This window comes from Panthera pardus, unplaced genomic scaffold (genome assembly GCF_024362965.1).
Source record: "Panthera pardus isolate Hobbes unplaced genomic scaffold, ASM2436296v1 HiC_scaffold_16, whole genome shotgun sequence".
NCBI lineage: Eukaryota > Metazoa > Chordata > Mammalia > Carnivora > Felidae > Panthera > Panthera pardus.
The window spans coordinates 112,763,574-112,835,662 of NW_026526721.1; the positions used below are offsets into that span (position 1 = coordinate 112,763,574).

Below are 72,089 nucleotides of genomic sequence, written 5' to 3' on the forward strand. Positions count from 1 at the left end.
CTAACATTAACAACTCAGGCAATGACAGGTGTTGGCAAGGATGCAGAGACAGAGGATCTCTTTTGCACTGCTGGTGGGAATGCAAACTGGTGCAGCCACTCTGGAAAACAGTATGGAGGTTCCTCAAAAAATTAAAAATAGAACTACCCTAGGACCCAGCAATTGCACTACCAGGTATTCATCCAAGGGATACAGGTGTGCTGTTTCAAAGGGCCACATGCACCCCAATGTCTAGAGCAGCACTATCAACAATAGCCAAAATATGGAAAGAGCTCAAATGACCACCAATCAATGAATGGATAAAGAAGATGTGGTATAGAGGTGCATGGGTGGCTCAGTGGGTTAAGCATCTGGCTTCGGCTCAGGTTGTGATCTCGCAGTTTGTGGGTTCGAGCCCCGCGTCAGGCTCTGTGCTGATGACTCGGAGCCTGAAGCCTGCTTCGAATTCTGTCATCTCCTCTCTCTGCTCCTCCCATGCTCATGCTCTGTCTCTCTGTCTCTCAATAATAAATAAACATTAAAAAAAATTTTTAAAAAAAGATGTGGTATACATATACAATGGAGTATTACTTGGCAATCAAAAAAGAATGAAATATTGCCATTTGCAACTACTTGGGGGAACTAGAGGGTATTGTGCTAAGCAAAATTAGTCAGTCAAAAGACAAATATCATGACTTCACTTATATGAGGACTTTAAGAGACAAAACAGATGAACATAAGGGAAGGGAAGCAAAAATAATATAAAAAGAGGGAGGGGGACAAAACATAAGAGACTCTTAAATATGGAGAACAGAGGGTTACTGGGGGGGGGGGTTGTGGGAGGGGGGATCGGCCAAATGGGTAAGGGGCACTAAGGAATCTACTCCTGAAATCGTTGTTGCACTATATGCTAACTTGGATGTAAATTAAAAATAAATAATTAAAAAACAAAACAAAAACAATAAAAGAAAAATAAACAAAAGTGTGCCTGGAAGGAATTTTGCCTCAGAGTGTAAAATGTAAGCAGCTCTGTTTTGCTAAGTCTTTCGGGACTCTAAGAATACAGCTCCCTTTTCTTTGAAAAGGCATTAAATTCCTACGAGATTTCTGAAGGTATTCCCAAGTCATATTTGATTTGATTTGCAACCATTTCAGGGTTACACAGTACTTATTTCCTCTTCCTCGTGTGCTCACTATCCCTCCATCCCCCCTCAGCTCAAATAAGAAACTAAGAGGTTTCTTGGGTGTGATGGCTCTGACCCAATTCCAATGTCATTCCTTCACAACTCCATTTTCCTTCTTGCTCTGTGCATCTCCTGTATATCTTTTTCTCTGTCAAACCAGTCTACGAGATTGCAACTTTTAAGTGAGTGAACATATTTTCCAGATTGTTGTTAAATTTCTAATTCTTTAATTTCCATACACAGTGCTCTGATTTGGGGGACCCTCTAGTGGCCACATCAGGAATTGTTTTAGCTAAAACGAATTTTCAAATGCACTTAAAAGATAAAGATATTAGACATACCATAAAAACTTTTAGAAGTGTGCTTTTCTGACTCCTAACTCAAGAGAGAAAAATAAAGCACTGAATTTGCCACTCTCCTTGAGAAATGCCAGGAAAGGGGCAAAGCAGCAAATCTATGGTAACACCGGAAAGATGGCAATGGCCTAGAAACTGTAAAAACTCTAGAAATACTATTTGGCTTACCTGTCATCTCCGCAACATACCAAGAAAAAGGTGAAGTAAAGACAGGAGCTGTTCGAGCCCCAGAGAGGTTCCAGGAACCAGGTAGAGCAATAGAAAGGGAAGGAGTGCACGGTGAGACAGCAAATTGAGCAGCTAATTTGAGTAGGCAGTCATTTCTGCGTTAAGAAGCCTTCAGTGCAAATAGGTCCCCACAACTGCAGCAGGGCTCCCATGCCTGACACCTAAGCTTACTGACCCTAATGTGGCTAGGTTGTCCCTGTACAGTGGTTGGTAATGTTGCTGGGGCCTGAGGCTGACCCCTCATGCGATGGAGGGGTTAGACAGTCTCAGCAGGACTATGGCTGTCAATAGACGTGTCTTTAGGTACCTAGACAGCGAAGGGACCAAGATTAAAATGTTTACCTTACAATTTACTTTGGGAAAACTCAACATCTTACTTTTTTCACGTTTCACAGACTTTCTGATATGAAATTTCTTTTGGAATTTACACATATTTTCACTTGCCGAGGGTGTATAAATTCAGGAAGTATTTAGCTTAAAAAAGTAATGTAACAGTTTATCTGAAGCAGATTGGTGGCCCATGAAGTCTTTTCATTAACCCTTTGAATAATAAAGGTTTAAATGGTTAGATCCTCATCAAAATCAATCTGGTCCATTGTCTTGTTTCTTAAAAAACAATTAGGTGTTAAGATGCCAATTTGCAATCATTCATGATATTCACTCAAGTAACTCGATCATACTTTCATCAAATAAAAACAATAGTCTCAAAGAGATAGCAATGCCCAAGATGAACACAGATTGACTAAAAAAAACCCAAAGAGGTGAGATTGGTGAAGAAAAAAACAATAAGGGGGCATTTAAGTTTTTAAATATGATGTGACCCAGCAAGGCCACTGCTGGGAATTTATATAGTGGAAACTATAAGAAGCAAAATAACTGTATGCTGCACTATAATTATTTTCATTTATTCTGTATTCTTGTAAAGTAGAAGTCAGCAAACTCTTTTAGAAAGGGCCAGAGGAGAAATGTTTTAGACTCTGTGAGCCATACAGTCTCTTCGACCTACTCAACTGCAGTTGTAGCATGAAAGCATGTATGGCTGTATTCTGAAAAAACTTTAAGGATCCAGAAATCTAAATTTCATGTAATTTGCACGTCACCAAATTATCTTGTGATTTTCCAATCATTTAAAAATGCACAAACTACGCCGTGCTGCACGGGATTTAGCCCACGGGCTGTAGTTGTGAAGCTATGGGCTGCAGCATCATTTTCATAAGGTTGCATAGCGTTCCATTTTCTTATTAAAATTTTTCACTGTCCTAAACATCACACAGTTTTGCAGACATTTACTTCCCTCTCACGCTACCTCGGAAATCAGATATGCTACCAAAGAGTAAATGAATTCCACTCAACCTCCTTAACACTGAGTCCGAATCTTAGACATGAAAGGTGTATGGCAGTCACAAACTGAACTGCAAGAACAGTTCTTATTTATTCTGAAGTCTAGTCTCAGCTGATTATGATTTTTTAACTGTACAAAACTATAATCTCCTTTATATAAACAAAGTAAGCACAGCAAATCAGGCTAACATTCCTTCTGACCACTCTCCATCCTCATAGTCAATGTCCTCAGTTTCCACTAGACTTTTTCTATTAAGTTTACGTATTTTTAAATGTACATGGAAAATACAGTGTTAGTTTGACAATATTCAGTATTCCTTTTTCGGTAACATACAGAGCATGTTTTGACACAGATTATCTATTTCTTTTCTGAGAAAAGAATTCCTTTTTTTCAAGTGATAGTGTTGGGTTTTGCTCTTTTTCTCTTCCCTCACTGGGAAGCTTGCTTAACTCATGAAAAGACAAGGAGAGCCTTTGTGTCTACTGAAGTGCTTCCCCTCAAGATTATAATGCTCTCCAGAGATGTTTATGGCAAACGCCAAATGCATTTTTGAGACACTCTGAGCAAGGGAGATTTTTATGAGAATCAAGGATTTATAGATTTTCCTTTATAATGAATACCAACGTATTTAAAATCTCATTTTCAAGCAGACTTTTATAACCTTACCCTTTTTTTCCCATCACCTTACTCTTACTCCCAGAGGATAATGTTTAAACTAAAAATCAAACAAAATGTGTAGTCAAAGAACCTATTAGTGATTTTTATATTGACATGTGCTCAGAAATGAAACCTTTCCTTGGAAAAAGTTGAATGGATTAGATGACTACAGAAATAAAGACAATTCTAAAAAATGAGCCTAAGAATTTTGGTAAGAACAGTTAGCCTGGAACAATTTAAAAGCATCTGACTAAAACAAAAGTCAAAGATACTACCTCTGAGATAAACATTTTAAAGATAATTATTAACGGTTACCGTAAATTGTGTTATAAATGGGTAATTAATTTTTTTAATGTTTTTATTTATTTTTGAGACAGAGAGAGACAGAGCATGAGCAGGGGAGGGGCAGAGAGAGAGAGAGAGACACAGAATCCAAAGCAGGCTCCAGGCTCTGAGCTGTCAGCACAGAGCCTGACGTGGGGCTCGAACTCATGGACTGTGAGATCATGACCTGAGCCGAAGTCGGATGCTTAACCTACTGAGCCACCCAGGCGCCCCAGTAAATGGGTAATTAATTTTTTAAAAATAGACTGCCAGGTCAAAAAAAATTACACTGTCTCAGGATGCATTAGTTAATATTTTATTAGAAAAACGATTTTTAAGGTAATACACTGTAAAAGTAATCTATCTGCTTAAGTTTTTATTATCAGAAATGAATTAATTTTGAAAGCAATTATATGTATGTGTGTTCACACTCACACTCACTCACATATACTCTCTCTCTCTCTCTCTCTCTCCACACAAAATATTTAAAATAACACTCAAATTTTAATGAATTAGGTCTTTACCAAATCTTATTAGAAGTTCTGGGGTGTCAGTAAACTCAGTTATCTGTTTTTGTTTCTCAAGGTGTTTCTGGATTCTTTTACCTATCAGTTTAAATATTACCTCTTGGAAAACGGGTCATCAATGCAAATGAAAAGTAATTTCAAATGTTGGGGTGCCTGGCTGGCTCACTGGAAGGGTGTGAAACTCTTGATCTTTGGGGGTTGTGAATGCCAGCCCCATGTTGGGTGTAGATTACTTAAAGTAATCAAGCTTAAAAAAAGAAAAGTAATTTCAAATGTAAACCTGATTAAAAAAATTAATTGCAATAGACTCTGAAACCAAATATAAATTAGTTTTGATAGATGAGCGTCTGGCATTATCATTACATCTTTTTTTTTCATCATATGAATAAACAATCAAAACAATCAAGACTCAACTACAACAAAATAATCATAGTTCATGTTTGGAAAATATTTACCTCATCCTTAAATCACTAGATTTATTATTTGAAATACCAAAATAAAATGTTTTACTATTTTCCATTTTTCAAGTCTGTATTTTAGAACTAACCAGAAAAACTATTCCAAATACTACAAATAATATAATCAATTTAATATATTTAGTAAAATCTGATATTTAAGGCTTTTCTTTCAAGTTTGGACAGTATAAGAATGCTTTAGGATAAGAAAAAAGCCATATTACATATTCAAAGGAAAAATTTCCCAAACTTGTCTTGTAAATTAATAAAGGATCTGTTAACTTAGCAACTTATAACAAAGCCAACAATGATTAAATTTAAATTGTTTTTATTCACATATATGGTAAATACTATCCTCTACTAAAAAAAGCAATGACATCGTCTTTCAATCTGTCAGGCTTACTAAAGAAATTCATGTATTTCTTTTCTACATCATGTGTTGACATGGCATAGGATGCAGGATGTAAAAATCAATTTAATAGACATTATTAAATAATTTTATACATATGCAGAATCTTGGATAAATGGTTAAAATTATAGATGAACATTAAATGTAGGTACATGGGTATTTCATGTACACCAATGGGTCTATCAGAAAATGTGTTTGCACTGATTTCTGGTAACAATTGGCTTTCTGTGAATGTTTAAATACCCAATTCCAAATCTTCCAGCTCCTGGAGAAGGGCTTTCTCTTTCTGAATCTTCTCCAACTAGAAAAGTTTCAAACAACAAAGTTATTAAATAGGAAATGAAATAAAGTAATTATTGGATCTTTACCCAAAACAACAAAGCAGAAAAAATTTGTAAAAGGTGTATTTCTGACATTTTAACAGATCCACTGGTAAATACAGATTTAAAAATACAGAGTAACAAGCTTTAATTTGTTGCGTGGTATAAATCAAGGGGGCAAAGCACAAATGCCGCCTTACTGCAACTCTGAGGGTCCAATAAATTTTCATTCTATACTTCGGCATCCCTCAGAAGGCGAGAAAGGAATAAAAACAGGGCAGTGCAACCTGAGATATAGGAAGGAAGAGAATCTTGTGTTTATCTACTATAATACATCGTCTTTATTTTCAGCAGCAATGGCCTTACTATGCCTCTTAGAAATCACGATTCTCTCATTTACCATGGTCTACATCCGGTCTTCCCCTGTGCTTCTCCGTTTAAGTATAAAAGGGTTTTACAAAATATATGGTTTTCAAAAGAAGTTTTTAAACTCATGTGCTCTTACTTGATTAAATGATTGTGTATAATAAAAAGGGAAGAGTGGTAGTGACTACACGCGCGAATGAAACACGTAAAAATGACCTGATTTTTTTCTAGCTGTTTTCCAGCTGCGGCTTGTTCTTTCAGTTGTTCGATTGCTTTCAGTTTCTGCAAACATCAAATATATTATGAGTCAAGAGGAAGGAAGAATAAGTAATTTCAGAATGCAAATTTTTTTAGTATCAACTCAATCACATAAATGGGAAAACTGAGTAAGGAGAATCAATTATCTTATCTTTGGATCAAGGATAGTCTGGTAAAATGCTAAGGTAAACTCTTTTTTTAAACTTAGATGTAAAACTAAACATGTTAAGAACACGGGATTTGGCAAATTTTCAAGTTTTCAAGTAATGGTATTATATATGTACGTGTATGTATAGACATACATGTATTCGTAGGTAAATATATCACTAACTTCACTGTTTTCTCTAGCACTCCACTGTACCTAGACAATGTCTGTGGCTTAAAGAGACCCTTCATAATGCAGCCTGGGCAGGCTCCAGAAACCCGATTTTATACCAGGGCCATCACCACAAACTGGCTGCAATTTGGCAAATTAATAAACTTCTTTTTGTCTCCGTTTCTTCACCTTTAAAACTGGGATAAATAGCTGTTCCCACTGATCTCGTAAATGTCTAATGAAATACTGAGTATAAAATAGTTCAGCATATTTCTGTACAAATGGACCTTTTTTACTGCTCCAAAAATCAATAATAAAAAGACTTACAGCCTTTAGACATTTATGAATAGAACTGAAACCAGTGCCATTCCTAAATTATAGTATTTCATAGTGAGAAAGCAATAATCAGAACTGCTTCTAACTTCTTAGATGCCTATCTTTATATATTTCTCATGTATGTCTTTTAATAAACACATCTGCTTTTTACTTAAGTCTCTTACTTTCTTTAGGTTCTTGATTTTTTTGTCTACTTCAGGGTCTCCAGAGGTTGACTGCGAGATAGTATTTCGTGGTGTGCTCTGTGGGGCAGGAGTAGGTGCCAAATCGGGACTCTTTTCATTCCTTGCTTCCTGCAGGAAATATTTTCAAAAAATCAATTTTCTAAAATCAAAACATTAAAGTACGTCAACCAACAGAGCCTTGATATATAAAATGCTAAAGCCAAAATGTGATTTTATCTTTTATACTACATTTTATGTCATTGATCTGAATTGAATGTCTCATGAAATATGCCACATTGTCCCATAACAGAAAGATACAATGCAGCTTAAAAAAAAGTATCACAGTATAAGGAAGACACCCAGAAGGTTTTTACTATGTAATTGTCATAGAGGCTACTTTGCTAGATCTAAAATTTAAAGTAGCATAATAATTTGAGACCCATGTTGAGCACTGTTAGTGCAGAGCCTACCTGGAATTTTCTCTCTCCCTCTTTCTTTGCTCCTCCCTCCCCCCTGCCCCGCTCCCATGCTCATGAGCATGCACACTCGGTCCCTCTTTCTCTCTCTCTCAAAATAAATACACTTAAATAAAAAGTTATATTTAAAAAAAAAGATACTTCTGGAGATGAAATATATTAACTACAGAAGAGCACACTGATTTTTTTTGAAGCTCAGATTTTAGCAGACTATGGCTGCATAATGCAATTCTATACCTTAAAATAGTAATTGCCTGTCAAAACACGTAAGCAACCTAGAGCTGTCAAAATTCAAGCATTGCCAGCAAGACTGCCTTGTCCGAATCTCAAAACTATGATCGCCATGACTTCATGAACAGATACTCCTAGCTTAGCTGATCTCACCATCACTATAAGACATACACAATCATAATCTGTCAATTATGACACCGCTGTGTTTTTTCAACTATAAAATCATATAACAATCCACCGTTTTGGGTACTTCTGGTGTTGAGATTCCCAGCTGAATAATTTCCTATAGTAACGTAATACTGAGAAACAAAGTGGCTTTAGTATCGTGTCATTTCTGATCTCTCCTAACAAACGTATGCTTTCAGGGAGCAAACTGCACCACTTCACACAGGCTCCACCAAAAGGGTCTACGACAAGTAACGTTACTACACAATCCTATCAGGGTTTCAGGTTTTAAGATCAGGTCGTTTCCTCGCTTCCTCATTTTATTTTATGGAACTATTCAGAAATTCACAGGCAAACACAAAAAGAAAGATATTCTGGCTATTTATATCTAACTCCAACTACATTTTATAACGGAATAGTCAAGTCTTGAGGACTAGAATCTTTAAACTTTGAGGCTTAAACTAAGCTAATTTAACTGGTTTTGTTTGTTTTGTTTTGAAAAGATTAGTGCCCCAAATACCTGTTTTGCAGCTTTCTTAGCCTCATGCTTCCTTTGATTTTTCAGGGCTGTTTTTGATAATGGCTTATCATTTCCTGCTTGTGGTTTCATATTCTGAGGTGGTTCCTCCTCATGCTGTGGAAAAGTAAAATAAATGACTGTGAAATGCAGTCCATGTTTTTAAAAACAGGCATCACAAATCATATAATTTTGCTAGTGTGGAATAAACTTATTAAATTTGTTTTACAATCACTGGCAAAGAATATTTCAAAATTCTTATTAGTAACAGGCACACTCCAACTGTCAGGATGGATTTAATAAGGATCTTCCTATTAACTGATATATGGTGTCTTTCATTTATACAAGATCTGGCAAAATTCACTTCAGTTTTGCTTCAACAATGGAACTTTTTTTAGTACCACTATGACACATGATTCTTCTGAAAGTAGATACTAACGGTAGCTCCTTCCGGAGTCTTTTTGGATCGGACTACTGCCAACAGAAACCTAGTTGCCTCATTTGTTTTCTCTGCACAAAGAATTACTTGCTAGATCTTTATATGCAAAATCAGAGATTAGAAGATTAAAAATGAAAGCAAATTGAAAAACTAAAACAGACTAGAAGAAAACAAAACAAGAGGGGTGACCAACTGCATACTTATAAATCCAGTATTAACATAATGAAGAGGCATATGAAAAACTCAATGACCTGTCAGACTATACAATAAAAACACATCATCATTTCCAACATGAGATATTTATATAACCATCCATCAACTATATTCTACAACAGAAAGAGGGTGAATTAAGGAGTGGATCAAGGAGAAATTTGTGGAAACTCAAATGTTCTCACCACACACACACACACCCCACAGTGAGGTGAGAGATTCATTAATTAACTAGATGGGAGGAATCCTTTCACAATGAATACATCTAACAAATCACCATGACAGACACTTTAAATATCTTACAATTTCACATGTCAGTTAATTTCAATCAAAGAATACACACATACAGGTTTACGTTATCTCCGGAGCTGCTTCAGGCAACATACAGGATACATGACAGTATGACAACTTCTTATCAGGTTCATCTACTCAGTGATTTCCCTCTAAACTGCCGTTATCTTAGCGGTAACTGTCTCTTGGACTCTATCATTCTCAGCACATCAAAAGAACCAGATCTCCATGAAGGTTCTTAAGGACTAGCTCTCAGATCCATGTTGTACTTAAAAGTGCTATAAGGAAATGGGCAGGGTCAAACATTTAAGATGACGGAGGAATAAATAAGAAATCATACCGTGACTTCATCTTAGCTGCATGAACCGTAACAGGTCATCAAAGTTGTGTGTGCATACATGTTCTACTTGAAGCAACTGAATATATGAGTACCCACAATTGTAGAACAGATTTGATGGCACGTCTCTTTCACTTTCTTATCTACACAGCATACAATGTTAGTTGAGACATGGCTTTATTTGCCGAACATTTGTTTTACACATCAAAATTCTCTCAATAGTGGGCTCTCCTATAGTACTTTGCTTTGGATAAAAAAGTTTCTATTCATGAGAACTCCAGGGAAATGACAAAGCAATTACAAATGATGTAAGAAAGGATAAGTTACAAGGCTATTCCACAAGGCTCTTATCCACAAAGGATAAGTTACAAGGCTCTTCTACATTATGAACATAACGTAGCCATCAACAGGCTTTCGTTTTAGACAAAAAGAAAAAAATATCCACACAGCTACTACGGATCATGAGCTTTTCTGGCTTTAGTACTGTGCCTATCGTATACAATTTCATCCATATTAATATATTTTTTTCATCTATGTCAATTACAATGGGACTGTTTTAATGAACACATTACAACACTGAAGGGTGATTTTGGAAGCCAAGAAATACTTAAGTATAATTTATAGGTGAGTTTTTATTTATAAAAAAGTTTTTTCTTCAGAAAGAGAATCTCATCATTTTTTTCCCCTTGTGATACATAACCATCCTCCTTTGTGAAGTTATTTACTAGAATGTCTTTGTTTCTACTAATTTCTTAGCAGTATTTTTTTTTTTGCCATTTAGGTCATTTCTAGAATTTGATACAAACAAAAAATTCTCATTAGCCTGTGGTTCCTCCATTTAAAATCATTTGATAAAATCACATAATCATCATGTTACGTACAAAAGCAAAAATTTAGTGGAAATCTTAAATAGTAAAACAATTTTGGTTTTAAATGTTCTTACTAAGTTTTATCACTATTTTCAAAGTATATCTTTCTCTTCCTCCCCCTATCAAAACAAATGAGTTTTATGGATCAAAGAATAAAAATATACAGTGATTCGGAATTTAGTCCTCTTGTGCTTACAGATATTTAGAAAGCCAGATATGTTGAGGTCACTTCTGTTTTTATCTTAGGTAAGGAAAATTTCAATATAGAGGGAAGACAATCCAAAGTCTACTATATCCTTTCTGTTTTAATCTATATACAAATATCATAAATGGGCTTAATTTGTTCATAAGTTTTTATGTTTTTAGTAAATGATACAACAGAAATGTTTAAACAAAACATTTCAATGAAGTCATTACAGACCACTGCTAGATTTTGTGGAGGAGGAAGGGTTCCTCTGTTTTTGTTTTTGAGAGGGTTAGGAGTGGTACAAGGGAGGCATAGGAATATTTATCCTTTGAACAAGTGTTGACTTCCCTGAGTGGCTAATAATTAAGTGGCTGAATATCCTCATTTACTTGAACCAGTTTACACTTATTGTATGGTCACCTTTATAATACCAATAATATTGTTGTTCATTCTTATAGAACAACTTTATTTCTTAACATCATCACAGAGACTCAGATCACTAATAAATGTTTCCCCTGAGCTCTGAAATGCTCACATTTTAAAGATCAGAATGTGACCAATGCTCTAGTCATAACTTTACAATACAGATGGGAAATGACAGCCTAAGGAAAATAAACATGTTTTGTTTGACCAACAGTGTTTTAAAAATCGAGCAATTTTACATAAGCATCCAGACTGGTTTTGTCTTGAAAAATCATTTTGGCAAACTGGGCCTAAATCTCCTATGGAAACAATCAGCTACTGCTGTGCGGTTGCTATGGCCTTTAAAGAGGGCATGATCTCTTCCTTCCCCCATTCTCTCCCAGTCACCAAAGCCTTACATTACCAGCCTAGCCTGACAGGCATGTGAATTTGAGCCCATGATGTCTACAAAGGCAGCATGTCATACTCCATTATCTTTCTCACAAATGTAAAATGTGAACTGTTTTAAATGGACTACTCTGTTAACAATGTCAGCTGTTCCCCATCTTCAATGGTAGGTCCTCCATGATTTCTAGAGTTTATATTCTAATCAGGTGCTAAGTAACACAAGAACATACATGAGAAAAAGGTCTCGAGAATTCCACACACTAAAAAACCTTTTCCTACCAAAGTAGTAAAAAACGTTACTTACTAGTTTGGAATTGGTGATTGGTTTATTTCTTAAAGCTGGAGGTCTATAAGCTGTTGCAACTTTAGGTTCTTCACTGGGTACATCACTTGGAACTGCTTGGTAAGTTATCGTTTTTGCTGGAAATATTCCATCTAAAAATGGCTGCCAAGAAACCTGCCATAATTCTGCATTTGATGGCACATCATGCTTGTGCAAGACAGAGCCAGTATAATGCCAAATCTTATACCCATTATTAACACGTAACCTGGGAGCACATGTGGCTGTTAAAATATGCTCACCATCAGGGCACCAAGCAAAATACGTAGAATCAGAGGCCACTGGTTTAGAAATAAGTTTGTAGTTTTTAACATCCCACACTTCCATTTGTCCCCTCAGATTTCCAAACCCAGCTAGTACTAATATATGTCCATGCGGGCTATAGTAGGCTGCATTACGAGGACCAGTTCCGAAGTCAAAAACAGGATCACATTTCAAGTTGAAAATTGTCGCTTTGGCAGGCATAAAACCATAAACAGCACAAAACTCAGTAGAACTAGAATTCCAAACGACATCATAAATGGGGCCATTTTTTGCTAGAAAAAGAATATAAAATCGAAATTAGCAATAAAGAATAACATGAATACAATATTTATTAGCTGAATTACAATTGTATAATACTCATAAACATGTCAAACAGTAAAAAAAATCCAACAATTTCAAGATACGTTACAATTAAAATATTTTTATATGATATACTATGGATACTGATGTATAACCATAAATTTATTTAAGAACCTCTAGGGAATCTAAATTTCATTTAAACATTTTGGCAATGTAGGCTCAAAGACACACGTTATTATTACTATTACCAAACTAGTTTTCACTGGAAGAGGTAATGTGGGCACACAGGAATAAAAATACACATTATATAAAATGATACACCACACAATAAGTTCCCCCACACAAAGGCAACACTCTATTCCCTGTATATACTTTCAGAATAGTTTCGTTGAAATTAAGCATCTCTCTTAACCATACACATACACATACACATACACACACACACACATACACACACACACACACACACACACAGTTCTTTGTTGTTACAGTTAGTACTCTATCTTGGAGATGTTTCCATATAAGCACACTGAGATCTGCCTCACTCTTTTCCAATGGTACTGTATTCCTATATATTCTCAACTGTGAGTGTACACAAACACATCTATAGGAGTGAAACTGGCTGCTCAAAGGTACATACGTTTAGTTGATAATGTGCTACCAGACTGCCCTTCAGAGAAGCTGTACCATTTTATATTATCAACAGGTTTTTTTTGAAGTTTATTTACTTATTTTTTTAGTAATCTCTACACCCAATGTGGGGCTCGAACTCACAACCCCAAGAACAAGAGTCACATGCTCCTCTGCCTGAGTTAGCCAGGAGCCTCAACAGTGTGTGAGAGTACAGATTTTCTCCTCATTCTCATTCACACTGTGTAGTTTCATACTTTTATCTTTGTCAAGCTGCGGAGACAAAAATTGTTGTCTTGCCTTCCTTTCTGTTCTTTTATTATAAACTGAGCACATTTTAATATACTTACACAATCTTATTTCTGGTTTTGTGGACTATTTTTTACTGTCCCATGCCTATTTTTCTCCCCAATTATTGGCCTTTTATTGATTTACTTGATATAGCAACAAAATTCACCTTTCTCATACTCATCCCTTTTCCATCTAAATAAATTTTCTCCAATCTTTTGTTTGGCTTAGTTTATGGAATTTTCTTCCTCCAATGTAAAACTCTGTATTTTATACATTCAAATTAATCACTTTTCCCTTATTAGTTCTGCCTTGTTAGAAAATCTTTTTTCACTTTTTTAGGATTAGAAAAAAATCAACTTTAGAACCAGTTTACCTAGTTTATAAAAACGTACCGGCATTTTAATTTTTAGGTTAATTTGGAGAGAAATGACATCTTTATAAAATTCTCCTTATATAAAGGAGAATATAAAAGGTCACATTTTGTCCCTTAGAAGTTTTAAAGTTTTCTTCCTATTAGTCCTATAGATTTCTTGCCTTTTGTTGTTATGCATTTCCTTCTATTATGTTTTTTAAGTGGCTATTTATACTGTGACTTCATCTATATGTACAGAGATGATTCTGTTTTTCCTCCTTCAAAAGTGTACATTTATTCTTTTGATATGTTACACTGACAAGGTCCTTCAGGATGTTAAATTATAGCGGAAAGAGGACATCCTTGTTTCCTTTCTGACTTCAGAGGGAATACATAGTTTTTTGTAAGGAAGTTTATCCTACTCCTACATGTTCAATTCAAAATGAAAAACCAGGGAGTTGCCAGAGTTTTAAAACTTATTCTACAGTTAATTTAGCTCATCAAAACAAAAGATAAAATGGTGACATTCCTCACACTCAGTTCTGAAGGAGTGCTACACTCACAAGACCAACTCCCTGTCATTATAAGTTAAATAAGTCCCCAAAGAGCTACTGCAATGAAATTAACCTCACTCAGCAAGTTCCCCACTAAAGTGCTGGCATAACTAAATTAATTGGATTCTGTCAAAATAATGTATGTCTGGGGATGACTTTAAGTTTATTAATCAAGAGGAATTTTACCTGAAAGGTTATTAAAATATGCGAGTTTTATCACTTGAACAAGAATTTAGATTGCATCATCTTTATGGCCCAGTATTTTTTCCATTGTTTTAGCATAAGAAGACTACGGGAATACTCACGTAGCTGCACGACAGCGCTTTCTCCGTTCACTGCAATGTAGTGCAGCGTTTGTTCTCCGTAGTAGGACGCCCCTGTCTTGTCAACGTCTGTACTAGCTATTACTAACACGGCAGTAGCTAGAACGGAAAAAACTTTCATTAGATTTAAAACACAATTTAACCTGATGCTGATAAGAAAAATTTTTTAAATTTAACACAGCACATGTAAATTTTCATTAAATAAGCATTGATATTCTTTTTTTCTATATACATATAGGAATATAAGCCTCAATGAATACTTGATAAATGAGATAAAATGTATTTATCATACCTTTTTTATTCCATAGCATTGTAACTTTATCAGCTTTAAAGAAACTTTTATTAGCTAAGGCTGCATGAGGTCCATCAAAATTGGGGGTACTGATATAATCTAACAAATGAAGGTGCACCCTTACTTCCTGGAACATAGACAGCCACCTGAAATACACATATATCATCGTCACTTAATTTTCTGAGGCATATAAACTAAGATGGACATGTTTTTATAGTCACTAAGCACTAGGAAAAGGTTTAATTTCCTAAAATTCCATATGAACAAAGACATAGAAATTACCTTGTACGGTTGGGGTCCAGGTGATAACACAAAATCATTAATTTTTTGCAAATGCAATTTGTTTGCAATTGTGTCTAAAAAAACAAAAAGCAAATGGTGTTGGAAGAATGAAACTAATAGGAACATGATAAATTCTGAATGTATTATAAACGATTAATGTAATGATATAGTAATACTGCTCATTGTAGTCTCATGAGTAGACTCATGTAGAGTGGGAACAACACAGACCTACATTTTAATTTCTACCCAGTCATTTAGTAGCTGGGTGACCCTGGGCAAGTAATGAGATTATACATCTAATCCCACTGATTGATTATAAGAACACAGTGCTCTTTCTTATATAAATGGTGCCACTAGGTAATCAAATAGTAGATGGGGGAATTTCTCTTTATAGAAGTAGTATAGCTTATAAATGAGAGGGTAGGGAGGAGGGAAATCACCAATGTGCAACCAGTCATGAAATAACAGATCAGCTAATCCTACAAAATTACAGACAAGAAGACACTATGTGCTTCTTGATAAAAGAACTGAACACTGCTTGTGAGGCAGACTTGTCCTCATCTCCCCAAAAAAGAGAATCTGAAGCTGACCAGTTCTAGATGCAAATAGCTATTTAGGGGACAGATGAACATGTTAAACTATAGGACAAGATACAATAGCAAAATTCAACTATGAGAACATACATGACAAGTAACCTTGTTTCTTAAATAATAAATCTCAAGGTGGGGGTAGAAGAGATGGACAGGGAGCCTACAGCTTAAAAGAAATTTAAAAGAGGGGTGCCTGGGTGGCTCAGTTGGTTAAGCATCCAACTCTTGATTTCAGCTCAGATCACGAGCTCACAGTTCATGAGTTCGAGCCCTGCATCAGGCTTGGCACTGACAGTGCAGCGCCTGCTTGGAATTATCTCTCTTTCTCTCAAAAATAAGTAAATAAACTTAAAAAAAAAAGAAAAAGAAAAAGAAAGAAACCTAAGATTCTCTCTCTCCCTCTCCTCTACCTCTCCCCTGCTCACACACACTCTCTCCCTCTAAATAAATAAATAAATAAATAAGCTTTAAACAAAACAATAACAAAAAATTAAAACATTTGCAATTATCAGAAATTTGAACACTGACCAGATACTTTATATCTGTGATAATGGTATTGTGGCTATTCAACAATTAAAAAGCCCTAGTCTTCAGAGATATATACTGAGATGTACAGGTAAAATTATATGATGCCTAGGATTTGCTTTAGCACAGTAAGAGAGATATTAGGTGGAGAGATGTGTGGATGAGGTAGGATTGGCAATAGGCTGAAAGTTACTGGGACTAGGTGTCTACTTTTATGTTTGAAATTCCACACAATAAGACATTTAAAAAATTTGTATCAAAGAATTTCAATAGTAACTAAACTCCGAAAGAGGTATGCAAATGCCTTAATAGCAATTATTAGATAATAAAAACTTATTATAAAAACAAATCTTTGTTAGAATTTCTTCAGTATTTAGATTTACAAGAGTTATTCAAATGAATTAATAAAACAACAATTATTAACATATTAACAGTATTTAGGAAAACCCTATGATGCCATATAAGGCAACAAAACTGTATATACATTTATAATAAGTGATAAATTGATTTCATAAATCTTTCCATACTAAAATTGTTGTTTTCAAAGAAGTGAACTTCATTGTTAACATTTCGGGCACAGATAGTTTCATCTTCTGACCAAGATGGACACCTACGTTGAAAGAATATGAAAAAAATTTAGACACGTGTAACCTCACATGTTAACCTGTTAAAGTTTGTGATACGCTTACTATTTAAGAAAAATACTTATAAATATGATGTCAAGTCAGTTCCTAATAGTTTTAGTTAAGCATTTGTAAAAGAAAGGTATTGTTCGTTTTCATCCAAATATTAAACAAAAGAAAGATCAAGTTTTTACTCTATTACATTCCCACATATTCCAGATCCTTAAAGATCTAGATTTTAGTCTAACAAGTTATCTTCTAAACTAGTACCTGAGAAACAATATTACACAATGAAGATATTTAGAACATTTTGTAAATAATTAGCATTTTAAAGCATTTATTTACCAATTTTGCATTTTTTTCTGAATGAAAGACTTCAAACATGTACCAGTTTTCACATCGTAAAGTTGTAGGTTGGGTACCCCAGCTGTGCCATCTTTAGAAGCTAAAAGAAACACAGATGTCTTTGCAATAATTGTCTCCTAACGTTAGTAAAAAGAATTTATTCTTAAAACAACTTTCAACAAGATTATAAAGATCAAGTAAAAGAGTTGCTTTAAATCAACTTTCCCTTTTGGGTTTAATCTCTATTCCTAAAGCCATGACAAAAGTTCAGCATTTCTGAAATGACTTGATTACTATAGATTTTAAGAATACTTAAAAGATTTGTTTATTAAGTGTGACATGTTAAATGGATTAAATTATCTTATTATGAAATCAATCGTGTGTCTCTAAGTCACACACACACAGTTACACAAACTATTCATGAGTCTCAATTTCCCATTTATTTACTTGGAAAAAGAAGATTCATTCAAGTCTGTCTCTTGGAAGAACCAAGCTAGAAGGTTTATAACCAAACAATGAACTATTATCATATATTTAACTCAACACTGCCCACACTATTAAAACATTTTTTTAAAAGCCCCTATACCCCGAGTGTTTTCTTACTCATCTATGAAGTGCAGCTGTATAAAATGTTCATATAACATACCATCATATCGTTAAATGTGTTAAAAAAAAATGGCACACCATCTTCCTATTCTTTGTCATATCTTACACATTTCTTACATGTTGCGTCTATTGAACTTCCTCTTTGATTTACAATGATTATTTAAAATGTTTTCCATTTAAAGGTCGTTATTATTCTTAATTTTTGAGATTTTCTCCCTAAGCAACCACTGATGATTCACTTTCTAAAATTCCCCTTGAGCTTTTTCTTTTCCTCTATCTCACGATAAATCTTTTCACTAACTTACTGTACCTTGAAATTACTTAAAGTACATTGTATTGGGGGAATACAAGATTCATTGTTGAATAAAGATTTTCACAAACACTATTTACTATCTAAAGATTAATTGCTTTCTTAAAAGGTTGTAAACTGTCTCTTTTTCCCCCCTGAATTGAACTGATCTTGTCAATATTCTTACAATTGGAAAATACTTACTAGTGTAAGGCTGCCACGTTGCCAGGACAGTGTTTTTTGGCGAGAACTCAAGGCAAACTGTCTTTGGGAGGTCGAAGGAGTGCCGTAGTCCCTTGTTAGTGACATTGATAATATTTATTCTGGTTTCAAAAGAAATTACTTCAGCAATGAAATACTGTTTTAAAATAGCCAGCACTATCCAAAACATTCATACCTCTTTTCAAATACAGATCACTGTAAAGTGGTTGTTTTCATAAAAATCAATTTTCAGGTAAGTTCTAGAAAACATCCAATAAACACCTTAACAACAACAACAAAAACCAAGTGTATGTTTTGCCAAAAGGCCCCTATGTAAAGCTGGTACTGGGGAATACAGAATTAGCAGAAGGATGTAACACATGATTCTACTTTTAGCTGAAAAGAAAACAACAGGCCTTTAAGTGGACACAGAGCTAACCTACACATAAGCTGAGGTGTACTAGACTAAAGCAAAATAGAAGTGCTAGGCCAAAAGTATTTTTTTCAATTTGACTAAATGGAAGCTGTAGCAGTTGTGAGATCAATAAGGACGCTTTCGATGTCTATCAAAATATCAGAAGCCATCTTCAAAAGATAAAGGTAAAAGTATGAATCATCATAATACGATAATGATGAAAATTACAGCAATTATATAATAAAAGCAGTTTTCCATTTTTTGGATGCTTTCTATGAACCATGTTTTGCTCTGACCACTTTATGTACATTTTCTCATTTAATCCTCACAAGAGATTTGTAAAGTAGGTATTATCATCTCCATTTTACAAATGTTAAAAGTGAAGCTTAGAAAAAGTAAATGATTTATGATTTGTCCAAGATCATACGACTGATAAATGCCAGAGCCAAGTTCTAAAGTTTCCCAAGTTCTAAAACCAGTTTTGCCTGACTTGTCTTATGTACTCTTTGGGGGGAAAAATATATTCCATCTTATTTTAGAAATTGCTAAAAAAAAAAAAAAATTGTTTAAAGTTACTTTGTTCTATTCAAGTTTGGGACACTGGTTTAGGATAAGCAGAAATTGCTAAGAGTGAACGATTACTGCATATTGTTTAAACACAACACACACACACACACACAAATATACAAGATTCTTTAAAACTTACTGTAAATTACATATTTTAGAATTACATGAAACTTTCTTTTTTTTGGTTTTTAATAGCCTTTAAGAGTTATTCTTAGTTAAAAATAAAGAGTATTTATTTTAACTAAAAACCTCACATATTTAAAGAAAAATCCGTTATAGTTTTTGATTAACTATGACCTCAGCAAAGCCACAATCAATACACTACATCTGTTTCTCTTGACCTCAGGAACATTGTATGTTGTTGTGGCCATAGCAGTTTAAGGAAATAAATGCTAGAACCAGGTATAGAAAATACCTATTAAAAAGATGGACACAACAAATGGGCACAACAAAGGGTTCAGGGGCACCTGGGTGGGGCTCAGTCGGTTAACTGTCAGACTCGATTTTGGCTCAGGTCATGATCTCACAGTGCATAAGATCAGGTGCGCTATCAGCACAGAGCCCCATTGGGATTCTCATTCTCTCTCTCTCTGCCTCTGCCCAGCTTTCATGCCATCTCTTCTTTCTCTCTCAAAATAAACAAGCTTAAAAAAAAAAAAAGGTTCAGAGTTGAATCCAATAGAAAGCCAAGTAAGGATACGAAGTATAAAAAATAATTAATAACTGTGAAGGTGAAAACAGGCTTATTCAACAAACTCTAAGCTAGCAAAATAAGGGATACTTCAAAAAGATAATAGACAAGAAGTATGGTATGTCCCATTAAATAGTGAATTTCTATGAGCTCATTACTCATAGTATAAATTACAAGATAAATTTTAAAAAATAAAAGTCAAACACCCACAATCAGTTACACCAAAAATAAGAAAATTTGAAAGTATGTTCTTTGAGACTGAGATTAAGACTGTCTGTTAACATTGTGGATAAGGACCCAATACGATTATATTCCTAATAATTTATGAGTAGTAGTATGCTTATTGGGTTCAAAAACTTAAAAAAAAGAAGTAAAAAACTGATTAACATAAAATTACAAAAGCTAATTCTGCCAGGTACTTACAGTCATAAAAAGTGAATCATCTAATTCAGCACAATCTTTTCAGCATTAATTTAAAAAATCACGTGTTTAATCCAATCTGACCTGACAGTTGAAAGACTTCAGCTTATATTACCACTGTGTAAAAACCAACATTTAAAATGTACTTTTTGGGGGCGCCTGGGTGGCTCAGTCAGTTAAGCGACCGACTTCGGCTCAGGTCATGATCTCGCGGTCCCTGAGTTCGAGCCCCGCGTCGGGCTCTGTGCTGACAGCTCAGAGCCTGGAGCCTGTTTCAGATTCTGTGTTTCCCTCTCTCTGACCCTCCCCTGTTCATGCTCTGTCTCTCCCTGTCTCAAAATTAAATAAAACGTTAAAAAAAAAAATTTAAAAATAAAATGTACTTTTTGTATTAATGTATGCGTTTTTCCCTTTTAAAAAACCTAACATATTACATCTGGTAAGAAACAACAAAAATAACTTTAAACCAAATTACACATATTCAGGCATTTTCCTGGTTCTTTGCCTGAAATGTTGTAGTGCCTACAGAAAAATTAAAAATGAGTGGTTTTCTTAATACAATTATGAGTACTTAATCAAAATACTTACTTTTTTACTTTTTTTGCAAAACCAATTTTGTGATCTGATTATTTTATGTAATATAGACTATCCTAGACATACTTTTGAATAATTTATAAAATATTTAAATAATACTTTTATATACAATAAAACTCACAGTAATAAGCAAGCAGTTGCTACTAATTTAATAGCAAAGATATAATAAAGTATCTAAATCTAAGGTAAACAAGCAACGAGAGTTATTCTCTAAGTGTTAGCACAGAACTTAAGAAATCCTAACTGATCACTTAGAGCACTATGAAAAAAAACCTTTCAGCTTCTCTAGCATTAAATTAATTGCCCCTTACCACACATTACTTTTTAATTCTAAGAAACTAGATAAGTCAAGTCATGGCATATAAACAGAAGCTAACAACTTTGGAGGTGTTCTATGGAAGCTGCATTTCAGACAATACCTAACTACATCATGACATTAAAAGATGGACTTTATTAACGACACCCAAACATGTGTTATTCAAATAATGCCAGTTATGTTTAAACTGATGACACATAAAATGTTATATAAATAAACACTAACTTTTCTCCGTTGCCCCAGGCAAACAAGGTGCCATCCTTGCTAAAGGTATAGACTTTGCAATTTTTCCCAGATTCCCTGAAAATGACAAGAAAAAAAGTTTAATAAGCATGAATACTTTTTAAAAAATCTGATTAAAAATTTACAATCTTATCACTAATTTAATGATTATGAACTTACATAAATTTAAGAAAGTAATTCCATAATGCTTTAGTCTACCAAAATACCTTATCTCTTAAAACGCAGTGCCAACAACCACTGCAAAGTAAGGTGGAAATCGATGTTACAACAACAGATCAATCTTAAGGAGAAAACAGAGCCCTTTTAGGTGAATAACTGGTTTGTGTGAAAAACCCAAAAATGTAGGTGAACATGGAAGTTACGAGCTATCAACCGTGATCTTGAGGGCTGACGGATTTCAATATAGAGACTTTGTGAAGAATGTCCCAGACCACCTGCATAACAAAACAAGTGTGGCTACAATATCCTGAAGTAGACAAGAAGTGTCCTGGATTTGAAGGAAAAAGATCTTCCATCGATTTCTGATGTGCAGAGACGGAAAGTATAACAACGGTAAGAGGATCTTCACATTAAATAAGTGTGGATGCAGGATTCTCTACAAAAACAGACCTGGGGAAATCAGACTTCTTGGCAATATTCTATCCAGTGGTCAGAACTCTAAGTACTGTATCTCTCAACAGGAGAAGGCTACTACGAGTACATCTCACAGTGACAATCAACACCCAAACAGAAATGTGTATGTGGGAACATGTAAATGTCCGTAAGTGTAGTCACATAAAACCAGAACTTCATAGCTAATGAACATCTGAATTACTACGTAACAAGCACTGAGAACTGACCAGTACGTCCCCCTTAAACTGGATACTATCTTTACATTAATTCATCCGAAGATGACCTTTGTGTTTCTGCATCACATAATAATGGTAGCTTGTACTCAGCTTGTAGTTACTGAAATATCCTTTTTTGCCCTCTTTTCACATAAACAACTAGACCAAGATGTCCCCCATCCTACACTTGTACCGCAACTTATTTCTGAACCTAAGGGCAGAATGTGCAGTTATCCTTATTAATTCCACCCAGGCTTTGGCCTATTAATTAGTTCAGCCTACTGAGATCTATTTACATCTTCATTTTCTCTTACAAAACATTAGTCATTTCTTACAGACTTATGTAATGTATAAATTATAAAACTTCATTCTTAGCTATCCTCTAAATTCATGATAAGAATGTTGAATGAGCTTTGGACAAGATCATATGGCTCACCAATATAGTCCTTCCCTCAAACTAAAATCAATTCATTAATCAGCTGACTTTACCACCATGCCACTTCGTCTCACATAAATAATAACAATAATCCTTACTATCATTTAATACCCAGTCCTTGGATATCTAGGTTTTGAAAAGCTCCTCAGGTCATCCTAATGTGCAGCCAAATTTGAGAACCACTCATCTAAAAGCTTAACTGGCCATAGGTTTGTTTTTTGTTTGTTTTGGTTTTGGTTTTGGACCTTCCTAGAAGTATCATGTAGTTCCCATTACTACCCACCAGGGGGTAGGTCTCCTGGTGTCTCCTTGTTCTACCCTCAGTGATGGTGAGGCTGTACTGGACTCTTTAAGTGCCTCCTCGGATTCACCCTACCTTTCCTGCTCCCAGTCATCAGCTATTCAATGAAGAAACCTGGCCACCTCATGCCCTAACACCACTGGTTGTCTCAGACTCTCTAGGAGTGAGGGCCACATTTCAGCACGGCTTCCACTATGCCTACTGAAGTAGCAGGAAGAGGAGGTGACATTCAGATTCAACCTGAATAGACCAAAAAAGGCTCTGGCTGTACATACATTTCTTACCCTTCCTCTCCACGACTGTTTTGAGGCACAGTGGTTCATTATAGCCTCTCCGGAGACATTCTGCATGACCAAGAAACCTAGCTATATTTTATGAATCTGTGGTCAGCTCAGTGCACTCCACGTTAGATTTACTTTCACTTCTTCCTTGCCTTATTCCCTTTACCCCTCATTCCTGCTGCCTTGGGATTGTACACCCCACTGAAGTGCTTGCAGCACAAAAGCTCTGACACAGACTTGTTTGCTAGAGTAGTGCTTTTCAAATATTAATATGCATACAAATCACCTGAGGGTCTGGTTAAAACACAGATTCTGATTCAGTAAGCTGAATCAGGGACTGAGATGTTATACTGGTTCAAGGTGATGGCAATATAGCTGGTCTTGATACTTCCTGTATCATGGTTCTAAAGAACTGGGTCTAGTAAAAAATTGGTCGACAGACTTAGGTGATGACAGCCTGATTATAAAGTTCCCCATCCATAGTTCTTCTAACAGGCTCAGCATCTTTTGATGATCATTTACCCAGATCAGTGGTTCTCAAAGCAGGGTCCCTAAACTTGCAGCTTTGGCATTACTGGGGAACTTGTTAAAAATTCTAGTTCTTGGGCCCCACCCCAGATCTAATGAGTCAGAATATCTGGAGAGGAAGCAGCAATCTGTGTTTTAACAAGCTCTTCAGATCACTCTGATGTATGCTAAGTCTGAGAACTGACACAAGATTTCTTTAAGATTACAATGATTATCTAACCCCAATGTTACTTCTGTATTTATCCACTGGAATTCTCCTCTAAATAAGTTTTCCTCATCAACAATCTGGATACTTTGAAAAACCGTCTGTATGGGAAAGACAAAATAAATGCGTGATTTCTTCTCTTGATTTGTCAATTTTCAAAATAATGCGCAAGGACCCCATCAACCTCCAATGCTGACCAATAAGATTTGGAAAGAGAGGAATTTGGGGGCGAGTGTTTACATACTTGAATGTCTCAATCCTTTTAGTCATGATTCTTTCCAATGCTCAAATTGCCTCATCTTAAGTTGCTGTGAATGCCCTGAAGTTGCCTCTTGTGACTCTTCAACAAAGCCCTGGTAATCTTTTATAGCTTCCTTGCTTTCTGGACCAAAATGTCTCTAGCTCAACTCGTACTGTCTTCTGTACTAGACCTGGAATCAGTCGCTTCTTCAAGGAACGAGTTCCTGTTACTGAAGAATGGTGTTTAGAGATCATAATCTGTGAGACAGGGGTATTCACTGCTACTACCTTATCACTGCCCCTTAACCTTTTTCAGTGGACATTACTAAAAAATACAAGCGTTTTTATGAAAAGAAATCATGAGTTCATACTGACATATGCAAGTCTATTCCTTCACCCTTAGGCTGAAAATCTTGGTTTCTGAGGATGTTAATGTAATTGTTTTATCCTGTAATAGATTTAAAATGACAATATCAATTTTCTGTTGCCAATAAAGCTACTGAATGCATTTAAGAATTTTGAATGTCATCATATAGTTATGCCACCAACTTAATACTTTTATTCGTTTTTGGTTTAGCCTTTTTATTCTTTTTAAGAAAAAACCATATCTACATCTATCGATCGTATTTCCTTCCTTTCTTATACATTTGTCATTCTCTGATTTCACGAAGACTGTAGGCAGAGGTTTGACTATCACATTTGCAAGTTTTTCTTCATCCCCTAAGATAAAATTCTTCTAAGTCAAAGGCTTCAACACAATTATACTCGTGTCTACGCTTTTTCTTTTAAACATGCTGAAGCTATTAGTTTCAAATCTAAAGATTGATCATTTTTCTTGATAGAGAACATACATTCTTTCCATCTTCTGTTAATATTATATAACATACCCCAGGAAACTTGCTTATCTGCTCTTTCTTTCTTGTTCAGAATATAACAACAACGAAAATAATTTAGAATTATTATATAGTTCCCTATAACATCACTTAACAAAATAAACCATACCTTGGAAACAATGTGCTTTCTGTAAAATGTGGTGGTCCATTTACCATGTAAAGTCCTTCTGATCCTCGGACTAAAAAAACAAAACAGAACCACCATTAGTTTGTTAATAAATACTCAGTAATCACAAATATTTTATTTTATATTTTATTTCTTTTCTTTCTGAGAGAGAAAGCATGAGCAGAGGAAGGGCAGAGAGAGAGAGGGACAGAGGATCCGAAGCACGCTCTGCACTGACAGCAGCAAGCCCAATTCACAAACCACAAGATCATAACCTGACCCAAAGCTGGACGCTCAACCGACTGAGCCATCCAGGCACCCCACAAATATTTTAAAAAACAAAAAGCTTTCAGTCAAAGTATCAATGAAACTATTAAACATTTCATAAAACTATACAATGTTGGCATTACAAAGGTAAATTTTTCTTAACCCTATTGCATGAAATTATGTAACCCTATTGCTGGGAAACCAATAGGTGATGTCATGGAATGTTTATGTCTCCCCCAAATCCTCATGTTGAAACTCTAACCCCAATGTGATAGTATTTGGAATTGGGGACTTTGAGAAATAATTAGATCATGAGGGTAGGGCCCTCATGAGTGGGATTAGTGCCCTTAGAAGAACAGTCCCAGACCTAGCCAGCTTTCCTTCTGCCGTGTAAAGATACAATAAAGAGTTGGCAGTCTGCAACCTGAAAGAGAGGAAATATTAGAACACAAGGTGGCTGTGTGCTTTATGCAAAACAATAACCTAAAAATATAGAATATATTCAAAGTTCTTAAAGAAAACTAGGCATTATTAATACAATTCTCAAACTAAGAGAACAAGTGGGATGAGACACATTCATTACGAAGTTCCCAAGGACAGTAATATCCTAAAAAATTGAGTGGGAATAAAGTCCAAGATTAAGAACATCTATACAATTAATTATATATTTTTAAATGGCCGAATTAGAAGTTTCTAAAGCTGAATCAAATAAATTGATTCGTTCATTCAACAAATGCTTACTGAGTAAAAAATAAAAACTGCCTCCCAGACCCTCTGTTGAGTACTGGAGATACAATAGGGAGGAAAATCAGACTTGTTCCTGAGCTTATTAACCAAATAGTCAAATACATGGAATTCTGTAAGTGTGCTTAGTGCTACAAAGTAAAGATATACGGGGCTAATCCAGTGATTAATAGGTGAGTTTTGATCTAAAAATGGAAAGTTAGGGAAAGTGTCCTTGAGCACAGGATTTGTGTGCTGAGATGTGAGGGATGAATGGCAGTTAACAAGCAAAGACAACAGTAACAAGTGCAAAACCTCCATGGCAAGAGAGATGACAGAGCAACACAGAAATGGAAAGAGGGCCTTTATGGAAGGAATTGGAGCTGGAGAGGAAAACAGGGTTCAGACCAAGCAGGATCTTATGGCCTAAGTTAGGCAATGTTGGTCTGTAGCCTAAGAATGGTGGGGAACTTCATGGGGTGCCTGGGTGGCTGAGTCGGTTAAGCGTCCGACTTTGGCTCAGGTCACGATCTCGCGGTTCATGAGCCCCACGTTGGGCTCTGTGCTGACAGCTCAGAGCCTGGAGCCTGCTTGGGATTGTGTCTCCCTCTCTCTCTGCCCCTCCCTCACTCTCTCTCTGTCTCTCCCTCTTTCAAAAATAAACACTTAAAAAAAAATGGTGGGGAACTTCAGAAGGGTTTTAGGCAAATTTTGAGAACCACATCTGCATTTTGTAATGGTCAATCTGGTACAAGGTAGAGAATAAACTGGAAGAGAGTTAAGAGTGGATAAGAAAAGACTATTCAAGACAGTTCTGCAGGAATCCTACAGGAGAGCATGGAAACTTGGACTGGGGTGGGCAGTGGAAATGGAGAACGAGTGTGTTTAATTTTAGGAGATAAAATTAGCAGGGCTTGGTGATGAGTTACTATTTTATCAGCTAAAATTCTTGCTAGCAGCAACAGTTTAAGAGCTGAAGAGCAGAAAAACTTTTACTGAGGTTCATGGTTATAATTATATCTGCTTCCTTTTCTGCCAGCTGTTCACAAATATCCCCTTCCTCTCTTTACTGAGAAGGCAGCAAAGTTGGTAAATAGGGGCCACTCTCAGCTCCCTTGTCAAGGGACAGTTCTCATTAACACTGATTTTCTACCTGAGAATTACTAGCTCAATTTTCAGATACTAAAAGTAATATAATTTATAGACCCAAAGTAAATAAAGTTAGCATGAAAGGAAAAGAACCACTGATGAACAAGACAAAAATTGATGTCTTCCTGGAGCCTCCATTCTAATGGAGGCATAGAAAATAAGCAAACATACAACTAAATGAAATTTCTAGTTAGAGATCCAAAAGTATACAAGTAGCTACCATGTTTCCTCATATGCAGAGCACCAGACTGAACTGTCAAACTGTTATAGGTCCTTTGGCCTTGAATGGAATGAATTCTAGCAAAGTGTTCTGCATGTATCACAATCTTTTTTAAGTTTATTTATTTTGAGAGAGCGTGTGTACGCGTGCTCTAGAGTTGCGGAGGGGCAGAGAGACAGGGAGAGAGAATCCCAAGCAGACTCCGTGCTGTCAGCACAGAGCCTGACAAGGGCTCGATCCCACAAACCATGAGATCATGACCTGGGCTGAAACCAAGAGTCAGACACTTAACCAACTGACCCATCCAGGTGCCTGTGCATATATTAAAATCTAAACCCCTTATACTACGGCCTATAAACTTCTATATGATTTGGCCCCTGCACAGTTCTATGGGCTAGGTATTAGGGATTTGAAAAAATGAATCCATCACTGCACTCAAGGTAATGATGTCAAAGGAGCGCAGTCTGTGGCTATGCCTTGAATGAAACACTGAAGTTATCTATTTTAAAAATCTCTAATGACATTAGAAAATTTTGTGCCAGAAAATGTTTTCCTACAAGATTTTAAAACTATGAAGTATAATCCTTTACCATGAAAATTCTCACTTGCTTCTCGGTTTTTTGGTTAAGATCAAATGCAGCACCAATATACTACACAGGCAAAACGATGGTATTTCTCATTACCAAATCATCTGCTGCAATATCATGTATGACACATTCTGATTTAGAAGAAAACAGGCCATTCTTTTCTTAATACTATAATAATGGTTTTAACAAATCTTTATTTGAGGAATTAATCAAAAATGATTTTACCAAACTAGGGAGTTTAGTTACCAGATTACACTTTATTATAAGGGTTACATAAAACTTTGTCAGCCTAATAAGGTCCTCCCACAAGCTGCTGTGGCAACTTAACACATTAAGGACCCTCTTACAGAACTCACATATAGGCCTAGGAAAATAAAACAGCGTATCATCAGTGAAGTCCCACTGAAGCTGAAGTGTAATTAGATAATGTGCTATATGATGATGCAATCAAACCATGTTCTATTGCCTTAACTGCTGGCCCTTAGAACATATGCCTGAGGTGACTAGCAAAAAAGAAAAAAGAAAAAAAAAAAAAGCTTTATCGAACTCATCTCAGCTTTTTGTGTTCTCACGAACTTGCAACTAGTGACCTTGGTCCTCTGTATTTGTTGACTTTGCTGTTATCAACAACCACAATGTTTACTTGGGGTAAAATTCAAAGTTTTTGTACATTATACAGTTGACCCTTGAACAACACAGGGGTTAGGGGTATTGAATCCTGCACAACTGAAAATCTGTGAATAACCTGACTCTCCAAAATATTTAACTATTAATAGCCTATAGCTGACCAGAAGTCTTACTGATAACATAAATGGTCAATTAACACATATTTTGTTATATATGCATATATACTATATTCTTACAATACAGTAATTAACTACAGAAAAGAAAAGTGTTATTAAGAAAATCATAAGCAGAGGTGCCTGGGTGGCTCAGTTGGTTAAGCGCCTAACTTTGGCTCAGGTCATGATCTCATGGTTCGTGGGTTCAAGTCCTGCATTAGGCTCAACGCTGATAGCTCGGAGCCTAGAGCCTGCTTCAGATTCTGTGTCTCCCTCTCTTTCTGCCCCTTTCCTGCTTGTGCTTGCTCTCTCTCAAAATAAATAAATAAACATTAAAAATAAATAAAAATAAAAATAATGTTTAAGTGGACCTGCATGGTGCAAACCCATGTTACTCAAGGGTCAATTGGACTAAAGTGGCAACTATATTGCCAAACCCATGAAGGTAGCAGTGGGAATTTCCAGGGTATTCAGGGCAATCAGTACAAGGTTTTCCTTTTCTAAAATTTCTGTTTCATACCTACATACCAAACTAAGACAGGTGGAAAACCCCAAAGGATCTACTATAGACTGAATGATTACCACCCCCCTCATTCATATGTTGAATCTTAATCCTTAAAGTAATGGTACTTGGAGGTAGGCCTTTGGAAGGTAATTAGGTCAGGACAACAGAGCCCTCAAGAATGGGATTAGCACCCTTATGAAAGAGATCCCAGAGGGCTCTTTTGCCCCTTCTGCCCAGCAGACAATGGCTATCTATGAACCAGGAAGTAGGCTCTCACCAGACACCAAATCTGCCAGTATCTTGATCTTGGACTTCCCAGACTCCAGAAGTGTGGGAAATAAGTGTTTAAGCCAACTACTCTAGGGTATTTTTGCTATTGTAGCTTGAATGGACTAAGACAGGAACAGGAGCAAGGAACAAAAACTACTTAATCCACATTCTTTCATATAGATTGTTAACTCAAAATCTTAAAAGGCAACACTTGACAGAAATGTCAGTGTGAAAAGTGTCACTCTTTCCTGCTCAAGTAGCATTCAGTCTCATGTGGTTTTTACTTCCTGGTTTTAGTTATGTTTCTGGAGAAGCAAAATCTTGAGTCAAATTAATTAAGTGCTTTCAACATGCACATGTTCACATTCTAAATAAAGAACAGTTTTCTTCTTTTTTTTTAAGTTTATTTATTTTGGGAGAGACAGAGTTAGAGTGGGGAAGGGGCAGAAAAAGAGGGAGAATCTCAAGCAGACTCCACACTGTCAGCACAGAGCCCTACATGGGGCTCAAACTTATGAAACTGTGAGATCATGACCTAAGCTGAAATCAAGAGTCAGATGCTTAACCAGATGAACCACCCAGGTGTCCCCAAAACAGTTTTAAAACACAAATCTGCAGGCTTCATGTTCTATGATTCCATTTATTTAACACTCTTGAAATGACAAAATTATCATGATGAAGGACAGATCAGTGGTTGCCAAAGTTTAGAGCTCGAAGGAGATTCTGACCATAAAAGGGTAGCATCTTCTTTATGATAGAGTAGTTCTATACTCCGATAGTGGCGGTTACAGAAATCTGTATGCGTGACAAAATTTCTTAGTGTGATATATGCACACAAACTGGTGAAATCCAAATAAGGATTTTAAGTTAGTAAATACTACTGTGCCAGCACTAATTTCCTAGTTTTGATAACGTAGTATGGTTATGTAAGATAGTATACAAAGCTAAGTGAAGGATACAGGGGAACTCCTTTTACTGTTTTGCAACTTCTTCTAAATCTTAAACTATATCAAGATATAAGGTGTTTTATAAGACCATCATTTTTGGTAGTGCTTGTTCACAATATGGCAAGAAATTAAACCAATCAAAAGTCTGGAAAAAACGTTTTCCAACATTTCTCAAGAATGGATTTGCTTGCAAATACCAGGCAAAAGTGTTACATTAAAAGAAAAAATTGAAGAGACCACGACTTATGTACTAAGGTAAAAACAAATTCCATGAGACAAAAGTACAAACCAGGGCTACTTTAAAACTGGTGATACTGTTGGTCCCCATTCAATTAGACAACCCTTCTTTGTACATGATGCTTTATAATAGATATGTCTATTTTAGGGGAACTAATTATCAATTGAATTCATCATAAAAATCATAATGAGTCACTACAGTCTTGTTCGCACATGTAAATCCCTACTTATATTTATATTCATTTCACACCTCCTTACACAGAAGCAGAACTAGGAGAAAGTATTGCAAGACGTTTTGGAACCACTAAGATATTTTACTGGATTTAATCAGTTTGAGTAACTTCTACAAGAATAAATGGGTATACAAAGTTTATTAGAAGACACACAAAATCAGATTCTTAACAACATAAACTGTATTTTGACTTAATAAAGGCAAAATAAATATGGATTCAAAAGTTCTTTTCAGTAACTAAAACAATTTTTCTACATATTACTTTCCAATGAGAAATTCATTTTAATTAGAAGTGACTAAATATGAAACAGTGAATACAGTGTAGAGATAGTTTAATATAGTGTACTGAGAGTTGATATGATCCCTTGTTTTTAATGACTTTCCCCTGTTAATCAAAGGGGATCTGGAAATATGTTCTATTAGAAAGAAAAATCTAGAATATGAACAGTTCTTTTCAGTAAAGCAACAAATAAATGCCAGAGTTTCACAAAGAAAAACTATTTTAAAACAATCACATTAAATGTTGCACTTAAATAATATCTTTTAAAAAATTACTAGCCTTGGGGTGCCTGGGTGGCTCAGTCAGTTAAGCGTCTGACTCTTGGTTTCAACTCAGGTCATGATCTCACCGTTCTTTAGTTAGATCCTGCATTAGGCTCTGCACAGCACGGGGCCTGCTTGGGATCCTTTCTCCTCCTCTCTCTCTGCCCTTCCCCTGCTCACTCTCTCCCAAAATAAATAAATAAAAACTTTAAAGATTACTAGCCTTTATAGATACTCATATGCCATTTATTGCTCTAGGCCTGACTCAATATGAGAAAACTACTAGGCTTCAACAACAAGGATCCCGTACCAGGGATATGGTGATCATTACAATGGGATACTTTTTCCAACCCTTACATTCAATGAAGTACCTATCAGTGTAGGAAAATGATTCCATTTTGAATCAATTATCTCAATGGTGGCCTCAACCAGGCAAGCTGATTAGACATACGGGTTTCATGTAAGGGCCACTGTTTTACATGCCTGGCATGGACACAGGTCCTACCTTCTAGGAGACTCTAATTTTCCAGGGGGAACTATCCAAGAGTGAGACTATAATTTGGTCCTGGTGATTTGATTAAATATTGATTCAAAGATGAACAAGATCCAGCCAAGCCAAGCCAAAAACAGCCAGCATTGAGACTAGCAAAAAAATGTGCTTTCCTTTGGGGCTATGAGCTAGTTGAATGTAAACCTGGAGAATGTTAGCCTAAGAATGAATTTAATTGAAAAGAAAGCAAGAGCCTAGGGATAAAGAAAAACATTTTTGGAGTCAAGTGAGTACCTGGGTGTAGCAGTACTAAAGCTTTACAATTACATGAGTTTCAAAAAAAAGAAAACTCCCTTTATCACCTACTCTGGCTTTTTGTCATTTTCAGTGAAAAGTTAAGACTGACAGGGGCGCCCGGGTGGCTCAGTTGTTTGGGCATCCGACTTCAGCTCAGGTCATGATCTCACGGTTTATGACTTCGAGCCCCACATCAGGCTCTGTGCTGACAGCTCAGAGCCTGGAGCCTGCTTTGGATTCTGTGTCTCATTCTCTCTCTGACCCTCCCCCACTTGTGCTCTGTCTCTCTCAAATAAATAAATGTAAAAAAAAATTTTTTAAAAAAAGTTGCAACTGACAAAACTTACTGGACAATGTCCAAATTATTCCAAACTCCAAAATCCTGTAAGTCTAAGTGTAAAAAAAAATTTTGGAAGTAAAAATCTATTATTGATTGAAATACCTATACTAACAATTTTTAAAAATTAGTGTGTTCAAGTAAAAGAAAAATGGACCACGGAGTTGAATGATTCAATATAATTCTAATTCTGCCAATTTGCAATGTGAATCTGACCACCTAATCTTTCAGGGCTTCTATGGATATGAGACTATGAGGGATAGACTGACTAGCTAACCTTTAAGCTCTTACCAAGTCCTTAATTTTAAGCATTGTAAGAAAACTGTCACTTTGTTAATATGACTATAAATGAAGTGGTTATGCTTCATTAATTTATTCCTCCATCAAACATTTAGAATGTCTATTGTTTACTACACACTGTACCTGGTATTGAGAAGACGGAGATGAGGAAAACTGTGCCCAAGGAGTTTAGTCTAGAAAGGCAGAAAAGCATCTAAACAACTAGATAATTAACCTATGTGATACGTGAAAAAAAAAAAAAAATTCAAGTATATATGAAGTACAAAAATAGCCTGGGAGTGACTGATCGTCTGAGAAGAGTGAGGACAAGAGTATCCAAAGCAGGCTCTGTGCTGACAGCAGCGAGCCCAATGGGGTGCTTGAACTTACGAATCCCCAAGATCATGACCTGACTCCAAGTCAGACGTTCAACTGACAGAGCCACAGAGGCGCCCCAGAAATGAATTTTAAAAGATGAAAAGTAAGCCAAATCAAGAGGACCAGGAGTCCTAGACTGAAGTAGATTTTTCAAGGGTTTTGTAAGCAGTCCAATATTGATGGAGCACAAGAGGGTGGGGAGCAAAGAAATGAATGCAAAAAGCTTTTCAAGGATTATGAAGGGTTCCACATGCTATGCTAAACAGGATGGAATTTACCCTGTAAACACTGAGCAGCCCCTGTAAAGATTTTTTTCAAATTGAATTTTTTACTTGTATATAATTAACACACAATATTACATTACTTTCAGATAGAAAATTTATCAGATTTTTAAATGTACTGTTTTTTTTAGAGTACAAATAAGCATTCAGTGTTCCAAAACTGTGAATAACATACTAGTTACTTTTAAGAAGCCAGAGAAAAAAATTCATTTAGTTATGTAATTATGCCTTTTAAATAGTATCTGTCTGGCATATTATCTTACAAATTATACTCATTATTTGATAAATACTTGATGACTGAACTGCGGTAGCCAGATTGATATGAGTGGTCATGGTGCTTAATAACAAAGATCTTAAAATGTAGAATGGCAAAAAGTGCAAAAGCTTTCTAAGGTTCCTTTCAAGTTTGGGGACATAACCCCCTTCCTCAAAAGTAAACGACCTTTCTGTTAATGGTGTTTTTCCTTCTGTATAAGCTATCCATGGCTTAATCAAAGCCTCTGTTCTTTTCTCTCCCAATTCCCCTCTATTTGATACTCATGTGAGAATCTCAGCCATTACCCTAACCCAGAGTCTTCCCGGACACAGTCCAAGACTAAGTTAACTATCTTTTATAAAATTGTAAACTCTGCCTCCAATCCAAAATCTCAGGAATCCGGTAATAATCAGATTCTAAAATACTCATAAACACTTCAACATCAAACGTTGCCATCATTTCCATAATGCTCACTGCCACGACCCCAGACCACACTTTCATCACTTTAAACCTACGCTACCACAGCTCCACTCTATTTGATCCTACTAATTTCATTAAAGCAAAGAGCACAGAATTTGGTACTACTTAAATTCAGGTGTATTTAATGTGTGTGCGCATTCTAGCCATTTGTTTATGTTTGTTCTTTATTACAGAACTCAATGACTTCTGTCAACAAGATCTGTCACCACATAAGAGTACGTATAAAACCCGTGTTTGCAGACCCGGGGTAACAAATTCAACCCGCACTTTCTGTTCTTATCTCTCGTCCGCAACTCCAGTGGAATCTGAAGCGACAGGGAGTAATGATGGACGGGCAAAAGGGAGGGGAATGCTGAAGCCCAGAGGCTGGGGCCTCACTTCCGATTGCCACGCCACACCAAGCAACCCACAAGACCCTCTGGCTCTTCCATAGTCCACAAGGAAAGGTGGAGCAGACGCCAGTGCTTCTCGGGTAATCCCCAAGAGCAAAGACACAAGAGGAAAATACTCCGAAAAAGTCTCTTACTCGTTCAGGACTCACCTGCCAGTAGTGGCGTGGAAGGCGCCATCTTGTCCCGGAAAGAGAAACCCATGCGCTGGGGTCAGAGTTCACGAGGGCCAAACCCGGCCCCTACACGTCTCCACAGGCGTGGAGACAGCGCATAGCTGTTTCCGGTATCACGAGCCTCGGGGCCAATTCGCTTCCGGTGGGAGACGGCAGTAGAAAAAGGAGTCTGAACGCGCACGCGCAGCTCTGGGGCGACACTTTAAAGAGCACCGCGGGAGGGACTACTGCTCGTGCGCCAGCCTTTGCCCTCCCCTCTCCCTCTTTTACAGCAGGCGGAGTCCGCACTTCCGCGGGGCGGAGTCCGTCCAGTGCTGACGTTGGCAGCCGAACCCGAAGTAGTTCGAGGCTACGGGCAGCGCTGCTCGGTTGTTGCGTTGCGTTTCCTTCCTCTTTCACTCCACGCTCCCGGCGGCGTCCAGAGCGGCGGCGCGAGAATATCCCGGCGGCCTGCTTGTCGTCCCGCGTGTCCGCTTCTCGGCCGGCCAGTCCGGCGTCGTCAGTCAGTCGGCGGCCCGACGCCCCGCTTGCGCTCGGCACCCGAGTTCGCCTCGCTCAGGCCCAGCGGCCGGAGCTAGCGCCCCGCCTGAGAGCCTTCTAGCTCCGGCAGCGCAGGCACCCGGATCAGAGCGTCGCAGCGGCCCGAGGGGAGGCGAGCTAGCGAGTCTAAGGGGTGGCTGAGGCAGGTGGTGGCGCCGTGAAGATGGTCGCCAAGCAGCGAATCCGTATGGCCAACGAGAAGCACAGCAAGAACATCACCCAGCGGGGCAACGTCGCCAAGACTTCGGTAAGGAAAGAGCAGGCGCCCGTCCGTCCCGCAGCCGGGGTTCAGGCCCGGGTCCTAGGATCGAGTTCTCCCCAGGCCGGAGGCCACGAGCTGGACGCTAAGTTGGCGGGGCGGGGCAGGGCAGGGGGGAGGGTGGTTCGGGTAGGTGGGTGCCTGAAGCTAGGCGGTTCGGGAACGGAGGGCAAACCTGTGAGGGGACCTGGAAACCTGGCCCGCGGTGTAGGCTGCAGGAGCCCGGGATCGGATTGGGTTTTTGCATTTGAAATGGGACTTTCCGTTTTTGCAGAGAAATGCCCCCGAAGAGAAGGCGTCTGTAGGACCCTGGTTATTGGCTCTCTTCATTTTTGTCGTTTGTGGTTCTGGTAAGTGTTTTGGGGCTACCATCGGGTAGGGCATTGGATGTCGGGTTTGGGATGACGTGGTGACCCATCAGTGGTGAATCCTACCCGCGTAGTTCTCAACCCACCTGCTGGGAGCTCCACATAAGTGTCTCTCGTCTGAACCGAATTACTTGTCCCACATATGCACAGAGGGTGGTGCTCCAGAAACTTCTCATAGCTTGATTTGTGCTCACAGGAGATCAGAAAAGGAGGTCAGATCTTCAGTTAGTAATGATCAAGTTGGAAGAAATTTAGACCAAAACAAAAAAACCTCGCGGAATGAGAATTTAGAATGTTTTGCAAGCATATTATGAATATATTTGCAAAAAACTTACGAACATGATGTATATGTGGACGTTGAACTGAATTTAACGTGTCCCAAAATCTAATGTTTTTATGGTAAAAATGGGTATATTTTGTAAAGTAAAGCTCGTGCGAAGAATTGGTTGGGTATAGAGGAAATGTACCTGATTGGTAACTTAGTGTAGGAGACAAATGTTTTTAGATTAATTAAAGAAACGTTTGACATATGGGAGGAAAAATAAGTTATCAGGTCAGCCTGCTATTAAAGTAATAGATTCCTGCCTGTGCAAATTGATTACAGAATATTTTTCTTCTTTTCATTTATTATTTCAATATGCAAACTGTTCATATTGTTTCTGTTTTTTATATTCTGACATTCTAAAGTTACTGAGGTTTTTCTTAAACGTTTCACTTCGCCTGCTTCCTAAACTTACTAGTTGGCCAAGAGCCAAGCAATTTATATAACCTAAAGATTATTCAATTTCAGCTTTGTGAGAATGAGGAAACATGGTTATATTATAGGCCAGGCCTTAGAAGGACACTTAATATTTTGGGGATAAATCAAAATAATTCTATGCTAGAAAAACCTGTTTGCTTTGGTGCTTTAAGCTTTTTCTAAAATGATTGTGTATTGCAAAATCTATTGGACAGTTAGACATAGAATTCAGAAAAGCTGAAAAAAATAACTCATGGACATTGAATTGGTTTATTAGGGTAGGCTTGTCTTCACTTCTTCAATGAAGTTACATAGCATTTGCAAGTAATTTTAAGGGTGCTCTTGGATTCTCATGAAGTACCTTAATAAATACTTGCCAGTTGTCATTCCTATTTTATTCAAAGTATGCTTACTAAAACATTTGTTCTTTCTTTTTACAGCAATTTTCCAGATTATTCAAAGTATCAGGATGGGCATGTGAAGTGACTGACCTTAAGATGTTTCCATTCTCCTGTGAATTTTAACTTGAACTCATTCCTGATGTTTGATACCCTGGTTAAAAACAATTCAGTAAAGCATCCTGCCTCAGAATGACTTTTCATATCATCCTTCATTTGTCATTCCAAGGTTTCTCCATGAGTCATTCCAAGTTTTCTAGTCCATACCACAGTGCCTTGCAAAAGCACCACATGAATAAAGCAATAAAATTTGATTATTAAGCTATAGTAGTGGACCCTACTTATTCAGTCAGTAAAGAGTAAGTTTTCTTAATGTGGTTGTTAAAACCCTATCCAGTATAGATAGATAATTAGATTAAATCTATGTAGACAGAGTCTAGATTTTGTTAACCCTAATGTGTATATGCAATTAGTTTAATTTAAAATTTGGAGTCATGGTTTTTATATAGTTAGGCACTTTATTACTATATCTTGAAAGCACACTCCCATATAGGGTAATGTCACTGTCCTGTAATAAAGTGCTTATAAATGGAACAACTACACAGTTAGCCTCGTTTTCCCATAATCTTTAGCACCTAAAATTTTTTAAAAGCTTCTAAATGCCTAATATAAAAGGAGATGCTTATAGCTACAATATCTATTTTAACAATATTATTTCTATTACACTACCTTGGATTTTGCATGAGTAGTTATACTAATGTAAAATGCCATAAGAAAACTTGGTTGAGCGTTTTGTAACTTAATCAGTAACTTCAGTTTCACTAAAAGCTACCATGTGGAGTAAAGTCAGGGAAAGTTTGTTTATGTCACCATTGATTTTACCATAATATATCAAAGGGGTCTACTATGCTAGACAATATTTTGGGGAAAAATACTACTAAAAATGGATGTTTCATCAGGACATCCTGATGAGTCTAATGTGCCATAAGACATCTTAGCACGTTAATAGCACTTTTAATACCAAAAAGGCACATCAACTAAAAAGTTACTTCGTTTGGAAATAATTTTCTGGGTTTATGATTAAAATTTTGGTAGGGCACTAGATACATCAGACTAAAGTGCCATCTGGAATCAAATGGATTTGCTGATAAGGATCAGTCTTTAGTCTTCCCTTTGTTGTATAATTTTATAGGTTATGATTGATCAAAGTTTCTTTTTACTAATGGTAAGGGTGAGAAGGCAGGTTTTAGGTTTTCTGATACTGTTGAAAATTGTAAGTTTTGGCTGTTTACTTAGCCATAACTTGATTAAAAAAAAAACAAACCTGAGAGGTGTCTATGTATCAATGAATTGGAAAGAAAGCTGCTTGTTTGCTTTGTTAATTGCCTCAGGATATCTCTTTTAAAATAAGCTGTTTTAAGAGGAACAGAAGGGAAATCTACCTAGTCATACACATTGTGAACCTCAGAGTTTCTGATACCCCTCAATATAGGGGACGAGTGAGGGAGAGGAGTAGTTAAGGATGCTTAGGAACTTGACTACTCTAAAACAGGAAAGGAAGGAATCAGCTGACCTTGGGCCAGCAGGTTTTTATCTGCAGTTACCTGCCTTTCTCACCCAGGAAATAAACACTTGTTTCCCTATGAAGCAAGTGTCTTGATTGACTAATTCTATTTTATTATAACTTTAAAAATGAAAGTTACTGTTCTAAATTTATAGCAGGTGCCTTATTCTTTGCTTTGAGTCAAACCATTCCGTATAAAAATTTCCCTTGGTTTACTATAAATAATTGGCTTTAAGATGTTAGGGTTTTGTTTTTTTTTTTTAAGTTGTACAATGTCTTTATTGATTTGACTGTTAAATTGCTACAGCTAGCAATCATTTTACATATGTAAAGTTGCATTCCTTTTGTATTTCATGTGTGATTTCCTAATTGAGTACATTTTATATTAAGGATGGATTATGCATGTTTGGGTCAATGAAAGCTATGTCTTGATTTATCCTTTAAAAATAAAGTTCCCAGAATATTTGATTCCTTCTGAAAGGAAATGATTTTACAGATTTCTTATCTGAGTGTACTTTTTATAGTTAATAGAAAATTAAAGAATGCTTAGTATTATGTTGTACTTGAGTTAAAAGAACTGGTACCCAGAGACTCAGATTAAAAACTTATAACTGGAAATAGGTAGCAAGAAAAACATTAAAAGTATAGGGGTGCCTGAGTGGCTTGGTGAATTAAGCGGCTGACTCTTGATAGCAGCTCCGGTCATTATCTTATGGTTCATGAAATCCAGCCCTGTCTTGGGCTCCATACCGACAATGCAGAGCCTGCTTGGCATTCTCTCTTTCCCTCTCTCTCTGCCCCCTTCCCTGCTTGCACACTTGCGCTAGCCTGCTCTCAAAATAAAAGTAAATTTTAAAAAAAGGAAAACATGAAAAGCACAGTGAATTAAATACTTCTCCACCTAAGATTTACCCTCATCTCATTATCATTCAAGAAGTCTCATTCAAGGAAAAATCACAGTTCTTTTGATCTCCCTTTCCCAATTGAATTTGGTGTCATCCAGTGTTGAACATAGTATGATGATGCTTTGTTGGGGGTTGTCTACACTGTGTCCAATTACGCTTTGTAACTTAGGTATAACGTTTCAAGGAGTTGTTCAGGATTTCACTGTATCTGTTGGGTTGTATGTAATGTTGCTCAGAATAACCAAGTGGGCTTCCAGAATGTGGAAAGATTTTCATTGTAACAGGATGTTTTGTAATGGGCTTTGACTTACTTGGAAGAAGTGTGTGTGCTCAACTGCAGGGTGGTCGCTCTTACTGAGGTTTGTGGTGTTTTGCTGGCATAAAGGAGGACCCTGTAGAGGTGGATTATGCTCTTGGGAGGTTCATCAAAATTTTATTGCTCTTAGAGCATCTGAAATTTAGAACATCAAATTTTCTAATTAGAAATTCTTTTGAAATTTGATTTGTCTTTACCTACCTTTAACTTACTGTTTTAGATGCAAACCAGAACTTCAAGAAGCAGGAGTTGGGTTCAACAGCAAATTCTTTGTAACTCCCTTAGAGAACCCTTTCCTATCTAAACTTCATCCCACTGTAGCTACTTGTACTGCTTTATCTTCAAGTTGAATTAGGAGAAAAATGTCCTAATTTGAAAAGAGTACGAATGAGCAGTAAAAGGCTAGAAGTCACGCTGAAGGGGAAAACTCAACTGTCAGGACTTGGATATTACAGAATCATAAATATGGAAAGGACATGAGCAATTTAGTCCAATCGCATTTATTCAATGAATATTGAGTAACTTATGTGCCAGATATCGAGTTAGAGCTGTGAAAACAGTCCCAGCACTCAGGTATTTTTCAGTCCAGTAGTGGGAGAAAAGACAAAGTGAAAACCGTAATTGTGGTCAGTATTTCAAAGGAAAAGTAAAACCAGATAAATGGTGTCTGCTCTCACAAAGCTAGCTGAGGCAGAGCAGAAACTAGAACCAAGGTTTCCAGACTCAACTGTACCCTAGAGAAACCATAGGAATGATTGCAAAACGTCTATACAGAGCACTTCTGTTTTCATGAGCTCTTTACTTCTGCATTTAGAAAAAAAATCTTAATGAAAAAAAATGTTTTTGCATGTTGCCAATTCAAAGAAGAAAAAAAACTTGTCCTTTTATAGATGCAATTTCTTTTGAAAATGAATTTAAGTGACAATTTTACTATTGATGTTTCCTGTATAGCACAAAAATAGATCAAATCAGTAATGTTATCCACTGTAACATATTCAAGAGTACATTTTTAACAAATATTTTGCTATATATTCTTCTGTATTTTGTTTTAAAATTTTCATCTGTGATGTTGAAAAATCTTACTTGATAGTCTGGTAGCCAAAAATAAATGCAGTCATGTGCCCTCCATAGATTCTTTTTATTACAAAATTTCAGTGAATAAACCATGTGTGACTTTTTTTTTTTTTTTTTACCATGTACAAACTTCTACTTTGGGATGTAGATAGAAAAAATCTGCAAATTTAAATAAAACTATGATTTCAAGGTCATTAAAACAGGTTTTTCTTCTTTTCTCACTGTTGTGAAGAAAGTCTGGACCAGGAGAATGAAAATAATTGATTTTAGAGCCAGAAAGGAACTTTAGAAATTATCTTGATTAGTAGCCCCTTTATTTTACGTTTGAGGAAATTATGGCCTAGAGAAGTTCTCTTTCCCATCACCAATAATGAATCAGTAGCAGAACAAGGATTAGAAAGTAATTCTGATTCTTTAGGAATATCTTATTTTATTTTAGATTACATGTTAATCTCAGAAAACCCCATAAGTGTACTGTGAAGGCAAAATCTGAATATTTACTAAACTTCAATGGCTTCCCACTGCCATTGGAATCAAATAACTCTTTAAGCTCTGATTTTCGGGAGACTTCACAACATGGTCCAACCTACCTTTTCAGCTTTGGCCCCCTCACTCTCCCACTTCTCTCCATTGCCAAGTTAGCCCCCAAAGTCTGCTTTCATTTTTCAAATACCTTGTGCTCTGTTTTTGCTCATTTCCCCTACATTACAATACTACCTATTCACAAAGTCTAGCTTAAATCCACCCCCCCCCCCACCGTGAAGTCTTCTCTTATGGAAATTAGAAACACTTTCTTTGGGATTGTTGACTCTGAACCAGTTAGCATTTATTATGTTGCCGTGTTTATTAGTTTTGTTTGCTTAGTTTCTCAGCTAGAGTATAGAACCCTTAAGAGAAACAATATTTTTATTTCTTTTTCATTCTTTTTTCATCTCCCATCACCACCCTCAAGGTGAATATGCAACTTTACACACATGGAGTTCAACATTTAAAAAAAATTTTTTTTAGTGTTTGTTTATTCTTGAGAGAGAGGGAGACACAGAATCCGAAGCAGGCTCCAGGCTCTGAGCTGTCAGCCCAGAGCCTAATGGGGGGCTCGAACTCATGAACTGTGAGATCATGACCTAAGCCAAAGTCGAATGCATAACCAACTGAGCCACCCAGGTGCCCCTTAGGTGAGTGATAAAAGAGAGCACTGGAGGCCCTATCATATCAGAATAATCTTTAAAGTAAGAACATGTCTTGTGAAATAATCTTCCTGGTACAACAGTCACCCCAACTACTTCCAGTCTTGGCCACCTCTGCTTAACGGCTGGGCTTAGCACCAGAGTACAGTCCACCTTTGAAACGGACTCTCTCAGGATACACTTGATATTTAGAAATAAGTCAACAGTGGTATTTGTCCTTCGGGCATATTTGAGAACTGCTCGTTATGAGTGTCCTTGAGAAAACCATTATAAGTGCTGTATAAAGAAAGCTGACACCTCACCACACCTGTCTGTCCAGTTATAAGGAAAGAGTCAGACAACCATGCTGTTCAGAGAAGGTGCCTGGGGGCTGTCAGCTGCCCTCTGTCCTGGGCCCCATCCCAGAGCATAGGAAGGAACAAGGATGTCACAGGAGGTGCGCCTTTCCCCAAATCAGACCACAAACCCAGAAGGCTTTGCTTCTCCCAAACCAGATCCAGTCCATGAAAGGGACAGCTTGTTCTCTTTGCAAGGAAATTCCCTCCAGCAAGGCCACACCACACAGACTAGCATTTATGATGTCATGTGGTCACCAAACCAGATCTCATCCATTGGGCAAAGGAGACTCTCAGGGCCCATCTGGGAAAAGGCCATCCATGCAGCCATGTGGAGCTCTGGACAACCACTTAACTCTTGACACCCAGTTGTGCCATGGGACCAGGGTGAACCACGAAGACGCTTCGAGTTTGTTTTCTGCCTGACACTTGCACCATTTAATGAACAACTATAGATGCCAAGGCATGAATGCATCTGGGGTTCAGACAGATTATAATTTCTGACAAAGCCCAAATGACAAAGATAAAGAAACCCTGGCAGTATCCAAGCGTATTTCTACCTAGCTCCAGTCCTGGTTACTTATACACAACCTCCTGTTAATTACAGGTGGATTACATGGAGAAGGGAGGTGTAATAGTCCTTTCTGCTTGACTGAGAACAGCATCAGATTGCTCTTCAAGGGAAAAGCTGGCTCCGTCAGTGGACTATGCAACTCTTGATCATGGGGTTGTGGGTTCAAGCCCCACACTGGGTGTAGAAATTACTTAAAAATAAAATCTAAAAAAAAAAAAAAAAAAAAAAGAATGCTTTTCAAGGCCAGATCCCTTTCTTCGCTGAACATTATGTGAAAGTCCACCTGCACTTTCCAAGTACACACAGGGAAAGTGGACCAGCAGAGTTTAATACCCAGCCTAGGTCAATGGTCTAATCTATTAATCACAGTGTGGCAGGGGGACCCACAGAAACCTGGAAGCCTATTAGGAATACAGACTCTTGGGCCCCACCCAAGTCCCACTGAATCAGAATTTTCATTGTCACAGGATCCTTAGGTAATTCATATACAAATTAAACTTTGAGAAGTGTTGAAGAGATCTCAGAGTTCTGGTTCCCTGGCCATAAACAAATACCCAATCTCCTTGGGCTTCATTCTCTTTGCCTACTGAAAAGGAACCACTTAACCCTCCCGTTTCATGCAACTGTTATGAAACCTCATGATAGTAAAAGCACTTTGAAAAGCTAAAATACTCTATGTAAATAAGATTCACTAGCTTTGTGAACTGCAAACAGAAGCCATCTCTGATAGGGTGAGGGGCCTTCCTCACTGAAAACAGAAAGTAACACTAGCCTCTGTATTTGACTTGGCAGGAAATCACCTGTTTCTTAGGATCACTTGCTATTTATGCATTTTGAACTATAATTTTACTTTCCCAAAGTTCTGCCTTCTGAACAGTCTCTTAAAACTTATGGGACTGTGAATCCTATCCAGCTAATTAGGAATGCGATAAGATCGATCACATTTGGAAACTTGAAGAGAATCCAGAGTGTACCCTGGTCTCAAAGACCGCTTGTGACACAGGTATCCCTGCTTTCGAGGCTCTTGTGACATCCCTTTTATCATCCCACAACAAAATTGCCATTTCTGGGGAAGTACAGAGGGCACACTTACAGGTAATGCTACCTCCAGTGTGAAAAGGGTGCTTGGTAAATATATAGACTCTGAAATTTGTCCTTAAAAAAGACCTGAATCCATGTAAAGAGAAAACAGAAAAACGTTTAGAAAAAGATATATAGACTTTGATTTGATACCTTCACTCATTAAGAAAATATTTTAAAATATTTTTTAATGTTTATTTATTTCTGAGAGAGAGACAGAGTGGGAGTGGGAAGGGGCGGGGAGAGAGGGGAACACAGAATCCAATGCAGGCTCCAGGCTCTGAGCTGTCAGCACAGAGCCTGACATGGGGCTTGAACTCACGAACCATGAGATCATGACCTGAGCTGAAGTCAGTCACTTAGCCAGCTAAGCCACCCAGGTGTCCCTACCTTCACTCATTTTAAAGATAAACTTAGGGTAGCCTGGGTGGCTCTCAGTTAAGTGTCCAGCTCTCGATTTTGGCTCAAGTCATGATCCCATGGTTGTGGGATTGACCCCTGCATCGGGCTCCATTCTGAGCATAAAGTTGCTTAGGATTCTCTCTCTCCCTCCCCCCCATCTCCCTCTCTCTCTCTCTCTCTCCATCTCTGCCCCTCCCCTGCTTGTGTGCTCTCTCTCTCTCTCAAAATAAATAAATGAACATTAAAAAAAAGAAGAAATTTAGGGCACCTTGGTAGCTCAGTCAGTTGAACGTCCCACTCTTGGTTTCAGCTCAGGTCATGATCTCATGGTTTCGTGATTCGCTAACAGCAAGGAGCCTGCTTGGGATTCCCTCTCTCTCCCTCTCTCTCTGCCCCTCCCCTACTCATGCTGTCTCTGTCTCTCTCAAAATAAATAAGTCAAATGAAAAAAATAATAATAAACCTACATTTTTACAGGAAAGTTACAAAGATAGTACAGAAATTTCCTTTACCCCTTCACTCAGCTTCCCCTATTGTAAATATCTTACATAACCATGATACACTTGTTAAAACTAAGAAATTAACACTGAAGCAATACTATTAACTAAATTGCAACTCTTTGGATTTCACCAGTTTTCCCACTATGTCCCTTTTCTGTTTTAGAATCTAGTCCAAGCTGCTACCACATGTTACTTTAGACTTCACCCCCATCTTTTTTTCTTTTTTTAATGAGCCTTTTTTTAATTGTGCCTCATATAGGATATTGTGCTTTGGATATATACACAAAATACATGAGATGCCTACATGCTACCACCAATATGCCAATATTTAACAGTTGTTAAAATTTTGCCATATTTCCTTTAAATCTCTTTTTTGAAATATAATTAAAATGTTAAGGATATAACAAAGATACCCCTTTTTTGCCTTCTGAAGTCAGTTTAAGCCATTCAAAATCATTAAAAATTTTTTTTAATGTTTATTTATTTTTAAGAGAAAGAGAGACAGAACGCAAGTGAGGGAGGGACAGAGAGAGAGGGAGACACAGAATCCAAAGCAGGCTCCAGGCTCTGAGCCGTCAGAGCAGAGCACAACACGGGGCTCGAACCCACGGACTGTGAGATCATGACCTGAGCCACAGTCTAACGCTTACCCGATAGAGCCGCCCAGGAGCTCCTAGACATTTTTGTACCTTGACTACACATATACAAATTCACAAATAATATATATTCTTGCTTTGTGAACTTTTAAGATTGACATAGGTAGTGTCAAACCATACATTTTATATGCAATTTTACTTTTCACTCCACATAATTTTGAGGTTTCTCCAGTGTATCTGATTCATTCATTTTAATTGCTGTATGGAGCATACTCTTTATGAATAAGCCACACTTTTGCATCTAGACTCTAGAGAGATGCTGAGGCTGTTTCTGCTGGCTCACTGTTGTACTCTGGGCTGTAATGGAAGTGGATGTTTATACATTTTTCCTTGTATAAATATATAGAGAATCTAGTCTAGAAGTAGAACATCTGAGCGTGAGGCAGGTGCATCTTCAAATGTATTAGGGATGGTAAATTAACTATCTAGAAAAGGTTCTGAGTTTCCATCAGCAATGTGTAAGAGTTTTTATTTCCTTGAGAGTTCACTAAAATTTTATTTGATCAGACATTAACTTTTGCCCTTCTAATAAGAGGGTAAACTTGTCTCGGTGCTGTTTTAATATGCCTCTCTCTGATTACTAGCAAGGTTGAGCCACTTTTCAAGTGCTGGCTCTGAAGCCTGGCTTTGTATCTTTTTTTTTACACTCTGTACCTATGTGACCTTGGGCAATCTGTTTAATTCTGCTTTTTCAATTACAAATGAATTAAATGAACAAATACAGGTAAAGCACACAGAAAAGAGACTGGTAGAACAAGATGCCCCAAATTCACCTGAGATATCTCTTTCCCTAGACTTGGAACCATCAGCCATGGTTCTTTTTACCAGGATATGGTATTTAGAGATTACAACCTGAATTCTACAGGAGCTTATTACAACTGTGTTGTCATTGCCTCTAAGACTTTTAGTGAACAAAACTAAAAAAATATGTATTTTTATGTTGTATGTTTTAAAGTTTATTTATTTATTTTGAGAGAGAGAGAGAGGGAGCATGCACACATGAATGGGGGAGGGGCAGAGAGAGTGGGAGAGGGAGAATCCCAAGCAGGCTCTACACTCTCAGTCCAGAGTCTGATGTGGGGCTTGAACCCACAAACCATGAGATCATGACCTGAAATCAAGGGTCAGATGTTTAACTGACCAAGCCACCCAGGTGCCCCCCAAAATATGTATTTTGAAGGGAAAGTACATCATGATTTTATATTGGTGTTTCCAGTTTAAACTTAAGATGACAGGTTTTCACTTGTTTCTTGAATTTTGTATTTGTATCCTTTTTTTCCTTAAGTTTGGAAATCTTGGTTCCTAACAACATTAATGCAATTATTTAGTTGTTTTATCCTACTAAATATATAATGGTTTCAAAATATAATAACCATTTTATTAACAATATGGTTATTGAAAACAGTTTTCTTTGCAGTTCTTTTTGTCGTTAGGTGATATTTCATGAGGGATATAGGACCAAATTAGAAGCTTCTAAATCATCTGAAATTTCTCTGTGTGATGATGCCACTAACTTGATATTGAGTTAGGATCATTTGTTCCATTTGACTTTGATTTTCAGGATTTAAAAAAAAATTTTTTTTTAACGTTTATTTATTTTTGAGACAGAGAGAGACAGAGCATGAACAGGGGAGGGGCAGAGAGAGAGGGAGACACAGAATCTGAAACAGGCTCCAGGCTCTGAGCTGTCAGCACAGAGCCCGACGCGGGGCTTGAACTCAGGGACCGTGAGATCATGACCTGGGCTGAAGTCGGACGCATAACCGAGCAAGCCACCCAGGCGCCTCTCAGGATTTTTTTTTAAACAGCTTTATTGAGATATGAATCACATGCTATACAATTCACCCATTTAAAGTATGCATTTAAATGGTTTTCAGTATATTCAAAGTTGTGTGATGATCACCTACAGTCACGTTTGCATAACCTCAAAAAGAAATCTAGTACTTTTTGGCTATGAACACTCAACTATTCTTCCCACCCCCACTCCATAGCCTAATGCAACCACTAACTTATTTTTTCTCTCTCTATTGACCTATTCTGGACATTTAATACAAATGGAATCATTTAATATGTGGTATTTTGTGACTAGCTTCATCCATATTGTAGTGTGTAACAGCACTTCATTTTTTTTATGGCTAAATAATATTCCATTATATGGATATACCAGATTTGGTGGAACATTTAGTGCAGATTGAGGTTTTTTTCTACCTTTGATTATTAGGAATAATGCTGCTACTGTACATTTGTGTACAAGTTGTTGTGTGGACATATACTTACATTTCTCTTGGATAGATACTTAGGAGTAGAATTGCTTGGTCAAATGGTAACTCGATGTTTTAACTTTTTTGAGGACCACTGGATTGTTTTCCAAAGTGGCTGCCCCATTTTATATTCCAGCAGTGTAGGAAGGTTCTAATTTCTCTATATCCTTGTCAACACTTGTCAAAGGATGTCAGCATCCTTTGTTATTATTGTCTTTTCTATTCTAGCCATCCTGGTGGGTATGAAGAGGTAGCTCATCGTGGCTTTGATTTGCATTTCCCTGATGGCTGATGATTTTCATATGTTTATTAACCATGTGCGTATCTTCTTTAGTGAAATATGTTTGGAGGTCCTTTGCTTAGTTAAATTGAATAAGAACACTCGATGTAAGATCTCTTTTGTCCATTTAAAAACTGAGCTATTTATTTCTTATTGAGTTGTAAGAGGTCTTTGTGTAATTCTAGATAGAAGTCCTTTATCAGATATATATGATTATGATTTTCAAATATATTCTCCCAATCAATGTGTTGTCTTTTTAACTTTCTTGATTGAGTCTTTTGAAGCACAAAATTTTCAATTTAGATGAAGCTCAATTTATCTATTTCTTTAGTTGCTTGTACTTTTGTTGTCATATCCAAGAATCCACTGCCAGATCTAAGGTCATGAAGATTTACCCCTGTTTTTTCCTTCAGGTGTCATAGTTTTGGCTTTTACATTTAGGCCTTTGATCAATTTTGAGTTATTTTTTTGTATATGGTATAAGGAAAGCATCTAATTTTATTCTTTTGTGTGTGGCTATCCAGTTGTCCCAGGACCATTTGTTGAAAAGGCTACTGTTTCCCCTTTGAATTGTCTTGGCATCATTGTTGAAAACTCAGTTGACTCTACATGAGTTTATTTCTGGACTTTCAATCCTATTCCACTGATCTATTTGGCTAGATTTAGGTCAGTAACACAATGTCTTGATCACTCTTGCTTTGTAGTAAGTTTTGAAATCAGGAGGTGAGTCATCCAACTTTGTTCTTTTTCAAGATTATTTTGCCATTTTGGTTACCTTAAGTATCCATATGAATTTTAGGGTCTGCTTGTCAATTTCTACAAAGAAGCCAACTTACATTCAGGTAGGTATGATGTTGAATCTGTAAATCAATTTGGGGAGCATTGTCATTTTAACAATATCAAGCCTTCCAATCTGTAAACATGGGATATCTTTCTATATACAGTATTTACATTTCTTTCAGCCGTGATTTGTAGTTTTCAGAGTATATGTTTTAAACTTTTGTTAAATTTATTCCTAAGTATTATTCTTTTTGATTTCATCATAAATGGAACTGTTTTCTAAGTTTCATTTTTTATTTGCTCAATGCTACTATATAAAAGTACAATTTGTGTCTTTATGTTGACTTTGTGCCCTACAATCTTACTGAACACATTCATTAGTCCCAATAGTTTTTAGTAGATTCCTTAGGATTTTCTACATGCAAGATTATGTTATCTGCAAATAGAGATAGTTTTACTCTTTCTTTTCCAATCTGTATGCCTTTAATTTTTTTTCTTGACTAATTAATTACTCTGGCTGGAACCTCTAATATAATATTGACTAGAAGTGGCAACAGCAGATATCTTTGTCTTATTCCTGATCTTAGGAGGAAGGCATTCAGCCTTTCACCATTAAGTAGGATGTTAGCTGTGGGTTTTTTGCGGATGACTTTTTCAGGTAGAGATTTTAGTTTGCTACTATTTTGTTAAAAATTTCTGCATTGCATTGAGGGGTGACTGGGTGGCTCAGTTGGTTAAGTGCGTGACTCTGGCTCAGGTCATGAACTTGCGGTTCATGAGTTTGAGCCCCATATCGGGCTAGCTGCTGTCAGCAGAGAGCCTGCTTTAGATCCTCTGTGTCCCGCCCCCATCCCCCCCCCCCCCAACTTGCTGGTGCTCCCTGTCTCTCTCAAAAACAAATAAACATTTAAAAAAATTTTCTGCACTGATGTCCGTAAGAGATCTTGGTATGGTTTTCATTTTTTGAGATGTACTTGTCTGGTCTTGGCATCAGGGTAATAGCGGCCTCAGAAGATAAAATGGGAACAGTTCTTCCCTCTTCTATTTTGTGGAAGAGTTTATGAAGAATTGTTTATTATTCTTTAAATATTTGGTAGAATTCTCCAGTGAATGGTAATCATTTTGCAGTATGTACCTACCTCAAATCATTATGTTGTATACCTTTAACTTACATAATCTTATATGTCAATTGTATCTCAATAAAACTGGGGGAGAAAAAAGGAAGTCACCAGTGAAATCATCTGGGTCTGGACCTTTCTTTGCAGATAGTTTTAAAATGACAAATTCAATCTGTCTACTTATTTAAGGCTATTCAGATTTTCTATTTTTTTCTTGATTCAGTCTGTGTCTTTTTAGGAAATTGTCCATCTTATCTAAGTTATCTAATTTATTAGCATGTAAGTGTTTATCATATTCTTTTAGAATCCTTTTATTTCTGTAAGGTGAATAGCAATGTCCCCCCTTTTATCTGAACCTTCTCTCTCTTTTCCTTGATCAATCAAGCTACAGGTTTGCCAACTTTGCTGTTCTTTTCAAATAACCAACTTTTCGGTTTATTAATTTTCTCTATTATTTTTGTATTCTTTATTTCTTTCATTTCTGTTCTGTAACCATTGGTATTCTTGGCTTCCTTGTCTGGGCATGGAAACTCTGCTTTATGAATGAACTGGGGCAAGGTGAATCAGATCCCAGTACTTTCAGTGTGCCAGACCCAGCATAGAGTCTCTGTCCCCACAAGTGGGAGCTGGGTGAAAGAAGGGAACCCTATGTTCCTGGCTGCATCTGTCTGGAGTGGGGTTTTTATCACATCGAGTCGGGAAGGAGAGGGAGAGGGTCGTGGGTCAGATGCCACCAATTCTCATTGTTCTTACTAAGTTTTAATAGGTTTTCTTGAATAAATGTTTCTTCATTTGCTATATGGCCTGAAGAGCATTTCTAGAGAATGAATATTTAAAAGTGATTTTCACCAATTTCACTGTGGAGAGGGAACACAGAGGTCCTAACATTGCCATGCCAGAAGTACACCCTTAAGGGTTGCTTTTTAATTTTTTTCAAATTGATTGTACAACTATGTAACATATTCACACAATTCTAAACTTAAATCCACTGAAGAAGATATATTCAGAGAAATCCATTCCTATTACTGCTCTTTCCACTGTGTTGCCTCTATTGATAAAGTTAAATTTTTTTTATTGACATATAATTAACATACCTTAACATTTACCCTTTTAAAGAGCACAAATTCAGTGGTTTTTAGTATATTTTAAAAGTTACGCAGCAATTACTATCTTATTTCAGAATACTTCATCTCTTCCAAAAGAAACCTCTGTTAGCAGTCACCCCCAATTCCCCACTCCTCCCAGCCCTGGCAACCACCAATCTACTTTGTTTCTTTGTCAGTTTGTCTATTCTGAACTTTTCAAAGAGTGGAATAATATGGTATGTTGCCTTTTGTGAGAGACTTATCTCACTTAGCATAATGTATTCAGAATTTCTTCTTCATGGCTGAATAACATTCCATTGTTTGCAGGTAATGCAGTTTGTTTATTCATTCATCAGTTGATGGAGAGTTGGGTTGTTTCTATTTTTGGCTATTATGAATAATTCTGCTATGAATATTCATATTCAAGTTTATGTGTGGGCATATGGGTGTTCTTTTCTCTTGGGTGTATGCCTAGGAGTATAAACAACCTTTTAAAAAGAGTTTTTGTTTTATTCCATTAGTTCTTTTGTCCATCTATCTTATCTAGATATATATCACAACCACTTTCTTAGATAAATGGTAGATTGTGCACATACACTTTTCTTCACTTTCCTCTTTTCATTTAAAATATATCCAGGAAAACAAAATAAAAAATACATGTGCTGGGGCCGGGGTGGGGGGTGCCTGGGTGGCTCAGTTGGTTAAGCGTCCAACTCTTGGTTTCAGCTCAGGTCATGATCTCACCGTTTGTGGGATCGAGCCCTGTGTTGGGCTCTGCGCTGACAGCACGGAGCCTGCTTGGGATTCTCTCTCTCCTTCCTTATCTGCCCCTCCCCTGCTCTCTCTCTCTCAAACTAAATAAACTAAAAAAATTAAATTAAAATAATACACGTTGGGCATCAGTCCCTATCCATATGTAGAGATATTCCTCACTTCATTTTACAGCTGAATGATCAGGATGTGCCGTGATTTATTTAACTTCAGCCAGTAACCTATTCATGGATATTTGTTTTACATTCTCTTGCTATTACAAACTGAACTGGAATAAACTGCCTTATGGATATGTTTTTTGCAAATTTATTTTTTCATTGTTTTTCATTTTAATCCCAGTATAGTTAACATACAGTGTTATACTAGTTTCAGGTGTACAATATAGTGAGTCAACAATTGTATACATTACCCAGTGCTCGTCATGATAAGTGTAGTCTTTAACTCCATCACTTACTTTACCCATCCCCTCTCCCACCTCTGCTCTGGCGACCACAGTTTTTTCTCTATAGTTAAGAGTCTATTTCTTGGTTTGCCTCTCTCTCTTTTCTTCCTTTGCTTGTTTTGTTTCTTGAATTCTACATATGAGTGACATCATATGGTATTTGTTTTTGACTTATTTTGCTTAGCATAATACTCTCTAGCTCCATCTATGCTATTGCAAATGGCAAGGTTTCATTCTTTTTATGGCTGAATAATATCTCAGTGTATCTATCTACTACATCTTTGTTATCCATTCATCAATCAATGGACACTTGGGCTGCTTCCATAATTTGGCTACTGTAGATAATGCTACTATAAACATCAGTGTGTGTGTATCCCTTTGAATTAATATTTTTGTATTCTTTGGGTAAATATTTAGTACTGCAATTGCTAGATCACGGGGTAGCTCTATTTTTAACTTTTTGAGGAACCTCCATATTGTTTTCCTCCATATTGTTTTCCTCCATATTGTTTTCCTCCATATTATTTTCCATGCCACAGTGGCTGTATCAGCATTCCCACCAACAGTGCAAGAGCTTTCCTTTTTCTCCATGTCTTTGCCAACACTTGTTGTTTCTTGTGTTTTTGATTTTAGCCATTCTGACAGGTATGAGGTGCTACCTCATTGTACTTTTGATTTGCATTTCTCTGATGATGAGTGATGTTGAAAGTCTTTTCATTTGTCTCTTGGCCAACTGTATGTCTTTAGAGAAATGTCTATTCATGTCTTCTGCCCAATTTTAATTGGATTATTTATTTTTTGGGTGTTGAATGTTTTAAGTTCTTTAGAGATTTTGGATACCAATGCTTTATTGGATGTTATTTGTAAATATCTTCTCCCATTCACTAGATTGCCTTTTAGTTTTGCTGTTTCCTTCACTGTTCAGAAGCTTTCTTATTTTATTTTAAGGAGAGAGCAAGTGCATGAGAGTGGGGGAGATGGGGAGAGAGAAAGAGAATCCAAAGCAGGCTCCATGCTCAGCGGAGCCTGGTGCAGGGCTTGATCCCAAGATCCTGGGATCATGACCTGAGCTGAAATCAAGGGTTGGAGACTCAGTTGACTGGGCCACTCAGGTGTCCTATGTTCAGAAGCTTTTTATTTTGATGTAGTCCTAATAGTTTATTTTTGCTTTTATTTCCCTTGCCTTGGGAGACATATCTAGAAAAATGCTGCTACAGCCAATGTCAAAGAAATTACTCCCTGTGCCCTCTTCTAGGATCTGTATGGTTTCAGATTTTATATTTTGATCTTTAGTCCATTTTGAGTTTATTTTTGTGTCTGGTGTAAGAAAGTGGTCCAGCTTCATTCTTTTGCATGTGGCTGTTTAGTTTTCCCAACACAGTTTATTGAAGAGACTGTCTTTCCCATTATATATTATTTCCTCCTTTGTCAGAGATTAATTGACATATAATGATGGATTTATTCCTGGGTTTTCTGTTCTGTTCCATTGATCTATGTGTTTATTTTTAGGTCAGTGCCATACTGTTTTGATTATTACAGCTTTGTAATATACTTGAAGCCTGGAATTGTAATACCACTAGTTTTATTGGTTTGTTTCTCTTTCTCAAGCTTGCTTTGGCTATTCGTGGTCTTTTGCGGTTGCGTACAAATCTTAGGATTGTATGATCCAGCTCTGTGAAAAATGGTGTGGATATTTTGATAAGTATTGCATTAAATGCGTAGACTAATTTGGGTAGTATAGACATTGTAACAATATTTGTTCTTCCAATCCATGAGCATGGAATGTTTGTCCATTTCTTTGAGTCATCTTCAATTTCTTTATCAGTGTTTTGTAGTTTCCACAGTACAGGTCTTTCATCTCTTTGGTTAAGTTTATTCATACATATTTTATTGTTTTTGGTACAATTATAAATGAGATTGTTTTCTTAATTTCATTCTCTTCCGCTTCATTATTAGGGTACAGAAATGCAACAGATTTCTGTACATTAATTTTGTATCCTGTGACTTTACTGCATTCATTTATCAGTTCTAGTGGTTTTTTGGTGGGGTTTTTAGGGTTTTCTATATATAGTATCACATCATCTGCAAATAGTGAAAGCTTTAATTCTTCCTTAACAATTTGGATGCCTTTTATTTCTTTTTGTTGTCTAATTGCTGTGGCTAGAACTTCCAGTGCTATCTTGAATAAAAATGGTGAGAGGGGACATCTTCGTCTTGATCCTGACCTTAGGGAAAAAGCTCTGTTTTTCCCCCATTGAGTGTGATGATTGCTGTGGGTTTTTCACATATAGCCTTTATTATGTTGAGGTATGTTCCCTCTAGACCTGCTTTGTTTAGGGTTTTATCATGATGGATGTTGCACTATATCAAAGGCTTTTTCTGCATCTATTGAAATGATCATATGGGTTTTATCCTTTCTCTTATTGATGTGCTGTATCACATTGACTTGCAAATATTGAACCACACTTGCATCCTGAGAATAAATCCCACTTGACTGTGGTGAAATAATTTTTAATATGTATTGTTGGATTCAATTTGCTAGTATTTTGTTGAGGATTTTTGCATCTACGTTCATCAGAGATATTGGTCTGTAGTTCTCCTTTTTTTGTGGTTCTTTATCTGGTTTTGGTATCAAGGTGATACTGGCCTCATAGAATAAATTTGGAAGCTTTCCTTCCTCTTTTATTTTTTGGAATAGTATGAGAAGAACAGATATTAAGTCTTCTTTAGATGTTTGGTAAAATGCACCTGCAAAGCTTGTTTGTTGGGAGGTTTTATCATCATCATCATCATCATCATCATTATTACTTATTCAATTTCACTGCTGGTAACCAGTCTGTTCAAATTTTCTATTTCTTCTTGTTTCAGTTTTGGTAGGTTATATGTTTCTAGGAATTTATCCATTTCCTCTAGGTTGTCCAATTTGTTGGCATATAGTTTTTCATAATATTCTGTTGCAATTGTTTTTATATCTGTAGTATTTATTGTTTTTTTATTTCTCCCCTTTCATTTGTGATTTTGTTTATTTGGCTCTCTCTCTCTGTCTCTGTCACCTTTTGTTTCTGATGAGTCTGACTAGAAGTTCATCAGTTTTGTTGATCTTTTCAAAAAACTAGCTCCTGGTTTTATTGATCTGTTCTTTTTTTTTTTTTTTTTAGTTTCTATATCATTTATTTCGGTCTAATATTTATTATTTTCTTTCTTCTGCTGGCTTTGGTTTTGTTTGTTCTTTTTTTTTTTTTTTTCCTAGCTTCTTTAGGTGTAACATTAGATTGTTTATTTGAGATTTTTCTTGCTTCTTGAGGTAGGCTTGTGTTGTTATAAACTTCCCTCCTAGAACCACTTTTGCTGCATCCCAAAGCTTTTGGACCTACGTGTTTTCATTTTCATTTGTTTTCATGTATTTTTAAAATTTCTTCTTTGATATTTTGGCTTGCCCATCCATTCATTATTTAGTAACATGTCACTTAACCTCCATGTATTTTTGCTCTTCCAGATTTTTTCTTTCTTTTCTTTTTTAAAAATGTTCATTTATTTTTTAGAAAGTGGGGGAGGGGCAGAGAGAGAATTGCAAGCAGGCTCTTTGCTGTATGCACAGAGCCTGATGTGAGGCTTGAACTCATGAACCATGAGATCATGACCTAAGCTGAAATCAAGAGTTGGATGCTTAAATGATTGAGCCACCCAGGTGCCCCTTTCCCGATTTTTTCTTATGGTTTATTTCTAGTTTCATATATTGTGGTCAGAAGAGACGCATGGTATGACTTCAATCTTTTTTAATTTGTTGAGGCTTGTTTTGTGGCCTGATACGTGATCTGTTCTGGAGAATGTTCTATGTGCACTTGAAAAGGATGTGTACTCTACTGTTTTAGGGTAGAATGTTCTGAATATGTCTGTTAAATCCATTTGATCCAGTGTGTCATTCAAAGCCATTGTTTCCTTGTTGATTTTCTGTTTGAATGATCTGTCCATTGATGTAAGTGAGGTGTTAAAGTCCCCTAAAACTATTATTGTTTTACTATTGATTAGTTCCTTTATGTTTGTTATTAACTCTTTTATGTATTTGAGTGCTCTCATGTTGGGTGCATAAATATCTTCTTGTTAGGCTATCCTCTTTATTATTGTATAGTGCCCTTCTTTATCTCTTGTTACAGTCTTTGTTTTAAAGTCTATTTTGTTCTATATAAGGATTGCTACTCTGGCTTTATTTTGATATCCATTTGCATGATAAATGTATCTCCATCCCTTCACTTTCAATCTGCAGATGTCTTTAGGTCTGAAGTGAGTCTCTTGTAGGCAGCATATAGATGGGTCTTGTTTCTTAATCCACTCTGTCATACTATGTCTTAATTGGAGCATTTATTCCATTTGCATTCAAAGTAATTATTGATAGGTATGTTTTTATTGCCATTTTGTTACTTGTTTTGTGGTTGTTTTTGCACTTTTCCCCTGATACTTCCTTCTCTTGTTTTTTTTTTTTTTTTTTTCTTTCTTGTGGTCTGTTGGTTTTCTTTAGTGATATACTTGGATTCTTTTCTTTTTATTGTTTGAATATCTGTTACTGGTTTTTGGTTTGTGGTTACCATTAGGTTTGTATATAACATCTTCTGCATATAGCAGTGTATATTAAGTTGATAGTTGCTTAAGTTTGAACCCATTCTTTACTCCTCTCCCCTCCCATGTTTTAGGTATATGGTGTCATATTTTATGTCCTTCTATTTTATGAATTCCTTGACTGATTTTTACAGAAATACTTATTTATTTATTTATTTATTTATTTTACTGTTTTTATGCTTTTTCCTTTAATACTCTCACTTACGGTCTCTCTTTTCCACTTAAAGGATCACCTTTAATTTTTCTTGTAGGGCTGGTTTAATGGTCATGAACTCCTTTAGGTTTTGTTTGTCTGAGAAACTCTATCTCGCCTTCTATTCTGAATGATAAGCTTTCTGGATAGAGTATTTTGGCTACATATTTTTCTCTTTCAGCACTTTGAATATATCATGTCACTTCCTTCAGGCTTGCAAGGTTTCTGCTGAAAAATCCTCTGATAGCCTTATGGGGTTTCCCCTTGTATGTAACTAGCTTCTTTTCTCTTGCTGCTTTAAAATTTATTTCTTTATCTCTGCTTTTTGCATTTTAATTACTATGTGTTGGTATAGACCTTGGGTTGATTTGGGAGTGGGGGGAATCCTGTGCATCCTGGATCTGGATATCTGTTTCCTTCCCCAGATTAGGGAAGTTTTCAGCTAGTATTTCTTCAAATAAGTTTTCTGCTCCCTTTTCTCTCTCTTCTTCTGTGATCCCCATGATATGAATATTATTACATTTGATGGAGTCACTGAATTTCCTAAGATTATTCTCAATTTTTATAATTTTTTTTCTTTCATTTGCTCAGCTTGGTTACTTTCCATCACTCTGTCTTCTAGGTCTCAATTTGTTTCTCTACTTCCTCTAGCCTGCTATTTATTCCATCAGATGTATTTTTAATTTCACTTATTGTGTTTTTCATCACAGATTGGTTCTTTTTTTATCTCTTTGTTAAGGGTCTCACTAATGTCCTCCACTCTTTTCTCAAGTCCTGTGAGTATCTTTATGATCATTCCTTTAAATTCTCTATGGGACACATTATTTATATCTGTTTCACTTAGGTCTCTTGCTATGATTTGGTCCTCTTCTTTCATTTTGGACCTATTCTTCTGTCTTTTCATTTTCTCTACCTCTCTATGTCTCTTTCTCTGTGTTAAGAAAGTTAGCTATGTCTCTTGCTCTCGAAGGTAATGGTCTTATGAAAAAGAGATACTATAGAGTCGTGTAGTGCAGTGTCTCCTGTTCCCCAGGACGTGGCACTTTAGGGAGTGTGTCCTATGTGTGTTGTGTGTACTCTGCTGTTGAGTCCTAGCCTCTTTTTCCTTCAGTCCAGTCATCTGCAGAGGCTGTCTTTGCCTGTTGTGGGCAGTGTTTGGTCCCTGCCAGGTAGGGCACATTTTAACAAGGTGTGCACTGGTGTGCTTGTGAAATGAAACCTGCCACCACTGCTGCCAGAAGAGAGGCCATGCACAAGGCAGGTCGGAAGACCCAGTGCCAGTGAAGTTTGTGCCAGTCTTCTGGGGGAGGGGGCCTGCAGTGCTGGGACTGAGGCAAGCATGACTGCTAAGGGCAGACCTGCCAAAGTGCAGGGGGACAGGGCTTGGTATAAGCAAGTTAGGCAGCGAATGTTGATGCTCAACTGGTTCCCACAGCAAGTGGCCCTGTGCTCATGTTGAAGGGAAGAGGGAGGAAATGGCACTTGCCAGTTTCTTTGTTCCCAGAGGGGACTCCTTGTGATCCTTGCTTCTCAGGGCCATGCTCTGCAATGAGTACATCACTCTCCCTCCCATATGCCACAGGTCTTTTTCTTTTCTTTTTCTTTTTTTAAAGTTTATTTATTTTTGAGAGAGCGACAGAGACAGAGAGTGAGCAGGGGAGGGGCAGAGAGACAGAGAGACACAGAATCCAAAGCAGGCTCCAGGCTCTGAGCCATCAGCACAGAGCCCAACTCGGGGCTTGAATTCATGAACCATGAGATCATGACCTGAGCTGAAGTCGGATGCTTAACTGACTAAGCCACCCAAGCACCCCTGCCACAGGTGTTTTTCAAACTGTTCCTTCTGTGCTGTATTTTCACTGGCTCTGGTGCTGTCTCCACGCAGGTGGAGACTCAGCTTCCTAACACCCTCCAGGCTCCCCCCAAGCTCAGTAATTTTTAAAATTCCAGTATTTAAGTTCTGTTAGTCGTAAGAACTTGCTAAGTTTGGCCAAATGTTATGGGGATTCATCTTCCTTGTGCAGGCTCCCCAGCATGACAGTCTGTTTCTTGCCCTTCTCTGAGACCCAGCTCTGTCCAGCCATAAATGGCCATGGTTTCTTTCACTCCCAAACCACACCTTCACTCTTCTTACCTTCTTTAGTATGGCCTCTTCCCTACCTTTAGTTGCAAAGTCTGTTCTTCCAGTCTTCGGCCCATTTTCTGTGTTATTTACACTGATGTGAGTGCTATCTAGTTGTGTCTGTGGGATGAGGTGAGCTTAGGGTCCTCTTACTCTGCCATCTCCCCAGCTTTCTGACCTGCAAATAAATTTTTGAAATGAATTCTTAGAAGTGAGAAGTTTGTGTCAAAGAATATATGCAGTCAGATACTACTGAATTCCCTTCCATTCTATTTTATATTCCTAGCCAGTATCCCTATGTAGTTACCTTCTATAATGTGGTATATATGACTGAAAATAACAATGTGTATTCTCGAATTTTTGGTGTCAGTTCTGTTTGTTCCTTTGGTAAAATTGTTAATTATGCTGTTTAAATATAGTTTTATTAATTTTTTAACCTCCTTTTTTAAATGTTTGTTTATTTTGAGAAAGATAGTGTATATGTGAGTGGGGGAGGAGTAGAAATAGAGAGAAAGGGAGAGAGAGAGAAAGAGAGAGAGAGAGAGACAGATAATCCCAAGCAGCTGATAGCACAGAGCCTGATGCCGGGCTCAAACCCACAAACCATGAGATCATGACCTGAGCTGAAGTCAAGAGTCTGGTGCTTAACTGACTGAGCCACCTAGGCACCCCTGTAGTGTATTTTTCTGTCCCTTTATGTTCAATCTTTCTATGACATTATGTTTTGTGTCTAGTTTGAATAGCATATACTTGGATTTTGGTCATGTTTTAACTTGTTATGATGATGATCATAATCATCATCACTATTTTATTTTGCTTACTTTTAATTTCCATTCCTACCTTCTGTTGGATTTATTGAGATTTCAGGTTGCTGGGGCTTTTTAAGGGCAAAATATATCTTAAAAGCACAACATTTTCTTTGTTATAATTTTTACCTGTGGCTTTTTTGTTTCAGAAATTGGAGACCATCTTTTCATTAAGCTGTAGTTCCTTCCTTCTCTTCCAGTTTAGGGAAAGTTGGAGAAAAGCTTATTTTGTAGAAACTAATTCGAAATTATTTTCATTTTTAAGTCATAATTTAAGTGTATATAAAGCACACAAGATGGTATTTCACAGTGTATGAGGCTTTTGAAAAAATAACATTTTTATTGTAATCTTTTGTACTGTAAAAATTTCCTATAAATACAATCAAAGAGACTCTTCTGAATATTCCTGTTATTAGGAAATATGCACTAAAATATTTACGGGTAAAGATTCATGATGTATGTAACTTATCTGCTGATGGTTCAGGAAACTAACTATAGATACGTAGATCTGTTAGAAGAAAAGGAAGAGAGGGAATGATGAAAATCAATGGTATACAAGAGAAAACAAATGTTGGTGGGGATGTGGAGAGAAAGGAACCCTCTTGTGCTGTTGGTAGGAAAGCAAACTGGTACAACCATTGTGGAAAACAGTATGGACATTCCTCAAAAAAGTAAAAACTAGAACGACCCTATGATCCAGCGATTGCATTAAAATTATTTACCTAAAGAATACAAAAACACTAATTTGAAAGTATATATGCACCCCTATGTTTACTGCAACATTATTTACAATAGCTAAATTATGGAAGCAGCCCAAGTGTTTAATGATAGATGAATGGATAAAGAAGAAGTGGCATATAGATACAATGGAATGTAATTCAGTTATAAAAAAGAATGAAATCTTTTCATTTGCAACAACATGACGGGATCTAGAAAGTATAATGCTAAGCACAATAAGTCAGTCAGAGAAAGATAAATACCACATGATGTCACTCATATGCAGAATTCAAGAAACAAAACAAATGAGCAAAAGAAAAAAAGGGAGACAAATGAAGAAACAAATCCCTAACTATAGAGAGCAAACTGATGGTTAGCAGAGGGGAGGTGGGAGGGGGGATAGGTGAAACAGGTGATAGAGATTGAAGCATACACTTATCATGATGAGCACTGAGTAATGCATAAAATTGTTGAATCACTATATCATACGCCTGAAACTAATATAACACTGTATGTTAACTAGCTGGATTTAAAATAATAATAAAAATTGTTTTTTTTTTTTTAAATTTTTTTAACGTTTTTATTTTTGAGACAGAGAGAGACAGAGCATGAACGGGGGAGGGGCAGAGAGAGAGGGAGACACAGAATCTGAAACAGGCTCCAGGCTCTGAGCTGTCAGCACAGAGCCTGACGCGGGGCTCGAACTCACGGACCGAGAGATCATGACCTGAGCCGAAGTCGGCCGCTTAACCGACTGAGCCACCCAGGCGCCCCATAAAAATTATTTTTAAAGGAAAAGAAAGTGAATGGTATAAAATGCTAACAACAGGTAAATCAGGGTGAAGGACATATGTGTACTTGGGGTAGTATTTTTATTTCGGAATATTTATAACTTTGAAATTATTTCCAAAGGAAGAATTTTAAAACTCCATATTTAATAAAAGGTTAAAAAGACAGTTCCTTTTGTGAAATTTTTCATTTCACAGTAAGTAAAAATAAATAAATAAACCAAGACATTAATATTTTTGATGATTGGGTGCCACCCAGTGCTCGATTTCTGCAACTACAAAACTTGCCAATTCAAACCCAACTTCTCAAAACTGTTTTTGGAAATAGCTTTTGTTGATTTCTTTATGATGGCAAAATAAGATTATGAAAAAATGTGTGTGATATCAAAATCAGTAAAAAAAGAAAAAATGCCACAAGCTACTAAACTATGAAGAAAAGAGCCATGCATTGTGATCTCAAATGCAGATTTCTGCCTCCTTTAAATTTTATCAGAGTCTAAAGAAGACACCAAAGTAAAGAGAGTATACAGAAGGACTCTGATCAGTACACAGAGTAGTCAAAAGCAGAGGTTTATATATAATCCATGATAATTATATGGTATAGAATTTATTTAAAACATTCATATACTTGGGGTGCCTGGGTGGGTCAGTCGGTTAAGCATCTGACTTCAGCTCAGGTCATGATCTCATGGCTAGTGGGTTTGAGCCTTAGGCTCTGTGCTGACAGCTCAGAGCCTGGAGCCTGCTTTGGATTCTGTCTGCCCCCTCTCTCTGCCCCTCCTCCACTCACACTTGGTCTCTCTCTCAAAAATAAATAAACATTAAAATTTTTTTTAAAAAATAGGGTCTTATTTTATTTAGTTTTGATTATTTAAAAATATTTTTAATCACTTCAAAGATAGTTATTTTATTCTCCTTCAGTTTGTCTTTTTAGTTATCTCAAGTTCTGGTACTTACAGTCACTGATTGTCACTCATGGTGGAATAATTTCTCATGCTTCAACAATTTTTTCCAGCAAACTCAGCTTTAGTTGGGGCTGTGTTTTCTATGAGTCTAGAACAGACTAGACATCTTCCTGTCTTGGAGAACACATTGCATTCTGATCTACTCTTTCACTGAGGGTGTAGACCTTACCTCCACCTCCTTACCCCTTGTGAAACCAAGTCCCTTATAGCCTGTGAATTTATTCTCTTGAGGGGATTATTTTTATATTTGATTTAGCAATTCTTTGAATGGGAGGGTAGATTTTTCTAGGCCTCTTATTGGACTCGGGATGCTTGACCTTGTTAAAGGATGATTTTTTTGAAAAGCTAAAGTCAGAACTTTCATACAGATATAATATGAACATACAGATATAATATGAACATGTATTAAAGATTTATTTAACTCATTGTTAACGAAGGAGCCAGTACAACGTTAACTAATCCAAAGGGGAAGCCAAAGGATCACAAATTTATATGGAATAAAGACATGTTGAAATGAATTTACGAATGAACAAGAAAACTGGCTTTTTCCATGGGGAGGAGGGAAGTCAATCCCAAACATCCTCGGACAGAATATATTTGCACATCTATGGACAAGACATACTTTGCATGCTATCATTCATCCACAGTTTACAGAGCTGTAAAATAGCTGACACGCAGTGAAAGGCTAGAGTAAGATACCTGAAAAAGTGGGCTCTAAATAGTGCTTAGTTTTGCATTGAAGAATCCCAATAATCTTTTTTTGCTATTTTCAAATATTCTTAGGACTGACAGTCTCCCTTTGACCAAACTTTAATCAGTCTCCTCTGAACTCTGTTGTTGTGGACTAAATGTGTCCTTCCCAATTCCTATGTTGAAATTCCAGGGGCGCCTGGGTGGCTCAGTCGGTTAAGCGTCCGACTTCGGCTCAGGTCACGATCTCGCGGTCCGTGGGTTCGAGCCCCGCGTCGGGCTCTGTGCTGACCGCTCAGAGCCTGGAGCCTGTTTCAGATTCTGTGACTCCCTCTCTCTCTGACCCTCCATCGTTCATGCTCTGTCTCTCTCTGTCTCAAAAATAAATAAACTTAAAAAAAAAAAAAAAAAGAAATTCCAACCCCCAAGGTAATGATATTAGGAGGTGGAGACTTTGGGAGGTAAAAATGATTGGGACATGAGGGTAGCGCTCTTGTGAATGGGATTTGTGCCCTTATAAAAGTGGCCCAGAGAGTCCCCTCACCTCTTCCACCTTGTGAGGACACAGCAGGAAGATAGCCATCTATGAATGAGAAACTGGGCTTTCGTCAGACATCAAATCTGCTAGTACCTTTATCTTGGGCTTCCCAGATTCCAGAACTGTGGGGAATAAATGTTGTTTAAGTCCTAGTCTGTGATATTTTTGTTGTAGCAGCTCGGACTGACTCAGACATCTCTTTTAAACTCTTGGGCTTCTGTATTTGCCTTTTCATTGTTCAATTGTAGCAAGAATCCTGCTAAGCAAGTTTGCCTGAATCCCCTGTCCTCAATATCTGGTTGGGTTCCTTGGTCTCCATCACCTCCTAGGTGACGTCTGATTACCCTGCCTGCCTTCAGCAAGAGTCCTACCAAGTCAGCTTAGCCCGAATCTTCCTTACCACTGATGTTTCCTGTTAGTAATTTTCCACTCACTGACCCCCACCCCATCCTTGGCTATAAATTCCCACTTTTCCTTATTGATTTGGAGTTGAGCTTAATCTCTCTCCCCCCACTGCAAAACCCCATTTCAGTGGTACCTACACCTATAGAAATGGTCCTGAATAAAGTCTGCCTCACTGTTCTTTAATGAATGTCATGAATAAAGTTTTTAAACACAACCTTGGATTTCATAGTAATTTCACAGAGAAGATCTTACCTTGGTAATGATTTCTTTATCTTCATAATGGAAAAAAAGAAAAACCACAGTATTTTCTCTTCAATCTGTTGCTCAGTTGGTGGAGCCTAACCTGAGGGTGGGAGTCAGGGATAGCGAAAGAAAAAGAATTACTTTAATATTTCCTCCATGCTCTCCTGAAATTTCTGAGAAAATATAAGGGGCCATAAATAAACATTTGATTATTTATTGAGCAAATAAACATTTGATTGACCCTCGGGAATTTAATGTATCAGGCTCTTTATTTATAGAAGAGTAGCGGATGATGGGAGCAGGAGAAGCAGTTGCTGATTGGTAGAATACGCACAGGGCACAAATACTTTAGGTTCTAGGGACAGACAGTCCATTCTCCCCCACCTACCACCCCAGACCATTCCTTGTGAAGCATATGTTGAAAACCACTACAGGAATCTGAGAGATGAAATTGCATTCAGGATTTTCCTTTATATTTCAGGGTTGGACCTTATGGTTTCTGTTTCAAGGAAGGAAGATGAAGCCAATTTGGCTCCTAGATTGTTACCGTAGGGCTGAAAGCCCTTTAGGGACAGCCCTGCATGCCCAGCCCTAGGAACTCTAAAGAAGTTAGGGGGATGAAAAGTCTCTGTGGGGGGTAGAGGGGGATAAAAGTCAGGAAAGATGACCCCTTTCTCTAGCAATAGGCAAGCAGCTGGCATTGGTTTTCACTGACTTTATGCCTTTGTCTGTGAGGCAACAGCAGTGTCCTGCACAGGGAGGCCCCTGACAGGGGCAACTGGTGTTTCAAGTAGAAGAGATTAAGAGGATGGGATAAAATGCAGAAGCATTCTGTTTTCTTCTCTTTCTTTCTTTCTTCTTTCTTTCTTTCTTTCTTTCTTTCTTTCTTTCTTTCTTTCTTTCTTTCTTTCTTTCTTTCTTTAAATATTTATTTATGTGGGGGAGAGCACAAGTGGGGAAGGGGCAGAGAGAGGGGGACAGAGGACCCAAAGCAGGCTCTATGCTGACAGCACAGAGCCTGACATGGGACTTGAACTCACGAACTGTGAGATCATGACACGAGCCAAAGATGGAAGCTCAACCAACTGAGCCATCCCAGGTGCCCTAGCATTCTGTTTTCTTAAGTGGGGCGAGCAATGAAAACTTTACAAGATAGAAAAGGCTGTTAAGTTTGTTCCAAACACTTGTGTGAAGTAGAATTCTGAGGTTGTAGGATCTGTGCATATTTTAATTAATTTCACGCAGACCTTGTAAATTAATTTGATAACATTTATATGGTAACATTGAAATCCTGAATAAATGAGAAGGTCAGAATGTAAAATAACATGTGTACTGATATATCCATACTAAAATGGGAAAGAAATTTGGATACTATTAACTTGTTTTTTTTTTTTTTTAAATCATAATAGGGTCATTTGTGTATTTTTAAAAATTGTTTATATTTTGACAACCATAATAATTACCAGATAATTTTAAAAAGCCAAAGTAAAGCATAAGAAAAAAATACGCATATGTTTGTTATTGCCATTATGACTTAAGGGCAATCTTTCACATTTTGCCCTTATACATAACCTTGAAGTGTGATAAATAATACATATCAGGTTATTTCAGTGATAGTTAGAAATACCTATGGCAAGATAGCTTACAGAATTTTTAAGTTGTCTTTGTCCTCTCTAAATTTCAAATCCTTAGGGTTTGGAGGTTTCAGGGATACTTGCAGGATTAAATGCAGAAGCAACCAGAAGTCAAATATTCTTCCGGTCTTTTGTAAAAGAAGCAATGAAGCCAGGGGTTGAGACAGGTGGGAGAGCCAAGAAATACGGCTCTCAGGGTTCCCTGGGGCTGGGAGAGACCCTGTGGAGACTGCCCAACCCTTTGCAAGGGGTGAAGGCTGAGAGCCCCCACAGACCCACTGCCCCTGAGGATGTCAGCAGGGTGGTGAGGGGCTAACAGTGAGGCCTATTTCCAGTTCCCTAGATGTTTCCCAGGAGCTGCATGGCTCAGGGAGGGGACAGGCCCCCAGGCAACCAACCAACATGGCATCTCCCTCCACCCCAGGACTGAGGGTCTGAATTAAGGTGGTAGAACGTGAAACAAGCCAGAGTTTGCGATCGGAGATTCAAACTGCAAAGCAGATAACTTCGGCAGTGAGTGAGGAGAGATAGTTTGAGGGGCTGCGTCCAGTGTTGGTGAGCAGAAACCAGGTGTGTGACATGTTTGATCATCTCTAAAGGCCTTGCCTACAAAAATAGGTAAGTGGGTACAGCAGTGGTTCTCAAACCGAAGGGTGCTCCAGAATCATCTGGAGGGCTCTTAAAACACGGGTTGCTGGGCCCCACCCCCAGATCTTCTGATTCCAAGACGTTTGGGTTGGGGCCTGACAATTTGCATTTTCTAACAAATTCCCAAGTTGGGCTGATGCTGCAGGCCCCAGGGGAATACTTTGGTAATTGGCGAGTAGAAAGTGTTTTTCAGATACTTTGTTATCAAACATCTTGACCACTGCCACTGTCTAATGTGGCATGATGTCAGTGTTAGCCAACATTACTGTCCTCTAGATTTGGCTTGGTTTATTTTCAGATTTAAGAATGGGGAGCATTTGGAGTTTGTTAGATTCCTTTCGAAGACCCATTTTGGTGGAAGTTGTCCCAATCCTTTCAGTGACTTTATAAAGGACCACAATGTTACAACATTTCCATAATATAATTAAAAGGATCATTTATGTAACCTCTATCAATTTATAAAGTTTTCACGTAATTATCTGGTCAGATTTCTGTTAATGTAAATTTTCTTTTTTTAAAAAAATTTTAAAGTTTATTCATTTATTTTTGAGAGAGTGAGAGGGGGAGGGTGGAGAGGGAGAGAGAGAATCTCAAGCAGGCTCCACACTGTCAGCACAGAGCCCGACGTGGGGCTCGAACTCATAAACCATGAGATTGTGACCTGAGCCGAAACAAAGAGTTGGACACTTAATTGACTGAGCCACCCAGGTGCCATGAAATTTTCAAAAGTGTGTATTTGGGTCTTTTAGCAGCAGTCCTGTGAGGTAAATACAGAGGAGTATTGTGTGTGTGTGTGTGTGTGTGTTTTACGGTCTTAGTCACAGAGCTGGGATTAACTCCATGCTGTCTCTTAGTGAGGATGTGTAGATGTGACATCTAGGATGTGACAAAGAGGCATGATTAGGGAATAATGAGGGGAAAACCCAAACACAGCAAAGGTACATTAATCATCTGATTCTGTAATGAGGCCTCATGTGCCCATGCTTCTCCAGCCTGTCTCTTCCCAACCCCCTTCCTGGTAAGCCTTCCATTGGAAGAAGAAGGAGGCCTCAGCCAGAGAAAACACCATCTTAGATAAATTCTGGCATCTAAGGAAGGATATTCTAAAGCTGAGTGGGGACCACTTCTGGTTCTATAATGCAGGGCATTCGTTGAAACCCCAGTGTACTCTATTTCCCGCCTTGGGTTCTCTTGGATACCTTTGCTTTTGCCCCCTGAGCAGCTTGAGAATCAGAACCCCATGCCCGACTCTAGTCCTGAAGTGGACAAAAACATACAGTGTTTGACCTCTTCTGCAGGTGGAGGAAAAGAGCAAATGTGGGGGGATAGGGTAAGCAGCAAAGAAGTGAGATCTGATTGAGAGGAAACAGAATGGCTTGGCCTTGCAGAAGGCAATTCCAAAATTTCATTCACTACCCGAGCTCTGAAATACGAAGAAAGACTTGAAAGGAGTGAAAAACCATTGATATCTCTTGAGAGCAGCTGGGTTGTTTCTAACATTTCATTCAAATGACATCACCCTATGTGGCCCCTTTGTGACCGGTTTCTTTCACTTAGCACGTTTTCGGGGTTCAGCCATGTTGTAGCATATATCAATACTTCATTTCTTTGTATTGACCCAACTTTTCCATTGTATGGCTATATCACATTGTATTTTTCCATTCATTCACCAGTTGATTTCCATCTCTTCTTGGCCTTTATGAATAATGCTGCTATGAACATTTGTGTAGAAGTTTTTGTATGGTTAGTGGACATATGTTTTTCTTTTTCTTGGGTACATCCTGAGGAATGGAATTGCTGGATCATATGGTAACTATGTTTAAGTGTTTCAAGAATTGCCAGACTGTTTTTAAAGCAGCCACATCATTTTACATTCCCACTAGCAGTGTTTGAGGGTTTCAGTTCCTCTACCTCTTCAGCAGCCCTAGTTATTATTTGTCTTTTTGATTCTAGCCATGCTAGTGGGTATGAAATACTATCTCATTCTGGTCTTAACTGACATTTCCCTGATGGCTAATAATACTGAGTATCTTTTCGTGGGCTGGTTAGCCATTTCTATATATTCCTTGGAGAAATGTCTATTCAGATCCTTTGCCTACTAAAAAAAAAATTGTTGTTTGCCCTTTGATTACTGAGTTGTAACTGTTTCTTGTACATTCTATATAGAAGTCTCTTATCAGATTTATGATTTGCCAAAATTTTGTCTCACTCTATGGAATTTCTTTTCACTTTCTTGATAGTGTCCATCGAAGCACAAAAGTGTTTAATTTTAATGGTGCCTACCTTGTCTATTTTTTCCTTTGCTGCTTATGCTTTTGGTGTCATATCTAAGAAACCAGTCAAAAAGATTTATGGCGATGTTTTATTTTAAAAAGTTTACAGTGTTGGCTCTTACACGTAGGTCTTTGAGCCATTTTTGAGTTAATTTTTTTTAAATGTTTACTTATTTTGAGAGAGAGCACAAGGCTGGGAGGGGAACAAAGGGGTAGAGAGAGAATCTGCTGATAGTGCAGAGCTCAACGTGGGGCTTGATATCATGTACCATGAGGTCATGACCGAAATCAAGAGTTGGACACTTAACTGACTGAGCCACTTAGGTGCCCCAAGTTAATTTTTGCTGATGTTGTGAGGTAGGGGATCAGACTTCACTCTTATGTATGTGGATACCCACATGTCCTAGAATCATTTCTTGAAGCCTATTCTTTTCCTAGTTAGTCTTTTTGGCACCCTTGTCAAAATCCAATTGGCTATAATCATGAGGGTCTATTACTGGACTCTCAATTGTATTCTATTCACCTACTACGTCTAATCTATGCCAGTACCACACAGTATTGATTACTGTAGCTTTGTTGTAAGGTTTGAAATGTATCAGTTTGAGTTGTCCAACTTTGTTTTTCTTAAGATTGTTTTGGTTATTGTTGGTCCTTTGCAATTCCATATGAATTTTTAATTTTTGCGAAGAAGTCACTTAGTATTTTGATAGTGATCACATTGAATCTGTAGACCAATTTGGAGAATGCTGCCATTTTAACAATATTAAGTCTTCTGATACATGAAAATATGATATCTTTAAGTAGGTTTAATTAGGCTCTCCGTCATTTCTCTCTATAGTGTTTTATAGTTTTCAAAGTATAAGTTTTGCATTTTTGTTAAATTTCTTCTTTTTATTTAAGTTTGTTTATTTTGAGGGAGAGAGAGAGCAAGGGAGGAAGGGATAGAGAAAGGGAGAGACAGAATCCCAAGCAGACTCTGTGCTGTCAGCACGGCTCAAAAGTCACAAAATGTGAGATCACGACCTGAGCTGACACCAAGAGTCAGACACTTAACTGACTGAGCCACCCAGGCATCCCTTTGTTAAATTTATTCGTAAGCATTTTTTTTCTTTTTGATGCTATGATAAATAAAATTGCTCTTTTCATTTTCTGTTGGCTCACTGCAACTGTATAGAAATATAATTTTTTATATGGATTTTTGTGTCCTGTACTTTACTGGACTTGTTTATTAATTCTAATAGTTTAGTAGGGTCCTTAGGATTTTCCACATACAAGATCATGTCATCTGCAAATAGAGGTAATTCTACTTCTTTCCAACCTGTATGCCTTTTAATTTCATTTTCTTGCTTACCTGGGCTGGCTAGAATGGTCCAGACAATAAAGTGTTGAACAGAAGTGTTGAGAGTAGCCATCTGTGTCTTCTTCCTGATCTTAGGAGAAAAGCATTCAGCTGTTCACCATTAAGAATATAGCTGTGAAGGGACACTTGGGTGGCTCAGTCGGTTAAGCGTCTGACTTCAGCTCAGGACATGATCTCACGGTTTATGAGTTTGAGCCCCGTTTCAGGCTCTGTGCTGACAGCTTGGAGCCTAGAGCCTGCTTCAGATTCTGTCTCTCTCTCTCTCTCTCTCTCTGCCCCTCCCCTGCATGCATTCTGTTTCTCTCTCAAAAATAAATAAACATAAAAAAAAAAAGAATATAGCTGTGAATATTTTGTAGATATCTTTAATCAGGTTGAGGAAGTTCCCTTCTATTCCTAGCTTGTTGAGTGTTTCTATCATGAAGGGCTGTTGAAATTATAAACATTCTCGTACATTACTTTTGCTGAACCTGGGTACACATTAAGTGCTCACAGTGAGTATACCTGGTTGTGGACATGCCAAGAAGAAGAAATGCTGAGTCATAGGGTATGTGTAAGTTTAGCTTCCGTAGACTCTGTCAAATAGTTTTCGAAGTGCTTCTAGTCATGAAGACTCCCACCAACATTATATGAGGATTCCAATTACTCTACGGGATGGTGCTTCATTAAACCACTGGCTAACAGAACGACTCCCTCACCTTTGCAGTCAAAACTAGCTGCTTCCTGGTTTCCCTGTATGCCTATCTGTTGGGCAATGGCTGTGAGCAATGGTTCCCAGACTTTGACAAATGTGGGAGTTGCCCTGATTCATGGCTTTGTAGGCTTTGGTGGGAATTTAATTTGTAGGATGGAAGAAAAGGGTTTTAATATCTGTCAACACAAGATGTGAAAAATAGTTTTATTTTAATGTTCTGGTTTTTTACTACTACTAATGTTAAGACAAATTTTCATAGCTTTGGCATCTGTGTTATGTGATTTTTCTGTGTAGGTCCTTCGCCTTTTCATTTTTTT

At 37.3% G+C, this 72,089-nt stretch overlaps 2 protein-coding genes across 2 annotated transcripts; one reads left to right on the forward strand and one right to left on the reverse strand.

Annotated features, from left to right (window-relative positions):
- Window positions 1-4,370: 4,370 nt before the first annotated feature.
- On the reverse strand, window positions 4,371-35,529 carry EIF2A (eukaryotic translation initiation factor 2A). Its single transcript, XM_019439516.2, is given in 15 exon segments — window positions 4,371-5,762; window positions 6,364-6,429; window positions 7,222-7,350; window positions 8,614-8,727; window positions 12,058-12,629; window positions 14,790-14,906; window positions 15,100-15,184; window positions 15,186-15,245; window positions 15,382-15,455; window positions 17,024-17,106; window positions 17,465-17,564; window positions 18,564-18,682; window positions 21,789-21,863; window positions 25,627-25,696; window positions 35,425-35,529. Coding segments are annotated over 15 exon segments (1,782 nt in total). The 5' UTR covers window positions 35,477-35,529; the 3' UTR covers window positions 4,371-5,696.
- Window positions 35,530-35,730: 201 nt separating this feature from the next.
- On the forward strand, window positions 35,731-41,665 carry SERP1 (stress associated endoplasmic reticulum protein 1). Its single transcript, XM_053903723.1, has 3 exons — window positions 35,731-36,235; window positions 36,522-36,597; window positions 37,795-41,665. Exons 1-3 carry the CDS (start codon window positions 36,152-36,154, stop codon window positions 37,833-37,835), a joined length of 201 nt encoding a protein of 66 aa, XP_053759698.1. The 5' UTR covers window positions 35,731-36,151; the 3' UTR covers window positions 37,836-41,665.
- The last annotated feature ends 30,424 nt before the right edge of the window (window positions 41,666-72,089 follow it).

What these genes read in the sequence shown, in the direction of transcription:
- SERP1 (XM_053903723.1), top strand. Translation starts at nt 36,152, where the DNA reads ATGGTCGCCAAGCAGCGAATCCGTATGGCCAACGAGAAGCACAGCAAG. An exon ending in GCAACGTCGCCAAGACTTCG is followed by an intron (nt 36,236 to 36,521) that starts GTAAGGAAAGAG and finishes CCGTTTTTGCAG; the next exon opens with AGAAATGCCCCCGAAGAGAA. An exon ending in TTTTGTCGTTTGTGGTTCTG is followed by an intron (nt 36,598 to 37,794) that starts GTAAGTGTTTTG and finishes TTCTTTTTACAG; the next exon opens with CAATTTTCCAGATTATTCAA.